The sequence below is a fragment of the Lytechinus pictus genome, chromosome 1 (assembly GCF_037042905.1).
Source record: "Lytechinus pictus isolate F3 Inbred chromosome 1, Lp3.0, whole genome shotgun sequence".
NCBI lineage: Eukaryota > Metazoa > Echinodermata > Echinoidea > Temnopleuroida > Toxopneustidae > Lytechinus > Lytechinus pictus.
The window spans coordinates 41,677,728-41,749,816 of NC_087245.1; the positions used below are offsets into that span (position 1 = coordinate 41,677,728).

At 36.4% G+C, this 72,089-nt stretch overlaps 1 long non-coding RNA gene across 1 annotated transcript; it reads left to right on the top strand.

The window, feature by feature from the left end:
- The first annotated feature begins 4,564 nt into the window (after positions 1-4,564).
- On the top strand, positions 4,565-12,670 carry LOC135154987 (uncharacterized). Its single transcript, XR_010294348.1, has 2 exons — positions 4,565-4,714; positions 7,487-12,670. It is a non-coding gene; the product is annotated as an uncharacterized LOC135154987 (long non-coding RNA).
- Positions 12,671-72,089: the final 59,419 nt, after the last annotated feature.

Consider the following 72,089-nt stretch of genomic DNA (forward strand, 5'->3'; position numbering starts at 1 on the left):
CATTTAGGAAGACTAAAACTGAAAATATTTAATTAGTCCAGTATTAAACCGACCATATTCTGTTACGATACAAATGTGGTTTATATTGCTTTCATGATTTGTTTTGTGGTGCATAAAAATATTAGGTGACTTTAAGATTTATTCTTTGCCAGAGTTTAATCAGAAGTGAACATTTGGCCTATTGCCCCCTGTCCCCCCCCCCACCCATGTGACCCATCCCATTTGGAGATAATTGAGAAGAATTATTGCATGCCCAAAGTGTTTGTTCAAGTTTGACCGTATATAATTGATAGCAGTATATTATTCTACAGTTGACCATGAAACACAGTGAGACCCCATTCTCATTTAAAGTTATATTTTCAAACTGGTTTATTGGAAAACAGTTTAGTGTAATGGGATTGCTTAAAGCTGTCTTTGAAGCGATCTTAAGTGGTCTTCCATACCAGTTTGGAAAACCACCATGCAATGTGGTTTTCAAGACTGCTTTGTCTTGCTAAACTGGTTTAAGCGTAGGTGAAGACACGACCGTTATCCGGGTAGCAATTTCGCACGGAAGATAAAGAGTTTCTGCATGTTTGGCACACTACTCTGTGCACACGGGCCCGTATTCTGAAGTCAGGTTTAACTTAGACCACGGCCTAACTCTGTGCTAAAATTATGTGAAGCCAGCAATTCAAAAAATTCTGTTTATATTGTATATTTATTATGCTTACTATTTTGTTTCCTTTTGCTTTCATAATGAAGAAAAATACATGTACTTCAGTTATCATTCCCAGGCAATTATGAACAGTTTGGGAGTTAATTGATTGAATGTGTACTGTTAGGGATTCGTGCCCCAATCAGCTCTCCATCGTTAAACCACAACTTTAAACCAGGGTTTAATTTAAATCCGAGTTCAGAATACGGGTCCCTGTGTGTAGACTGTATATGTTATTGTTATACCACATGTTATACCGAGGTTTTTTACCCGTTTGCTAAGAAAGTACGAAGCCTGTGAGCAAGCAACCAGGGGACTGACGGCTTAAGGTCCTCTCCGAGGGACCTGGTAATGAGGATAAATGCCTATGCTGCGGTTTAAAATTGTGCGCGAAGCATGTGAGTGATGTGACCCGTCTGAGAGCATCCCCATTGCAACAAGACCCCTTTATGTGAAGTGGTCCTGAAAACCAGTTCAGGAGGCGATGATGAGAACGCTAGCGAAGCGATCTTCTAAACAGGTTTAAGGCAATCCAGTTCAAGATGGTACATGTTGATGGGAACAGGGTCCCAGTGTAGAGATAGATATCATGGAATATATATGTGGAGCCAAGAGAGGGGACCTTGTACTGTCCAGTAAACAAGGTCTGTAGTCAATAGATCCTGTTCACCCTGACAATAAAGTTCAGATATTTCTTCTTTTATGGTAGTGATGTGGAGAGAGAGAGGGGGAATTTGAGTGTATTAACTCATGGACCTATTACTCTACAAATGATCCAATGAAACAAGCAATTCAAAAGTATACAAGAGAATATCCCGAGAGGGAGAGAGAGAAGGGGGTGAGGGAAATATGGGGAAAGAGGGGTATAAGGGGATGGAAAAAAGACTGAGTAGTGGCGGAGGGGGAAAGGGAGAGAGAATAGGGGGTGGGCAGGGCTATACATGTAGTCACATGAATGATTGCAATTTAATTATGATGACAATGATGAATGGTTATACATGTAAGTAGAAAAGTAAGGAGGAGAAGGAGGAGGGAAAGAGAAAGAATAACAAGGAGGAGAAGTAGAAAATAATGAAGGAGGAGGAGGAAAAAGAATGAATATAGGAGTGGGTTTGTGGCAAAACTATTGCTGGGGTGTGGTCTAAAGAGACAAATATCTACAGAAATTGACACGTTATAGTACAAGTTCATGAAATATAGGAAGGTACTGTATGTAGTAGCTGGTATACTCAAAATGTCAATGGAAAAAAAATCTTCCCAGCAAAGTGTCAAAATCAAGGATATGTTTGATGCGTGTTTACTAGTCCTATCTGAATGACATATCAAGTTACCAATTAAAATATCCAGTACATGAATATGCCCACCAATAAATCGTTCCCAGGATAAGAGTGCTAGATATTTGGGGTCAATGTCAAATTCTTAACATTCATGATTCATATTTCATGGTCTCTTTGGTGAAAAAGCCTGTACCTTGAAACAAAGGGGGGGGGGGGGGTAATAGATTATCAGGCGAGCGTTTCTTCAACATTTTTGTCCGACAAGTTGTCAGATCTGACATCTCTCCTTGATTCTGATTGGCTGAGAAGCACTGTTACTATGGTATCTATCGGATAAAACAGGATTTGTTGGATAAAACATCCATCATTCCTTTCACGAAACACTCGCCTGCTTTACCTTATGCAGTCCTTCATTATCGTTAAAGGAGAATGAAACTCTTGGAGCAAGTTAGTTTTTGTGAAAGCAGAAAAATCAAAGAATAAGATCAACAAAAGTTTGAGTAAAATAGGACTAGCAATAGAAGAGTTATGAGCATTTGAATGTCAAGATCACTAATGCTATGGAGATCCTCCTATTGGCAATGCGACCAAGATCTATGATGTCACAGATGAACAACTCTCCCCTTTTGGACACTGAAAATACTGTATACCCCAAAACATATCTTTTTGCTCATTCTAATCATATGACAAACGATTCATCAATGATATAATGTTGTGAAACCTCTGTACTTGTCCTCTCATAAAGAGAACACCTCACCTTGTGATAGACTCTATAAAAGTGAGAATATAAGTGAAATAAGTACTAAAGTAATGAGGGAGTTGTACGTGTGTGACATCACAGATCTTGGTCGCATTGCCAATTGGAGGATCTACATGGCATTAGTGATCTCGACATTCAAATGCTCATAACTTTCTTATTATTCATTCAATCTTCCTCAAACTTTCAACAATATGTTTCTTTGATTTTTCTCTTTGATATGGATTCAGCTGGTTTCAAGGGTTTCATTTTCCTTTAAGTCTAGATCATGGCCGTGATACTGTAGCATGTAGTTTTTATCGAGCTGTATTCTCATGAAAGCTTCAGGAATGAACAAGAATTTAGGATGGAATGTTATGCTTCATCATAATAATTGTAATTGCTTTAATAGGTCAAATGGTCACTTGGTGTTATATCCACTTGGGTGACTGTCCATCTGTGAACGTTCCTTTCAGTACTATTATGTTGTATTCAGGGGTGTGAGAGACTGAGGCCCGTATTCTGAAGTCGGGTTTAATTTAAACTCTGGTTTAAAGTTGTGGTGTCACTATGGAAAGCCAGTTGTAACATAAATCTATAACAGTAGAGGTTTAATGTATCAGCTCAATTGACTCCCAAAACATTATTAACTACCTGGGAAGGATAAGTATGACAGTTGTCTTCACCATTAAGGAATTAGTAAAGAGCACAGTAAACATGAGAAGCATTCACTGTAAACAAAATTTTGAAACGTTTGGCTCACCATAATTTTAGCACAGAGTTAGACCATGGTTAAGGTAAACCCGACTTCAGAATATGGGCCTGAGAGTTCAACTTAAATCCATTTTCACCTTTGTACAATTTATATTCAGCTCTCTAAAACAACCCTGCTTGTTGTAGCATTTCCAACTAGGAGTTTTGGTTTTTACAAGGATGTTAGTTACATGGGTTTTGCTTGTATTGTTTGAATTTTATAGAAAATGATTACTTCGTATTGCGTAAAGTGGCTACAAGACCAAACAGTTTTAAATCATTTCACTTGGAGAAAGATGGGATTAGATATAATGGGATAAGACCAAACAGGCATTTGTATAGCCCAGATTGGACTTTGATGTATAACATGGAGGCTCTCTTTCCCAAAGATAATATAGAGGGCCTCCTGATTACCAATTCCTTACCCAGTGCCAATCCACTCGTCTGGGCCCCGTCGTACAAAGAATTGCGATTGATCTGATCAACCACAACTAAGGATGGCCAGCAACGTCAACATCTAAGATGCATGTTTTGTTCAAAATTTATTTTCTAGATATGATGTTTTATCATACATTCATTGTTCTCGTGAAGATTCAGTGTGATTCTCTTTGTTTACGAAGGAGATCGTGCAAATTTCCTGTAGAAAAAAAATTATGGTATGGATGGATTTCCATACAGTTGAGGTTGTTTGGATCAATCATAACTCGTTGTAAGACAGGTACCAGGGCCCCGTCTTACAAAGAGTTGCGATTGATCCGATCACTCCAACTATGGACGTCAGCAAAGTCAACATCTACATGTATTATGCATGTTTGTTCAAAATATTTTCTAGCTATGATGTATATTCATGCATTCATCGTTGTCTTGAAAATTCACTGTGCTTATCTTTGTTTTAATACAAAGGACATTGTGCACATTTCCTGTAGAAAACATGACACTGATGGCTTTCCCTAGAGTTACGATTGATTGGATCAATCATAACTCTTTGTAAGACAGGGCCCGGTCTCCCATCTGCCTCAAATGTGGATAAGAGATGGATTTAAACATTTAACATCATATGAATATCTGATTATCATGCAATTATCCTTTTCTTGTTTGTGTAGTATTATAAAAGCCTTGGTCTCAGCGATGAAGAGGTTGCTATAAGAATGAAGGATTGTTCAAGGCATAGGGGTCACTACAGTCCACCCAGCACCCCTGATCACTTCTGGTCCGTAGACTTCCCTGATACTCCAACATGCGTAGAAAGAGGTATGTAGAAAGAGTTTTATCAAGTTTGATACTGGGTTGGCGGTTTCCCCAGGAAATTTAGGTATTTCACGCCCAGGTGGGAAAACTTGTAAATGCTGGGAAGTGGGGGGGGGGGGGGGGGTCTTGGTCTAGTGGTTACAACTCTCGTCTTTCAATCAGAGGGACGTGGGTTCGAATCCCAGCCATGGCATGTTTTCCTTCAGCAAGAAATTTACCCACGTTGTGCTGCACTCAACCCAGGTGAGGTGCATGGGTTCCTGGCAGGATTAATTCCTTGAATGGACCAAGCGCCTTTAGCAGCTGGAGCTAAAGCTGGGCTAATACTAGTGCGCCATTAAATAGGCAACTAGATAATTGGCGCCTCATAAATGCTATACATGTAGGGAGGTACAGGGAAATGCTAGAATATACTTCAGAAACACCTGGCAAAACCTGAAATATTCAAGAAGTATTTTTCATATTATTTCACTGCATTTCCAATTATTTTGTGATATACGTTTTGTTATATACATTTAACTACTTTTCAAAATCAATGTTTATATTATATTCAACAATTAACTTTCACTTTAATTAAGTTTCAATTCAATTCAATTTCTCCTTGTTTACAATTATCCAATTGCAATTATTAATGCATCAAGGATTATAATTACCTTTGCGATTATTAATTAATTTACATTTTAATCATACTATTTTGATCATATTAGATATATCTATTCCACAATATTTGCGCTTATTAACTATTATTCATTTCAATGCTATGTATTCCATTTTTGTCTCACCTGCATAGCAGAGTGAGACTATAGGCGCCGCTTTTCCGATGACGGCGGCGGCGTCAACACCAAATCTTAACCTAAGGTTAAGTGTTTGAAATGACAGCATAACTTAGAAAGTATATGGACCTAGTTCATAAAACTTGGCCATAAGGTTAATCAAGTATTACTGAAAATTCTGCCTGAGTTCCAGGTCACATGACCAAGGTCAAAGGTCATTTAGGGTCAATGAACTTAGACCATGTTGGGGGAATCAACATCAAAATCTTAACCTAAGGTTAAGTTTTTGAAATGTCATCATAACTTAGAAAATATATGGACCTAGTTCATGAAACTTGGCCATAAGGTTAATCATGTATTACTTGAGTTTCATGTCACATGACCAAGGTCAAAGGTCATTTAGGGTCAATGAACTTTGGCCAAATTGGAGGTATCTGTTGAATTACCATCATAACTTTGAAAGTTTATGGATCTGATTCATTAAACTTGGACATAATAGTAATCAAGTATCGCTGAACATCCTGTGCAAGTTTCAGGTCACATGATTAAGGTCAAAGGTCATTTAGGGTCAATGAACATAGGCCAAATTGGGGGTATTTGTTGAATTACCATCATAACTTTGAAAGTCTATTGGTCTAGTTCATAAAACTTGGACATAAGAACTTGGACATAAGAGTAATCAAGTATCACTGAACATCCTGTGCGAATTTCAGGTCACATGACCAATGTCAAAGGTCAATGAACTTACTTTGGCCATAATGGGGTATCTGTTGAATTACCATCATAACTTTAAAAATTTATGGATCTGATGAAACTAGGCCATAAGAGTAATCAAGTATCTTTGAACATCCCGTCCGAGTTTCAGGTCACATGACCAAGGTTGAAGGTCATTTAAGGTCAATGAACTTTGGCCATGTTGGAGGTATTTGTTGAATTACCTTCATATCTCTGTAAGTGTATAGGTCTAGTTCATAAAATGTGGACATAAGAGTAACCAAGTATCACTGAACATCTTGTGCGAGTTTCAGGTCACATGACCAAAGTCAAAGGTCATTTAAGGTCATTGAACTTTGGCCATTTTAGAGGTAATTATTAGATTGTTGTCATAACTTTCTAAGTTTATAGATATAGTGTATAAAATGTGGATATAGGGGTAATCAAATATCACTGACAACTTTAAGGTCACATGATCAAGGTCAAATGTCAATGAACGTAGTATTGTATCATTATATGAATAGTGTTTTTTGAATAATTATTTTATAGAAGTTTTCAAAATCAGCACTGCTGCTATATTGAATCGCGTGATGCAGGTGAGACAGCATTGGAATCATATTTCAACTGTCTCATTCCTAAATTTTAAACTATTCCCTTCATCCCAAGTTCATGAATTTCAAACTGATCATTTACAGACTTTAATTAAGTCCTGTAATCTTGAAAGAGGTTTCAATTGTACCATGGTGCATTACCAAAGGACTATGCAGTGTTTTGTACGTAATAACGCTTATTTCATCGTGTACGCTAAGAACAATCCAATTAAATGTGCATTTTTGGCAATGGGTACTAAAAGGGAAATGCGATAATACAAGACATCTGCATAAACCATGGTTTTGTACCATAATAATAATAATAATAGCAGGGCCCGCTGGGAGAACAGTTATCAGAACTGAACACTGCCAAAACACCAGTGTTGATTTAACACCAGCCCGGAATCTACATATGTCCACACCAGAGAAGTGTTAAACTACACCAGTTTGGTTTTGGTCTAACACCAGATTAAGTGTTTATACAACACCAATTAGTATTAAAACAGCATGGGTTTGATTCCAAACTGGTGTTGTTTCAATACTTCTCTGGTGTGGACATATACATAGATTCCGGGCTGGTGTTAAATCAACACCGGAGTTTTTGCCGGGGTAAACATACATATATTGTTACCATGGTAAATTAAAAAAACTCTCTTGAGAATATGGGCCAAAGACTTTCCTTTTTTTTTTTAAACCAGGTTATTTCAAGGTGGCTCCGGAAGAACAACAACCAAAGAGAACCAGAAGGAACAGGTATCTTAACAAACCTAATTTAGAAAAGAACAAGTCAGCGGAAGGAGGATCCACTTGATTCCAGGTTATATTCAGATTTACAGCATCGTGTAGTACAGTAGTAGTAGTTAATCCAAAGTTTTAAATCCGGTTTTGTCCCTGTGAACGAGGATGGCCCGATTCACCTCACACTCGCAGCAATCGCCCTCACCCCCTTCACTCCATTGACCCGATTCAGTACACCCTCCATCCTCAGCCCAACCCTCCTCCACTTGCCTCTGTGTCCCAGTGGATTGGTCTTTGCACTTTAAGAAACAGAGGCTCGTTGGTTCAAATCCCAGTCATGGCATAATTTCCTTTGAGCAGCAAGATAATGATCCACATTGTCCTTCACTCACCAAGGTGAGGTGAATGGGAACCGACCATGATTATCTCTTTGACTGCACAGTGCTGAAAACAGCAGCTCGAGCTGATCCCAGGGTAGTCATAAAAGTGCACCTCAGAATAGATTATATCTAGATAGGTGGTACGATATATACGTCTGTTGCTATTATAATTTACATCAATAATTAGATGTATCTACCTGATTTTGTAGTTGATCTGATTAACTTGCAGCCCGAATATTTTTGTTTTTTAAACAAGTTCACACCTAGTTACCAATAATGCATATAGCATTTTCATTTATTTGAAAGCAGGATAAGCGAGCACTGTAGATTAAATGCCTTGCTCACGGGCATAGGTGCTGTGGCCGGGGATCGAACCCTGGACTTTTTCATGTATAGCCAAAGCGAATTGTTGACGCCATTGATCATTCTCATTTTTGAATCACATGCCTTGGAAGAATCATGGCACTCAGGACAGCTAAATACACTTCCCAAATTGGGTTTAATATTATGCGCATTTGGTTATTTTTCTTTATTTCAAATTACCTTACCTCTTTTACTGTTTGTAATTTAGGTATTAGGTTTCTTTTACCTTGTACCAGGCCTGCCTTGTACGTGGCATATGAAAGCTAGATTGTAGTTGTTTTTTATGTTCTCCTTTGAGTAGTCCCATATTCTGAGACAGTGTTGGCTTAGTGCAGTCAATTACTTTTCCCCCTGCTCTTCTCCCCGGATCTCGGGGCGCAGCTCTCGCTTGTAGTGTCTTTGACTCGCACCCTTGCTTTTGACTGGAAGTGTTTGATTCTCCATCTGGAAAAGGCGCTATAGGAATATGAATTATTATTATGAATATTATTCATCTCCCTGCAACTCCACCCATTTCCACTACCTTCTTTCACCTGCCTTCTCTCCCCTCCCCTTCCCCTCTCCCGTGTCCCCTCCCCCTGTACCTTCTTCTCTTCATTCTGCCTCATGAGTGTATCAGCATAGACAATAAAAATCAATTTTATAAGACCTCTAAAATGGAATATCATGAATGAAAGCATTTTCATTATAACCATGAACCATGGTCAAAACATTGGCTTTTATTCACATATACTAATCCAGCGAAGCAACCTACTAAGTTTATTGTTTATTTTAATGAAAATCAATGCTTCGTCCATGATTCAGTGGTATAATGAAAATAAAATCTAATGCTTCTATTCATGAAATTCCAAGACAGATGCGTTATAAAATTGATTTTTTTTTTTGGGGGGGGGGGTCAATTTTATTCCATTATTCTCTCATCACAAACTGTATATAAATTGAAATTTTTAATTCAAGTGAATTAAGTCAGTTTCTTTTGAAATTTTTTCACATATTCTTTGCACTATTGACCAAAAGGAGTTTATTTTATCAGTCATTCTTTTACCATGGGTATCATGACTTTTATTTTCTAAAGAAATAATACTAAAGTGGTCTGGGAATGAGTAGAGCAAGATCAATAAAGATATGATCAGAATCGCCATCAAATTGTGTTTGAATAGTTGACATCTGCAGGTTGAAGCCGATTCCCACCATTTTGTTCTAGTCTGTAAGCTCAGACCCATATTTCATGCTTTGACAAATAGTAGGATATTTTTGATATTGTCAAAATTATGCAATATTGAATATTCAATAATTGTTTTATGATTAAAAATGTTGATATATTACAGTAACATGATATGCAAAAAAATATTGTTGATTATAAAAAATAATCACTATTTATTGACCACAAATGCTGAACACACTTTTGTATTGTTTTAAGGACGTTCCACAGTTAAAGTGAAATCCATGTCATTTTCACCAAACTTTGCACATAGATACTTTAGAACCTTAATATTCGAAATATGCAAAAATTAACATAGGTCCATGTGCTTGATTTTTTGCTATAGAGCTTAAAAGTTCACCCAAATTGATGTTCTTAAGAATTGCGCATTCAAAAGAATTTGGCATTTTTAGACCGCCCAAGATTACTACAATGAGTTTAAACCTCCATTACTCATTCAAAATACATGAAAAAGTCATCAAATTTCGCAAGAGAGTTAATAATTGTATCGTTAGAATGGAGAATCTATTAATAGTGCTATTTGTTTGCAATTTTAAGTTTAACAGCACTGTCAGTTCTTTAAAATGGCGTAAAAGATAACAAAATCCCAATCTGAAAAATGTAAAATTTCAGTAACAAACTACAAACGTACAATAAATGCTGCACTTTATTCAAAATCCATGTCATTTTCACCAAAATTTGCAGAGTTGTAGAGGAAGGTATACCTAAGAGGTACAAACATTAAAAAATAGGGGTTCATGTGCTTGTTTTTAAACTATCAGCATTTTTATTAGAGCAAATGTGCTTGTTAAAACACCAAAAATGGGCCAAATGCTTAGTATCTATGTGAAGAAAAAATCAAAACCACTCTACCATTTATTCAAACTCGGGCTAATATTCGTGATTCTTGGCAGCACTGCAGAGTAAAGTATTTTGAAATTGTAGAGAATATTTTTTTTAATGGTCCATGGAATAATTCAATTTTTTAGCTTCATGAAATAACGCATCGGATCTGCAGTTAAAGTGCAGAAGATGAGAAAAATCAGCTCATACCCGCAGCTAATTAATACCTGTTCATCCATTGTGACGTCAGCGCGCAGAGTGTAAACTATGCGCAGATCATAATGCGCACAAATATAACTGTGGAACGTCCTTAAACCAAATCAGAACTTTTTATATTGGTACCCAAATGCTTGCTTTTCATGGACAGGCATTGATGAAAGCCAGCCTTTTCTTTGTCCCTTCCCTGCTCTCACAGAATTGCAGTTATTAATGAATGCACATGATAACTTTTCAGACTTGGCAATATTTTGCTGGCGATGATTGCAAACATTGAAATCAAATATGAACCAGCACTAGTACCATGTCTAGGTACCTTAATATGTGTTGAATAAGAGAAGCAGCCAAAGTACATATACCCATGTAGTCTCACTACTTCAGACTCTATTATGCACATAGTGAAAATGGGAGTTCTGTACAGGCACGGAGACAGGGGGGGGGGCACAGGGGGCATGTGCCCCCCTTTTGAGAATCTCTTTAGGTGTGCCCCCTCTTTTGAAATTAGAGACTTTTTTTTTTTTGGCTTGTCAATTTTTTTCGGTATGAAATATCCTTCAATTGTCTTCATTTGTTGTTGAAAACCTTTTTTGGGGGGTTTGTCAAAATTTTCCTCCAAGAAATTTGCCCCCCCCCCCCCTTTTGGAAAATCCTGGATCCGCCCCTGGTTCTATATGCATGCAAACTACTGTACCTTTGATATTCCTCCTACATATAACAATGATCAATCTTTAAATCACCTAATATGAACAGTCTTTCAGCATATTTTTTTCTGAGGGTAGATGTATCATCAGATAAAAAGTTTATACATTGCATGTAGACAAAATGATTGTTCTCAAGAAGACTTGCATGCTGTGACAAAATATTATAAAGCAACATTTTATTCAAATTTTAGAAATACATGTACTATGCATATTTTTTTACTTTTATATATATGTTCCTCAAATTACATATCTTTGAATTCACTCTAAGAGTTGATTGCAAAGATAATAAATTAATGTATGTTTGATTTAAATGAATGAATTCATAGTGTCTTGTGAATATTTGAGGTGTTATTTTGGGTATCGTTATATATATGTGGAATTATCGGACCAGTATGATCCTTGGATGGATTAAAAACTTATGTTTTTTTAATATGAAACAGTGAATGAAATATTGTTCACCTGAAATTTGCCTCATTTCATCTCATGATGGAGCGGTAGATAGACAGATAGAAAGATACATACATACACACACCCTCACACACACAAATGTAGACGTGTTGTCCATCAGTTGACAAGTCTTCTGACATTAGGGTTCACATTCCACCTCAGCATTTGCATCCTCTGACAAGGCATTTATCTACGTTTGCCACTTCCTACCCAGGTGTAGTAAATGGCTGTAGTTATAATGTGCAATGCTAAGGCTAAGGAACATTTGTATTATATATTTTGCATATCATTATCATTATTATAGGTACTGTAGGTATATATATATATAATGCTTGATAATATTCAACTGATATATTTAACAGTGGAGTAGACTCTGGTCTATTTATTTCTTATGCATGTGAATAGTATACACGGACCACTGTTCGTGACTAACATTACTTACAGTAGGTGTTGGTTATTAAAAGCTTGGCTGTGGGATTGCATGTCTAAAATAAATAAAAATTAAACAATTGAACTCTATAAACCCAGCCTTACTACTGAAATACTATTCTGTCAAGAGCCAAGACTCTTGAAAATGTTAAGAGTAAGTTTCAAAGTACTTTGTTTATTACAAGATAACCTTCAAAATGGATCATATTCGAGGGTTGGGGTGGGGTCTGTTTTAGCAAATAAATGTTTGTCAATAATTTGTTATTTTTCTGTCAGTGATTTTCACCGACAAATGTCATTAGCTACAATAAATCCTTGAATCCGAATGGCTGTAAGTGAAAATCACATATGACATTGTTCATGGAATGTTTCCCCAAATGTAAAGAAATGAGGTCATGAAAATAACAATTTCTTTGACCTCTGTTAAGATCTGGATGTCTCACATTGATGATGCTGTTTTAAGTTATTAACGAGATTATATGAAATATGAGAGATATTTAAAATATAGCACTTAGTTATAATGTGAAAAGAAACGAAAATAAATTTATAGATGTGCAGGTAGTATATATAGCATGTTAGTGTAATGTTTTCGCCGAGTGTGATGCGCGAGAAGTCACGCAAGTTCAGTATCGAAAATGTGATTGTGCCATCACGTGGGTTATAGCGTCTGACGGTCGGACAATCGCGTAACCCGACCATTTCGAGAAAAGGTACCCTAAATTCCCGAAAGGTCAGGTCCAGTTTAACACCCGACCCTTTGTATATTTGGTTTATAATTTTCACAAAACATCGGGTAAATTGTACCAAACTTTGATATATTTGATAATTTTCACAAACGGTCGGATAATCTTGCGAACACGACCTTTCGGGAATTTAGGGGAGACATTTCTTTGATTTTTTTTAAGTGCACACCTATTCAGCAATAATGCATATGGCATTTTCATGCATTTGAATGTAGGATAAAAGAGTATTGTGAATTTACTGTTTTGCTCACAAGCATAAGTTCCGCGGCCGGGGATCGAACCCCAGAGTATCCATGTATAGCCAGGCGCCTTAGACCACTCGGCCACGGCACCTCCCTAATGGTTTGGTTTACGTGAAAGCTCGAACCGACGCGATAACTCGATGTCATGGCACAGGCCGATAAATGGGGGTGTTGAAGAAACAGAGGGGGGGGGGGGGTGCAGGGTTGTGGTATGGGAGAACATGCATACGAATAGACAGTAAAGAGGGAGAGGGGGGAGAGCAAAAAGAGCGGTGAATTGCAGAGAAGAGAAAGAGAGGGGGAGGGATTTTTTTGTACTTTTTTGTGGGGGATCCTATGGTTAGATTTTAAAGATTCAACACTCTTATTCTTTGATGAATTTTCATCAAACCTTATACATATATATATATATATTATATATATATATATATATATATATATATCGACTATTATCGTCAGGTTGACCTTCCCCATGTAGAATTTATTCTATATTTTTTTACCCTAAAATATTTTTTTTTCCAAAATCTGGACGCTGTTTTTCTAACTGGGGCCGGCTTCCAGTATTTCTAACTAAAGTGAATTCTTGCACTGACGTATCGCAGACCTCGTACGCATCCGGTTCTTTAATAGCGTATTTTCGCACTCACTCCGCGGACGCTCATTGGAACGTTGAGAATCTATTGGAAATACGCGTCAAAACACAGATTAGAGGTTTATGTCGAAAGCTGGTGGACCGGGACAGTACATGTCTTAAGTTTCGGACCGGACGAAAATGTGCAAATATGTCGTTTATTTCGAGTCTAGGGCGGCACTGCTGTTTCGATTCGTCGATTTTTGACAAAGGCTACTTTGTTATGATGGGCCTTTCTACCCTTTTCTACTATCGAACATTCGGTATATTTACATCCTCATTACGTAACATTACAAAGCTATACTCATGCACGTGACACGATCTCCACGTGCGACAACGGTTGCCGGTAGCAGACATAAAAATCAAGACCGTTTGTGTTTGCCAGTATTTGCGTAATCAAATCCCGTCGAAAGTTAAGGATGGGACTGAAATAAACGCATCAAGGTGTAATTTAACCATGAAATTTTAGCACGTGAACTATTGATGAACTGTTGATAAGTAATAATAATAATATTCCGCATTTATATAGCGCTTAATACATCGGAACGACGTCTCTAAGCGCTTTACAGACATATTAAAGACATATAAGGTTCACTTGAATCTGGGTTGGGATTGGTCAGTGGCTCACGCGAATTTAAAAAGAAAATGAATCCTAATAGAGTGAAATAGCCTGAAAGATAGGCCTATTGATGGCCAACGAATGAATCGTTAAGATCATATTTGTGAAAAATCAGACCCCCCCCCCCCAAAAAAAAAAAAAAAAAAATCAAAAATCGAGCTTTAACAGTTGAATTCATAAGGGATAAACGTAATGGCTAATTTAAGCATTAAAAATTCAAAATCATATAGGCTACATCATTATATAAAAAAGCTGATCTTTCGTCGCGTATGGACAAGAAATAAGAAAATAACGTAAACATGTGAACTAAAGATAGACTAATCAAAGTAAAACCTTTGAATATTTTTGATGAGGAAGTAAACAAAAAATCAGAGTACGTAGAATCTATATAGACCTCTATATTATTGTCGTATTATACATGGCATAAACAATATGAATTGAGTTTTGATATTGTCTAATCACCAAGCAGTGTCGGGCATAGACATGCTTACTGCCATTTTCAGATTTCAAGTGTACTTTTGAAATAACAAATGTTATGTGGATTATATCATGTCAGATGTTAATGTTGGTTTCTTATTATTTGTCCAGATGCAACGCAACCGGAAAGCTTGTCAGAGGCTTACCGACATAGCAACAAGAGTAAGTATGCGAAAATTTGACCGTACGCGGTATTTTTTCGGAGGCGGGGGGCAGGAATATGTGAAAATGATCGAAACATAATTATGAGCGACAGAATTGTACGGGAGTTTTACGTGATTTTGAATTTGTACTGATGCAAATGGATGTTTGTTGAAAAATTGCACCTCCGTCCCCGCTGCGTAGATCTGTAATTCAAACTACGTTTTATTTATTTATTTTTTACCTCATTCGTGATTCACATTATTACAAAGTAAAATGCATAAATGCTAACTACTTTCCATTGAAAAACAATTCGGTGAGATTGAATCACTTAAAAAAAATTTGGCCTGTATTCTGAAGTCGGGTTTAACTTTGACCATGCATGGTCTAACTTTGTGCTAAAATTACCGGAAGACAAAAATGTCAACAATTTGTTTACATTGCATGTTTCTTATGTTTGATGTGCTCTTCCCCAGTTCTTTAATGGTGAAGAGTTTATCTTATGAATGATTTGAGAGCCAATTAGCTGATACATTGAGCCTCTACAGTTGAAGATCACTCCCGATTGGCTATCTATAGTTAGACCACACCTTTAAGCTAGAGTTTGAATTAAACCAGTCTTCAGAACCAGTCGAAATTAACATGATATTTGCATGAAAAACTCAATTAAAACACCTGATTCCCTTAGGAGGCGGACATCATATTGCCACTTTGCGTGAAAGCCTTTGACCAACCCGCAACCCGCCAATCTCCCATTAAACGCAAGACTGGAAAAGACATGTAAGTTTTCATCAACATGCGAAGTATAACATTGATATCTTAATTGTCTACCGTTAAATTTATTGCGAAGTGCTGGTTTCCAGGGGTGTCAAGCCACCTTGGCATGTTTGAAACTGGTCAAAGCATTCGTTTCGGATCGACCATTGTCAAAGCAATACATCAATAAAAGGTCTTTGATCATGCTGATCATTCAAACAAGATTTTGGTTTCTGCGAATTGTATTCTTCATTCGGGACAGAGCTTGCGATTGAGGAAGCTTTTCGCATATGTACATTCATAGCTAAGGTTTCTGATAATAACTGTTTCGATTGATCAAGACCGGTTACGATTCTGGCACTATATCAAGATTCCGAACCCCGTCATCGCAATAGGCCGGACTAAAGTTTTTGTTTGACCAACACCAAGTCTTCCAGTGGACTCTGAAGCGGGCATGGGATATTAACATTCAACGAATAATTCATCACTCTAACGCGAGAAGGTCTACTCTTAATATTTAACCAGCGACATTCATGTGTGTCCTCCGATGTTCAATATATATCAATTCATTGCATTCTCTCACTCATTCCATTAAGCGAAAGAGGTCAAGTGAGTCAGACTACGAAATGTAACTGAGCTATTCACTTCTTCATGCTTCAGTACATTTGTTGAAAGAATCAAATCTGGGCGGATCAAAGGTAATTTCTTTCTCTCAATTATATCGAGTACATATTTTGTTGTGTTTTGCCTAATATTGAAAAAAAAAAATCAGAGCGCCGTACACGCCGGGTATACACCGGTTCAGATATACATTTGGAAGAGAGATTTGTCGGGTATGCTTTTAAGAAGATTCCTGATATTTGGACAGTGTTATAAATTTGAACGTTATGTGAAGGACAGCAGTATCATTCCTCAACAGTGATAAGAACAATAATAACTAAAACACGGAGTTTTGTTTATTCCAGCCGGTCGGGTTGTGTCTGGTGCAATTAAATATATATAATTTGGTACAAAGTTTGTGCTGTTTCGGAAAGCAACAATGACAGGAACATCTGAAACGACGCCCAAACATATTGAGCATGTCCATACCGTTGATGAGAGGTTGGATGAATCCAGGGATAGATCTCTTCAATCCCTTCCGCGGGAAGGAGAGGAAAATTCAGGTAAGAAATCATTTTCTCTGTTTTTTATTTTCTTCATCCGCCGCCCCCATCCCCGGTAGAAGGCCCGAGTAGAAGGAATGTTCTGCAGGAATATAGTCAATCGATACGTATCGGATCAAATCGATCCGAAATATATATATTCTTAAATGTGGTGACCATTATACAGGGTGGATTTAGCGCACGATTCAATTCAATTCATTTATTTCCTCTTTCAATCTTTTTACATTTACAATGATAGTTCAATATACATATTTACAAAATATAACATTTGAATCAATTTGTGTAATACAATAATACCATGAAATCGAAAGGGAATGAGACCAACTAAAAAGCAGAGCTTGTAGGGGATTATTGCTTTTTTTTGGGGGGGGGGGGGGTGAAGGGCGTTGGGAGGGGAGTGGCTTGGATTAAAAACGTGTTTTATTCAAATATATATAGGCCTATATACAAAATGTGTTTAGAGTTTTGAGAGTGTTTAAACATGTGACTAAAGACAGTGGTAGTGTAATTGACGTTTCCTCAGATAAAATAATGGCGCTATACAAATGATTTTCATCATCATCACCATCATCATCATCATCACCACCATCATCATCGTCATCATCACCATCATTATCATCATCACCATCATCATCACCACCACCATCATCATCACCACCATCATCACCCCCACCATCATCATCACCACCACCATCATCACCATCATCACCATCATCACCATCATCATCATCATCATCACCCATCATCATCATCATCATCACCACCATCATCATCATCACCACCATCATCATCACCACCATCATCATCGTCGTCACCATCATCATCATCATCACCACCATCATCATCATCACCATCATCACCATCATCATCATCACCACCATCATCATCACGATCATCGTCATCATCATCGTCACCATCATCATCATCATCATCACCACCATCATCATCACCACCATCATCATCACGATCATCGTCATCATCATCGTCACCATCATCATCATCATCATCACCACCACCATCATCATTATCATCATCACTGTTATCATCACCACCACCAATGTCACCTTGCTTATATATTTGTTCTTATGGTTTTGAACCCTGTAGCACGTTAATAGATCTGGGGCCCATATACCATCATATTTTGTCTTTTGTCAATTTGGACCCACATGTTTTGAATTGACACACTCTACCCTCTGAAAATACATTATTTTCATCAATACCTTGCAGTGCATGTGTGCTGTTATTTTAATGGAATATGAATATCTACCTATAGGATTTGTTTTCCCAATCCATTAACCTTGAATAACACTCCATTTAGTTTTAACAATCAAACACCTGTAGATATAGGTCATATGTGATTACAATATGTATTTCCTTATATAATATCATTCATGGAAATATATTTAATGTTGTTTATTAAACGTGTTTTTCTTATCTGTAAGTTTGCCGTGGTCATGGTCATTCTTTAGGAGAATGGCAAATATTATTCTATACTCCTTGTAATGGACTTTATCACACAGGCATACAGATGGGGTCTTTGGGGGGGAAATGGACGCCCAAAGTTTTTAAGACTAGGAAAATGGAGGAAAAAATCAAAAGAAAATGAAATTTTTAAAGTGTTAAATAATTATGATAGCATGTTCTGAACATTTATCTCAAAAATTATCCCCCAAAATAGATCTTTGTATCAAAATGGTCAATTTTTTGCTCGCTCGCTTTGCTAGCTCGCATCCCTTTTTAAATTTTGTGTGACCCCCTCAAAATGTTTACCTCCTTGTGCTTCTGCTTTATTATGTTGCTCTGCATACCATATTTGGAAATCCATTGAATCCATTCATGGCCCTTATTAAATTTTTCCCTTCGAGATCGTACTTTCTCGGATCAGGTATACCGTCCCGTTTGTGACGTACAAATACGCGCTAGCACTTCTCGGAAGAGGTTGAAACTTGACTTTATATACCATTCATATGGTACAGATTAAATTTCATAACAATGTCAGCCTTTCATTCTAAATCCGGACACGGTATATCAAGGATCGTTTAAAGATCAAAGAGCCAGAAGTTTTCCTGTTTTCACCTTTCTGCCACAACTAAACTTATATAATAATAATGCCACATATAGTGTACATTGGGTAATAAAGCGCAAATGTATGTCTACTGACTCCATTGCCGTACAGGGTGGGGTCTGGGGGCCATACCCCTACCCCTTCCCCAAGCTCCACGATCAAGAGAGAAAAATGTCAGAAAAAGAATGAAAGGGAAAGGGGTAAGATGTGATTTTTTCCGAATTAATACTATGTCACAATCTATCAGAAGATGATATTTTTTTCTAAGAAAATCAAAAATTTTGCTACGCTCCCTTTTTTTAAAAGAAATTTTGTTACAGACGCATGTTATGCCCTGTTTTTTTTTTTTTTTTTTTTTTTGGGGGGGGGATGTGGCCCATTACGCCGCTGTCGCCCTCTCAGATCTTTGTTGACCAACGTGTAAGTTTAAATACAACCATAGCAACTGTTGGTTCAACAAAATTACGTGTCAAACAAATGTTTTGTTTTTTGTTTTTTAGGTTCATACTTTAGCCGTTAGCAGTAACCATTCTGTTGAGACTGAATGTGAAAACTGTGGAATAAAGATGATCATTTAGTACCCTAATAACATATAGGTTGAATCATGGAAGTAGCTCCATAATTCAATCATTCCTGCGGAGTGAGTTGCATGTCAGTGAATGATAATGCTCCATGCACCCCTGTTGACATGCTCTGAACGGGTTATGAATGTTCTCTCTGAATCATATCTCTCCCTTCGACTTTCGAAATGAAATGTCGGAATTGCAAATTGATTTTTAAAATGTATAATATCCTTTCACATATGATTTAGTTTGCATTGTCAGTTCCTCTTTTCGCAAATTGAGGAGTGTGAATATGTATTGAGCAAGCCATAACTCAATCCATGTCATAGCCAATTCGATTTTGTTTCTATGTAAACACTGATACTTAACATAATGAATCTCATTTTGTATAGCAAATGAAACTGTACTTGGCATTTTTGTTTACATTGAAATAAGTTCATTTTGATTGAAACGATCTATTGTTTACAATGAATGCATTCAAGGTCTGCTCATGAATTTAGACAGAATAGTCAGGAATGATATTCCCTGCCAGAGGCGATGCTATAGGGGACACCAGACAGGAGCTACGGCTTGTAGACAAGTGGAGGGGGGGGGGGGGCAGGATGCAAGAAAACCTTTTTTTTTTAATGGAAGATTCGGTCGTTTAAAGGAGCGTATTAATAGGAATGGATTATTTTATTTTTCACTCTCACTTTGTCAGGACAAAGCAGTCAGGAAATGTATCTGTTAAGATGGGGCTTAAATATGTAATAACCATATTTTTTGAGTGAGAAAAAAAGGAAGAATGAATCTTTTGCCTTGCCTCCTATCAAGAGAAATTGTGACGGTTCCATGTCAAGACATTTGCTCCGACGACAACCGTTCCGCTGTTAATTCCACACACTACGGAATTACCAACTTCTACCCATGATTTAACACCATACCATAGCCTAATACATGGCCGTCCTTAACCCGTAACACAACACCGCGTATTGCAACCCTAAACTTAACCCTATCTATCTTAACGAAATAAATCCTCGCCAGAACAAATGTCGTGTCACCATACGGTGACCACCTGGCCCTATATAGCTTGCCATACACGTTGATTTTGTGAGATTTCGGTCCGTGTAGAGGGTGGGTCAGTGGGCGAGACGACCCTCTCATTATAGGATGCTCTACAAAATTATAAATTCAAGGAGGAAGGGCACGCCCCCCCCCCCGTTATCTCGAAATCGTCCCCCATGGTCCTCCTATTCCTCAATCATATTCAGTTATTTCGGTAGTGAACTATTAAAACCACGCATCTGCTTCAAAAATGAACAAAATAACCAGCAGGCTAAGTATACCATACCTCTATAAGCTTGCCAAGATAAATTACAAGTGCCACATTATAATGCTACACTCGCGTCTAAATGGCTACTTTGGTGCATATAATATGATAAAAAAAACCTTCCGTGAAATATAATATAAAATGAGCCAAGCCCTTCAACTGCAATTTGTATAAATATGAATCGTGGAACGGTGAAATTTCATCAAAATTGAATGTAAAATAAGAAAATTATGACACTTATAAAGATTGTCTTAACTCAACAAATAAAAGAGGGGGGGGGGGGATTTTTCACAAGATTGGTGATATACAATCTTTTCTACACTCACTATTCCTTTTGTATTAGTTTTAATCACATTCACTTTTTGTGTGCATTAATATTGGTTTGAATGCTATTTTGGCACGATTGTAGGCCTATTCCTATTTCTTAATTTTTGCTGCATGCACTTCCAGTCAGAGACCTGGCCACGATGGTTTACATAATATATAGTAAAAAAAAAACAAAATAGCACGTTGTTTAAGCCTGTCACTCTAACAAGTTGTTTAAACTTGTTTGTATAATTGTTTAAACTTTTTAAACAACTTAAAAAAAAAAGTTTAAACAGTTAGTTGTTCGAGTGACGGGCTTAAACAACGTGCTTAAAATGTTAACGTTTTTACAGTGTATTGCATTATTACTAGGGGTGCTGGGCTTGGTCACATCACCCTCAGAAACAATATTTGATCCTCCATGGCCACACTGCAAAGACTCTGGTGTTGATTTAACACCAGCCCGGAATCTATATATGTCCACACCAGAGAAGTGTTAAACAACACCAATTTCGTTTTGGTATAACACCAGATAGGTATTTATACAACACCAATTAGTATCAAAACAGCATCGGTTTGATTCCAAACTGGTGTTGTTTCAATATTTCTCTGGTGTGGACATATATAGATTCCGGGCTGGTGTTAAATCAACACCTGAGTTTTTGCAGTGCAGGTCCATGCAACTCCTGCAACAAAGTTATAGAATGAATATACTTTGCGTGCATCTAAAAAAAAAATACGGCAGGTCAGGATTTTTATGATTCTCTTTTATGTGACCATGACCCAGCTGAATTTGAATCGCATGAATGCATTACACTTCTTATTACTCGCTTGTAACAAAGAGCAGAACGATTGTTAGGTTGTGTACAAAAAAAAAATAAAAGAAAAAAATAAATCACAAATAGATCACAATTAAGGTTGCCGATTCCTGGGAATTCGACCCAGTTTAAAAGTGTAAATTTGGACCATGATGACCATGGTTTTTTTTCAGATTTTATGTAAATTTAACATGGGCGTGTTCGGTGTCTATATTTTCACTTGTTGAAATTGATCGTAAATCTTTGATTGTATGGCTGTAATTTATTGATACGTAGTATTAAGTTCGATCATACATAGAGTTGAGGCCAGAAGTTTACATACACCCAGAAAATGCCAAACATCATTAAATTTACTGTATCTTATAAAATATTTGTGCTATCATGACGAATTTGATATCAAACACAGGGACGGATCCATTTTTGCCAAGGGGGGGGGGGGATTTTTACCCATATTTTCCCCGATCGCCGCTAGAAGTTGAACATTGTTTGTTTCTTTGAAGGGTTAGTCTTCTTAGCTTTATTCTTATGAATTATTATAATCTCATAAGCCCTATGTATAGTGCGAACGCGAAGCGCGAGCTTAAACTTTTGGAAATTTTATGTATTTTGTCCTGAAAATTGAAAATTCTTGGCAATGTTTGTGATCTTGAACAAGATGCATATGTAACTAAATAATTACTGTGATCGTGGAGCGCGAGCAAAATTTGTTTAATATACGTTCTTTCCTGATCGAAAAGGGACCTGTTTAGGACAGTTAGCCATGAAGACGATACATATTTAAACAATCAAATATTGCGAGCATGACGAGGGAGTTGAAAATTTTTGAAATTGCAACCTAAAAAAATGACATTCTAAGCACTTTTTGTAATCATGAAGAGGATAGGTAATATAACTAAACAATGCGAGCGCGAAGCGCTAGCTTGAAATAAAAAATGAGATTTGTAGACCTAAAAATGGGACACTATTCATGTTTTGTGAATAAAGAAAAGGATGGGTGATTAGTTGTCTTCCTACATTAGTAATGCGAGCGCGAAGCACGAGCAGAAAGCATTGATATTCTGATCTGTAACTGGATAATTTAAACACGTTTTACATAAAAAAAGCTACGTATCTCAATAAACATGCGCGTGTTTTATTTCTATTTTATTATTTGCTCCGCCAATAGGAGGGGCCCGGGCCCGTTGGTCCCCTGGATCCGCTTATGCGGATCACATTGCTTTGTTATCTGGAGATTTAGGTGTCATTTCCCCCCAAATCTTCATATTTTAAACAAATTGAAAAAAAAAATATCTGTGCTAGTTACTTCTTAACACAAACATTTCAGATTACACTTTTTTGTTTAGTGGTGACATATCATGAGAGAAAATATATATAATAGATTTAACATTTATATATTTCTGTGAAACGATGTTTGAAAATATAATAACAAACATTAGAATATATTTGGCACGAATATAATTTTTTTTTCAAAGAAAATTCCACCTGAAATATACTTTAATCCCAACGTCATCCCAATCATGTGAAAGAGCTTAATATACGCTCTTTCATTTGATAACAAATTCGTCATGGTATATAATTCTGAAGATATAGTAAATTTTACGATGTTTGGCAAGCGAATAAATTTCACTGAATTCCATGGGTGTATGTAAACTTTTGGCCTCAACTGTATATTTATCATACTTATGTAATAATTTGAAATCTTAATGATCTCAACAGTTTCCATTTTCTTTGAGTTCATGAAGACTAAAGCTTAATTGTGATATTTCAGCAAATCAATTGCATGAATGCAAAAATCACTTTAAACAGAATGAATAATTATTCTTTATTGTTATTTGTCTTCCCGATATATGTTTCTGGATATATGTTTTAAGTTTAGTAAATAGCACAAACTAACAATTCAAACCAAACCAAAAAAAAACAGAAACGAAAAAAAAAACTGTTGCTTTGCTGAACAATAGGTTTAACATGTATCTTGTTGTATTTATAGATTATATTCCATCGCAAAATGTCCAGTTTTTACGCGAAAGATATGTTAAAGATCATTATATTAGAAAGGCGTCATTCAACTTCATGATCTTCGAACAAAATATACAAAAGACAAAATATTTGTCCGGAAAATAAGAACAAGACATCAATATGAATTATTAGCTGCCTGGCCCGGAGCCCTCAACGCCCAGTCATCTTATTCCACTTCAAAATTTTATTGAATTCGCATTGTTTTTTGTTGTTATATATAGTCTTATTGCGCATTTAGAAAAGCAAGTTGAATTTTCCCTTTAAATTTGGACAATGTTTTTTTCGGAACCTTCAAATCCTCGTCATCGGATAGTCCGATTCGGCTCCTACAATAAATGTCAAACGATTCCCTCAAAAAGATAAGCATAAAATCTGTTAAGGGCTACTGGATCAGGAACCATCTGATAACATTTCTTCTGTCGGTGAATCAATACTCGAATTTCATCTGAAAATATGAAAGATTCACGCCCTCAGGGAAAAGGGTTGCAGCAGATCCATCAATCGACTTCTGCAAATTGCGTGACGTTCGTATCGGCTATGATTTTTATTTTGTAACCATTCTAAAGAAACATTATGATCACAAAAGGTCTATACGTTTACTGGATTTGGGACAATATTTCTGCATTTTTATACCGTCTTTCTTTGATTTCCTTCCATCTCCTACAATGGATGTATGGGTTTTTTGCCAGCCATTTTGAAAGGAAGTCGAATGAAATTGGTTAGGCATAATTGTAGGCATCGATATCTTGCATCCAAGAAATCATTCGAAACTTCATCAAACCTTAATGGACCAATCTATTCCATATCCGTTCGTATCATTATTCAATATTTGATTGTGTATAGTGTTTTATTTAACATTTACTTTTTATTTCTGTTGCTAGTCATGACATTGAAACTAACTTTATATTTAACTGTACAGTGTCATTTATATTTATGGTTAAATCTGTTTCAAAATCTCAGGCGTGTTTATGAGACTAAAGGAGAGATGCACTTAAAGGGAACGTTCATCCTGAAGAAAAGTTTGTTGTAAAAATAGCAACAACAAAAAATAATGAAAAAATATTGTTGAAGGTTTGAGGAAAATCCATTAAAGAATAAGAAAGTTATTAGAATTTTAAATTTTGGATTTTTGACGTCATACACGAGCAGCTGCCCCATAATTATGTTATGTAATATAAAATGCATAAATAAAAACAAACAAATAATGGTTTTTGACCTTTTTTGTTTTCTGTTTAGGAACGAGTGTGAAATGATTTGTCTATTGATATACTGAAGGTACAGTAAAAACCATTTTCAATTTTCTGAGAAAATGAAATTTCATTGATTTTATTTTTACCATTCGCTATGGAGGAATGCTGCTCGCATGTCACTTCACAAATCATATGATTAAAATTCTAATAACTTTTTATATCTCTGATGGATTTTTCTCAAACCTTCGGCAATGTTTTTTAGTATTTTTCTGCTATTTTTACAATAAACTTTTTGTCAGGGCGAACTCCCCCCAGAAGTGTTTTCGGGCTTACTTGTTCTCGGGATCGCGCGTTCACTCGGATTGGTGTACTGTCGGCAAATAACCCCCCCCCCCGGCAAATTGAGTCTAGAAGAAGACTATTTTCAACGGCAGTTTATAATCACTCGCGTCGCGTTCTGGTTCGTAATCACTCGCGTTTTGAATTTTTGGCGATTTTTTTTATTTCGGTGCGATTTTTTTTTAACGGTGTCTTCAATGGGACAGACATGCAGGGAAATTTGAGTTTCGTTTTAAGCCGGCAATTAAGTGCCTTAAAATAAAATGTACTCGACTACTGTTCTAACTAAGTACCAAGAATAGAAAACAAGCTTGATCCGCCCCAGACAGCTGGCAGCAGTCTGTTTCGAGGAGTTCTTTTCAAACATTTTATTTTTTTTTAATTTCTCTGTATTTGGTGATTGTACAACTCATCCCCCATCTGTATGCTTTGTACTGTTTCTAGTGGAAAGTCCCCCAAAGTACATGTATTTCATACCTTGAATTTAATGTAACTTGCCTGAATGCGATAAGCTTTGTTATTAACGTGTGTGCTCTCAGATTTTAACAAAAGTTATAAGATATTTAAAAAAAATGTTTTCAAGAAATCATTAAATTTCTTTAATGATGAATATCTAGTCTTGTTTATCCATTGCAATGTTCATATGTGTGATATGATAGGTGGTTTACTTTTGCCAGTAACTACTTGCAGTAGGCTGGATACATAAACATAAATAAAACATTGTGATCAACAACAAATATACACTTGTAAATACATAACAATACAAATTACAATACAGTGTAGATTTCTTGTCCTTGATAACCCCCAAATTTTTTCATATTTTTCACCCTGCAACGTCCTGCAAGATTAATGAAAATCCATTTTACCATTTTTAAATTTTGTTCAGTGCACCATCATTATATATAAAAAAAAAACTAATTTTGTTGGTCCCTCGGACTTCTTTATAACCAGAGTGCACTTTACCCCCCCTCCTACTTCTCTTTCTTCTCAGTCTTCTTTTTATTCCCATTATTATGTCATCTTATTCTTCTCCCTGTTCTTCTACTTCTCAATTTCTTCCCTTTCTCCTTATTGTTCATCTCCCTTCTCACTTCTTCCTTCTCTCTTCTCAGTCTTCCCCTTATTTTATCTTCTCTTTCTCTTCTTCTACATCCTCCCCTCAATTTTCTCTTTTTAGTTTCATTTTTACCCCCTTATGTCCTCCATCTTCTTTTTTCTTCTTCTACTTCTCCTCCTCCTTCCTTCTTGCTTTTCTTCTTCAGCACTTTTTTCCTCCCTGATTTTTACGTTAGTGTAGAATAATTCACAAAGAAAGGGAGAAGCAAATAAATAGTGATATTATGAAATTGTAGCACCTCACTATGCTTTATAAAGAATACCACAGACTTCAGGAAAATCCTCCAAAGGCAAAGCTAAATCGAGAGTAGCCTTTCCTCCTTTTTCTTCTTTATTCCTTTTCTCCTTTCTTTCTCCTTTTTTCCTTGCTTCTTTCTTTCTGTCTGTCTTTTTTTTTCTTTCTCTTTTCTCCCTCTTTCCCTTCCTTTCTCCCCCCCCTCTCTCTTTTTTTAGGGGGAGCCCCCCCCCCGCTTCCGCCGCCTATGGCTCTAAGATTTAAGATGTGGAATGTGATTATGTTAAAACAGTAGTCAAAATTTGCTTGTTATCTTAAAACAGTGGTCGAGAACGTTTTATTTAAGGCACTTACCAGCTTAAAATAAAACGAAACTCGAATTTCAATTTCATTTTATTTTTCCAGTACGTTTGTCCCATTGAAGACACCGTTAGAAAAAAAATCGCACCGAAAAAAAAAAAATCGCCAAAAATAAAAAACGCGTGTGATTACCAACCCGACGCGAGTGATTACGAACGCGAGTGAATATAATAAGCCTTTTCAACGGTATGAAAGAAGAATTATTACATTGACCCTTGGCCTAATTACCGTCAATTACAAGGTGTCGGACCCTGATATTGACCATAATTTATCATCAAATCATCTGGTCAGATCATCATCTTGAAGGGAAGTCGGATCATTGATTGATATATGTAGGAAAGCTGCTCGCATAAATTATGACGTCACAAATCAAGTGATTAAAATTCTAATAACTTTTTTATCCTTTGTTGGATTTTTCTCAAACCTTTGACAATATCTTTTATCATTTTCCAGCTATTTTTACAATAAAATTTTTGTCAGGGTGAGCTTCCCTTTGCATGCTTAATTGAAAAGAATAGGGCTACCTTGAACTTTTTTGTCCATATAAAAATTACCTGCCTTGAAGGTATCTGGGACTTGTGTAGGCCTAATGTTTTTTTTTTTCTGATTGCTAATTGTCGACTGGATTTGTCCGCTTGAGGCACTTTAGCGATGAAGCAGTGGCATACAGATTGGAGGGGGGGGGGGGGGGGGGGCTTGGGGCGTTTTTTCATGAAACACAGTTGGTATGTAATAACAATAATAATAATGTTTTATTTACCCAGGGTAGCCACTTCAGGTAGGAAACTGCTCTACCAGCGGGCCCTGCATAACATAATGTTATTATTACCCTTCTCCAATCTAAATGATGAGCGCCTAGGAAGAAGGCAGAATGCCCCATTTTTGGTCCCAGTCTTTGGTATGACTCGGTCAGGGATTGAACCCATGACCTCCTGTTCATGAGGCGGACGCTCTACCACTGAGCCACCATGCCCTGTATGCACATGAGGAGACTGATGACGTCACTCGCTCACATTTTCTGTTATCTGAAATACGAAATATTCAAATTTTCTTCTCATTGTCACGTGAAACAAAAATTTATTCTTCCCTAAATATGTGGAATTACCACCGTGACTGTGTAAGCACTTAATTGTCAAATCGGTAAAACTTGAAATATTGTATAATTCAAACAATAAAAAAACAAAAGAAATAGTTAGAGTAAGGGACACCATCGACCTTCTCATTTGCATGTCAGTGAGTTGTGCATTATAACAGAGCTCTTTTTGTGAAAAATAAGCGAAACTTTAGAGTCATAACTTATTTATTTCACACCCGATTTTGATGAATTTTCAGCGTTATGCTCGATTCATTTTTCTCTAATGATTCAGATCAAGATTTTTTCTGGGTTGGACTTGACCTTTAACGTATTTCCGGGTAATCGGGTCGCCGAGTTATATGAATCAGTGTATGATGATGAAAGAATGTAATGATGACGATGTAACAACAAAAGCAATATCAATGATAAACAAAATTCTAAGAATACTGATATTTGTGATAATGATAATAACATGACAATGATGAAGTCAACAAGAAATGATGAATGCTGTTAGTAATAAAAGTGATAATACTAATTATAGCCATTAGAAAGAAGCAAGTTCAAAGGGAAAAAACATCAGAGGGGAAGAAAAGGAAAACTGAACACAGCAAAAACTGTGGTGTTAACCGGTGTACATAGAGTACCGCAGTTATTTTACACCGGTGTTAAATTGATAGTGTTATTTTAACACATATACGTGTTATTACAACACCTTCGGTTGTTACATTTACACTCTTTGATATTATGTTCAATCTCTAGGGTATAATTAATATTTTAACACCTCATGGTGTGGTCCTCTATTAACCCAACTAATGTGAGTTTTAACACCACAGGTTTTACAGTGAAGGAAAAAACCATTCCATCGCTGGTCAGCTTCCTATGTTTTTTGTTCGAAGTGATAGATGATAATAATAATAATAAACAGTTCTTATATAGCGCATATCACGATTATGAATAATGTCTCTATGCGCTTCCAAAGGACTTGGATATTATTACCCCAGCTGTAGCTTGGCAGCCGTAATTACTAAGATTACAGCGCACACGCATTTCAAGGAATACATTCCTGCCAGGTACCCATTCACCTCACCTGGGTTGAGTGCAGCACAATGTGGATAAATTTATGAAATTACGCCATGGCTGGGATTCGAACCCACAACCCTCTGTTTCAAAGTCCGGAGACTAATCCACTGGGCCACAACGCTCCACAGATAGATGATACCGAACTCTTCATTTTATCCATTTTATATTTTATCTCAGTTCATTACTAACGGGTTGAGTGCCAGTTTGTTTTCTCCGATCGACATTACTGCCTGCAACGTCCGGTTTACTTGTGACGTCATAGCCTCGTGACGTCAAGTATGAATGTCAGCTATTTATTATGACCATTAATATTCGAACAGTGACGTATTCAGGAAATATCATTTTGTGGGCATGTTTTTTTTTTGCCCAGCAGAATGTCTTATCATTTAAGCATGTCAATGTCAAAATATAAACATAATTATGGTTATGGTAAGAGAGAAAGAGAGAGAGAGAGAGAGAGAGAGAGAGGGGGGGGGGGCGTTGGGAGATGATGACATTAAGCAGGGTCCCTGCATTAAGCAAACTAAAACACTGGAAAACAACCATCGCGCGCACACCGAAGAAAAATACTTTGCTAAGAGTGTTCAAATTCGTCAATTTTAATTCATCCATTAACGAATATACTTTTTTAAAAATATTTGATTTTTGTGAGATAATCATAACTTTGATTTAGTTTTAATGTTTGTGGAATGTCTCGTCTTCATGGTTACACGCGTAGGAAGAACGCTTATACTGAGTAATCAACGTAAATCATGCATGGGACACCGGGGGAGGAAGTTTGTTACTGTCTCGACAACGGTTGCCAAGGAGCGGCATGCTCTGCAGTCCTACGTATACAGTGTTTCCCAGAAAAAACGAAACCGAGATTTAGCGATGATTTATCATAACTTAATCATAAATAAAATAGACAAATGACCTACCAATGTAAAGCTTAGAATCTCCTCTTTCATCTGGTATTACTTAGATTATTCCTCATTCACGCATGATTGAGCAAAAACGATTCGAAGAAAGGATGCCAAAAACTCATTTGGCGGAGGGTATCTGAATTTCAAAAAGAAAATCACATGACTAAAAAGTTCAATATCTTCTCTTTTCTTTGATACCTAAATCACAGAAAATGGTCAAGTAGTAAAAAAGTTATGATCCCTCGAAACAATGCTTGTATTTCCATAATTTCATTAAATAAACGTGTTTTCACCGGTTTCCCACAGAAGCTATCGCACGGTAACAAAAGACTTAATGCATGGCTGATCGTCAACAAAACGGAGTGTCGAGTGAGTTTGAACGCTAGCCTGTAAAACCTCTTCATTTTATGAAATTATTGAAATTCAAGCCTTATTTCAAATAACCAGAACTTTGTTATTTCTTGACCATTTTCTGTAATTGAGGTATCAAATTAAAGAGCAGATATTGAACATTTTAAATATGTGGTTTTCTTTTTAAAACCCAGATACGGCCCGCCAAGTGACTTTTTGGTATCCCCTTTTCAAATTGTTATTGCTCACTCATGCGTGAATGAGAAATAATCTAAGTAATTTCAGATGAAAGATGAGATTCTAAGCTTTAAAATGGTAGGTCATTTGTCTATTGTATTTGCGATTAAGTTACGATAAATCATCGATAAATCTCGGTTTCGTTTTTTGTGGGACGCACTGTATAGATAAATTAGAACAAAAAAAGGAATGTGAAAGAGAAAGAAAGAAAGATCAAGAGATCAAAATATATATGAAATAAAATAAAATGGAACAATTCAGATAGGAAAGTAGAGACAGCTAGCCGATAGTGAGTACAATTGTCATACTTTGTTTAGTGCTTTCATATTCAAGTATATGTTATTCATTTATTTCTAAGTGCAATATCTTGTTTAAAGCTTTGACATAATTTTCTTGATTAATTTTCTTGATTTGTATTTTGTTGGAAAGGAAATAAATGAAATGAAGTAAAGGAAAGAATAAAAAGTGAATATAGAAGGAGAAGGTTACATGTAGAGTCAAAGTATGATAGGATGAGATGAAACTTGAAGGAATTTAGGGAGAATGAAGGGTGCGTGGTTTTGTGGGAGAGGGGAAAGCAAAAAGGCGAAAGATAACTGATTTATTTTGAATGATAATATTGAACACACCTATTTCAGCTACAGTAGATTGACATTCCTGAACGTAAAGCTGCACCCCAACCCTATCATGACTATCATGGTAATCTTGCCAGTATCTATTGCATTAATTTAACCTTGGCATTGTCTCTTTACGGTTTGTCACTTCTGTGCTTTCCCTGATATCTATTCGTGGGACAGTTGTTGTCTGCTATGCAGGAAATTTCAGATGGGTTAAAGACCGAATTCAAACACAACATTAAGGGGCTCGACGTATTAATTCAGACTCGTATAAAGCATCACGAGTCATCATAAACATTCGAAAAGAAGGTTAAGAAATTCCCCAATGTTGTTTTTGATTGAACAGGAATTACATTGTTTACTTTGAGTTGATGATGTTGTATGATTTCGTAAGATACTAGTTTACAATTGTATCCTGTTAACGTTTATGGGGGAGGTTTCTAAAATAAATTCATGCTCCGAAAACCGTTAAAGGAGAATGAAACTCTTGGAGCAAGTTAGCTTTTGTGAAAGCAGAAAAATCAAAGAATAAGATCAACAAAAGTTTGAGTAAAATAGGACTAGCAATAGAAGAGTTATGAGCATTTGAATGTCGAGATCACTAATGCTATGGAGATCCTCCCATTGGCAATGCGACCAAGATCTATGATGTCACAGATGAACAACTCTCCCCTTTTGGACACTGAAAATATACCCCAAAACATCTCTTTTTGCTCATTCTAAACATATGACAAACGATTCATCAATGATATAATCATGATAATGTTGTGAAACCTCTGTACTTGTCCACTCATAAAGAGAACACCTCACCTTGTGATAGACTCTATAAAAGTGAGAATATAAGTGAAATAAGTACTAAAGTAATGAGGGACTTATACGTGTGTGACATCACAGATCTTGGTCGCATTGCCAATGGGAGAAACTACATGGCATTAGTGATCTCAATATTCAAATGCTCATAACTTTCTTATTATTCATTCAATCTTCCTCAAACTTTCAACAATATGTTTCTTTGATTTTTCTCTTTGATATGGATTTAGCTGGTTTCAAGGGTTTCATTCTCCTTTAAAGAAACCCAGACTTCTTATCAGGAAGTCCGTCCATGTCATCTTGCATTTTATTTTTAATTTCTTGCCTCGGGCGCGTCACGGGGCGTGGCTATTGCGTCACGACGCTAGCAACCATGAACCAATTTGCCGATTTCGAAGTAAGGATTTCGACTTCATGGATGATAATCATGATAGGATCAATGGAATTACCAAGCACTTTAAAACTTGGTTGAAACCCAATAATGTAACCACAAGTTGTGTCCTGATCATCAAAGTAACGGTTTTTTTAAAGCCTTTTCACTTTTCAGACAATTCTCAGTAATTTAACTCGTACAGCTAGTATACATGGTAATGCAAGAAACGTCCCCTCCCTTGAAGAATTATATTTCACTTTCATGCATGATGGGCAGACTAAACATACATTTATGAAGAGACTCGCGATTTTCGAAGGGCAAAAGGACATTTTTCACAAATAAAACAAATAATCAAGGATCCCATTATTCACAAATGATTTACATGTAAAGGAGCATTCTTGGTCGACTCATTACGGTAATTTCGCACGTTCCACATGTTCAAGTTCAAGAAAGAGCTAAATATATTCTACATTGTAGGAGGGAAAAATATTATGTCATTTTCTATAAATGGGAGCCGTCGTCGGTTCCTTATTTTGCGTTCTGCCCGTGTTGTGCGTAATATTTTTTAACCTTTTATAATGAAACTTTAAAATAATGTAAAAGTCTCATTTACGTCAATTTTTTTCTATTTGTAAAATTTATCTTGTTTAAACTTTAATGTGCATGCGATTTTATAAAGGCCATACTACGTGTTATGATCACTATATACAGTTTTCCCGTTATTGGAACTGACCATTCGACAATCCATCATCACGATCGTCTCTAAATATTTCATCTTATTTCGATTGAGATGTCCTTAAAAGAAAAAAAATGATCCGAAAACAAATTTTGGATGATATGACTTGTTGGGGATATGGGAAGTTTCCAAGGCCGAAGCATATAGAAATAAGATTGATAAATCCATTTTTGGTAGTTGAACTTTTCTTTTAATTACTTTTGTTTTAATCCACTCATGATTGTGTGAGCGTTGTATCTTCGGTGTATCTTAATGACTGATATCAATTAACTTAAGAGAGAACAAGCCGTCCAAATTTATCCCATTTATCACAGTCTATTGGTCGTATGTGTGATTAAGATATGATTAATCAAGAATAAATCTCAGTTTCCACTTTTGTGAGGCACTGTAAAATGTACTCGCTGAGAGAACGAGAGTGAAACAATATTTAACCTACATATACATCTATTCCCATTATTATGACACGTATACCTCGTCATAATCTTCGTGGTTCCCTTAATGATGATTGTAAAACTAAAGTGTCCTTTGTATGAGAATATGTTGACTACTAGTCTAGATTCTAGACGTCGGTGTACTTGTTATTTCTCTCCCCTTGCTTTATTCTCCCATGCGTGCCATCTCCAGTGATCGCGCTATCCCCTCTTTCGTGTGGCTGTTTTCATTTCGGGCGTAGAGGTCGAGGGTTGTGTTATTGATCAACTGAAAAGTAGAACAGTCCTGGCAAAGGACTAGTTGACTACCGGATATCAGAAGATTTTGTTGTAGCAGGTGCCATGAGCCTAATTACATCAGGAGGGCTAAAGATATTCGTTCGACCCAACCCATTCGAATTTTTTCTATTTGATATTGCTGATTGACAAAAGTGTATGAATATGATTCAAAATCTAACACTGATTCTAGAAATGGTAACTACTGAACTTCCTTTGCCCAAATTGGGAAGATATATCAATGATTTGGAACTATTTTTTGACTGGCGAAAGAATTGGGGCTATTTTACTGTTTCAGGTGATGAATTTGATCCCATCATAGTTATCTTCATAAATGGCGATTTATTTTTAAAATGAGCTGGCTACGATACCCTTCTCTGGTCAGATATGGAATGTCAGATATATATCCTATCCAAAGGTAGTAAACATTCGACCCTCTAATTTCACATTTATTTTTTATGAATTTTTCATAAGTGCCATTTTAACACACAAGTCTATGGGGAATGTTTTACGTGCGTGACACCAGCATGCATGTGTCAATCAAACGCCCTATAGCACGCCCCCAACCCTATTTTTTTTTTAATCTATAATACTGATAGTCACAGAAATTCTGCCATTTCTTTAAAAGTTTAGGAAGATGTTTTCTTGACCTTAATGGCGGTCGAATTTTCAATATCATGGACAATTTTTGTTCTGACAGAACTTTTATATAAATCGCGGAAGATGTTTATGGTGCACTATATCCAGATCTGTGGTTGCCGCTCAGAGAAATCATTTTGTTGTAGGCTTGCATGTCGCTGTATTCTCATGACAATGTTGAATAACGCCATCTACAGGTCCGATTAGATACTTTTACAACGGCCATAAAAGCACCTTTCGATCTAGTTCATCAATAACCCAGCTATCTGAGGAGCAGTTAAAAATGACCTTTTGTATCAATAACCTTGCCATGGCAAGCTTATTACGGGGGGGGGGGGGATTCAAATATAGGACATGAAAGAAAAAAGGAAATAAAATTCACAAAGGGAAAACAAAACAATAACACGAAAAGCGAGAACAATTGAAGAAAGGTGGAAGATAAAAAAGAAACATACATAGAAGTTTGTAATTGATATTGATTTTATTTCAATCTGTGTTTATCTCTTTCTTTCTTTTTTACTTAAGCTTTTCTATTTTACTCGATTCAAACTGACATTGATCTATAATTGCATCTATATATGACCAAAAATTGGATATAAAAATAGCTCTTGTATTATTTGTATTATTATATACCCCCACGCCTGAACGAGGCAATGTACAGGCCGTATAATTAATGATATAAATTTCTTTTCCCTTTTTATGTCTTATTCTGCGTTGGTTTTGCCTTGTTTTTTGCATCTTGTATTCTTTCTACTTCACTTTTGGTTTTGTTTGTTATGAAAAAAAGAAAAATGCACAAGGAATAAGATCAGAATAAAAAAACAAAAAAACAATAGTAAGAAAGGGCGTAAACATTCTTTTACAATGTAAAGGCGGAAACCATCCAACCAACCTTGTCTTTTCCACGAACAATCATGTATCACGCGTGTTATTTACTTTGCGAATTATGTATTTATATATTATATTGAATTGTTATTTTGGCGAAGGTATTATATAAAATCAGTAGGACCTACTAATGGACGAGTGACTTCTTCTTCTTCTACTACTACTACTACTACTACTACTACTACTACTACTACTACTACTACTACTACTAATATAGTACTACTACTACTACTACTACTACTACTACTACTACTACTATACTACTACTACTACTATACTACTACTACTACTACTACTACTACTACTACTACTATACTACTACTACTACTACTACTACAACTACTACTCGAAACTCGAAGTTTAGCAACACACCTACTACTGCATAAATAATGACGTTATTGTTATTATTGTGTCGTGTACATAGTATTAACGTTTTAAAAAATATTTATCAGACTGTTTAAGCCAGTCACCCAGTCAACAAAATGTTGTTTAAACTATTAAAAATTGTTTCAAACTTTTAAAACAACTTATTTAAAAGTTTAAACAAGCTTATTGAAAACTTCAAACAATAGTTGTTAAAGTGACTGGCTTAAAAAAAAACGTGCTTATAATTTTATACAGTACGGTATCGTATACAGACGAATCATGCACGCATATCCCCCTTATCCTCCCCGTGTCGGCGGAGTATAATTAGCAACTACATACTTATACGTCATATCATAAAAAAATATTTTTATCCCCCAGATAATAATCAGGATGATATCAATTTGTTCCCTCTCCAATATCTTTCAGATTTTAAGGTTATTTTGTTTTCATTCAGCATTTAGGGCTGCATGGGTTCTTGAAAAATGGCTTGGGATTAATAGTTGCTACGCCGATGTTGTGGAGATCAACGCTGTGTAATTTATTTCCTGCTATTCTAGCAAAAAATAATTTTATTTAAAAGAAAACCAGTTTATCAGAAATATTGGTTCAGTTGTTATGTATTCTATATTTCTTTCAATGTTTAATGTTTTTCAGTACTGATAACTTATCTATCTATATTTCAATAATTCAATTCAATTCAATTCATTTTATTTCCACAGTTCAATAAAAATTACATCAAAATTACACAAAGTGATTCAAAGAACAATGAATAATACAATACATAGACTTACTTGGTACAAAAACAAATGGATAAACAAAGTACGGAACATTAACAGAATATTAAAAAGTGGAGGGACAAACAAAGGGCTTGTCCCCAACATATAAAGATAACATTATTATGACTGATCATAAACAAACAAGCAAATAAACAAACATAAAAGCAAAAAAGTCATTAAAAAATTAAAGATAGAAGTAAACTCAGGGAGTATAAGAATTAATTAGATTATTTAGATACATCTTCTTAAACCTAGACAATGTAGGGCAACTCTTTATATCGGGATCTAAACAGTTCTATAGCTTTGGACCATTGAAAATAATTGTGGGCCGAGAAAACTCATATTTTAATTTAGGGACAATAATTGCATTGCGTATAAGGAAACTTATTTTACAGGGCCTCCTGGCCTTATTTTAGTTTCCCTTTTTTTTCATTTTCAACTGCTAAATTTTGTATGTGAAAGGCTTTGTAATGACATTGTTATTCATTTAGATGTATTTTTTTTAATAGTTTGTATATAATTGCATTCATTATATCATATTGTAATGACCTGTTTTTATTTGAATGTGAAATAAATGATCAAAGAAAGTTTTTCTTTGGTCAAAAGTAGATGTTAAACTGATAACAGAATTCAGTAATCATCCAAGGTTCACAAAATCAATGACTGAATTTCACCAAGAAATGGATCGAGCGTGTTCTGAAAATAAATATGAATTCATAGGATTACAGTTATTTTTTAATACAGTAATTTGATAATCCGACCGTAATTCGATCTTTCTTGTTTCCTTGTTCAATATCATGGTTATTACATGATGTATTTAAACTTATATTAGCAATTGAATCTATTTACATTGGTGATATCTCTTTGGATTTCAATACAGATTTATTGGTATTGCTCGAATTACTGTTCAAATGTATTGTGTTTTCTTCACTTCTACCCAAACATGTAAATTATTTATTATTATCATGCTCTATGGTGTTAACTGTTTTGTTGATCACAAATTATCATGATGGTGTGGTGGTTGATTAAATCGTTAACATAATTATGTAGTACAGTTCGACTTTCTCTTCTCTCGTTCACCCGCTCTCTCACATCTACTTATCTTCTACCCCCCACTTCAACTCGGTCCTCAATTTTTTTTCATTCCTCCCTCCCCCTTTTACTCCCCTTCTCTCACCTCCCTCCCTTCAGTAGGTATAGTGATTTTGATACCTTATAGTGATATAATTCAAAGCTCCTCCAAGGAGGAAGGGGGGGGGGGGGTTGTAGGGGGGGGGGGGGCACTGAATCCAAACTGATTGCTTCATTATAGATACCTCATTTTAGTACCTCAATTGAACCTCGATAATCTCTTTGTCTCATGATCTCTTTATCCAAACTGTACATTAAATCTATTAATATATACTTACCCACCCGTACATTTTCTACGTGAAATGTATATCAGTCAGCCTATAAAATCAGAAGTGAATATTTACTTTGTAAAATCTGCGATATGCTCATTTGGACAACGCACATACCCTTGTCAACCAGGTACCATTTTGTTGAAGCTCTTGATGCGTCTATTAGGCCTGTCATTTATTTTAAACTTGAACTCCTATTTTTTTTGTTATATAGCCGCAGATCAAGGAAGCTTTATACAGGAGTACACACGAGAGTTTTGCTTTTTAGCTTGCATCTTTATAGCCAGGAAATGACAAGCTATTTTCCATAATAAACAGAGTGGTCATATTTCTCGACATCATACTTACAGCCCGCCCTGTTGGATCTTGCGATAAATTCATCATTTGTTTTGTTTTTGCAGCAAATATGAGTACCTTGATGAGGGTCCGCCTTGGAAGCCGGAGAGGCAACGACTCCAACCCAATTCTAGGAGACATTGACAATAATTTGAATGGGAGCTCGGACGGTTTAGACGTGCTGCCGAGTAGCGCGGATGCAGTGCGCAAACCCCGCAGCAATACCTACGCCGGGTTTTCGAGCAAGCAGCCGAACTCTTTCCATAACGAGGGATATGAAAGCGACAGCAGACGTGGTTCGCTGAGGAGTAGCTGTTTCAGTCAAGGCGATTTGGGGATCAACGGCGATTTAGGAATCAACGGCGATTTAGCAGGAATTACCGATCACGACTTAGGGATGAAGGCACGGTCTTCGCTCTCGTTGCCCCGCGATAGAGGTGGGATGGTGGTCATCAACGCTGCCATTGGGGAGAAGCTGGCGATGTCGAACTTGGAGCAGTACTCGATGCTTCCGATGACGAAAGAAACTGGGAACAATAACTTTGACGATGACGTGGAGGATCCCGCATCGACGTCGAAGACGGGTTCGATGAAGCCAGCTGATGGGAGTCAAGTTGCCGAAGAGGCCGAGACTGAAGAGGAGTTTTTAAGGTGCGGGTGGTTATTCTTGAGACCCAAATGCTTGCAGGTGAGTCGTTGCATTCATGGGTATTATTATTATTTTGCTTGAAATTCAAATGGCATCTCTTAATCATCATCATCATCATCTTTATTTTCATCAACATTGCCATTGCCGTTATCATCATCATCATCATCATCATCATCATCACCATCATCGTCATCTTCATCATCATCACCATCATCATCACCATCATCATCATTATCATCATCACCATCATTATTTTCATCATTATGACCACCATCATCATCATCTTCATCATCATCATCGTCGACGTCAACAACAACAACAATAACAACAACCCGACACCAACATCATCACTTTTTCATAAAAAAACATACCAACAACATCAATGTCAGTAATCACAACAACAAAGACAACAACAGTATACGTAGTTTAGCCCCCCCCCCCACAACAACGGCATCCAATGCAAAAACAACGTCAACATAAACAAGCACCAACATCTACCTTTCAAAAAGTCATGGAAAAGGTGATGAAATAGTTATACTTTCATATTTTCATTTCACTAGTTTGAGATGCATGTATACAGGTTCTAACGATTATTTGAAACCGTCATTAAGACCCGACAATCATTTTCCCCCACTTTGCAAGAAGTGGAACGTTCGAACCAGTGCAGGGACAACCCTAAACAACGCTGGCTGCCAAATATGAAAATCATCCATGACCTTGAATGCATATGATAGCCGACTGTCAATGCAACGACGTCGCCATGTGTATATAGCACGGTAGCTATTTCTGCGATGGTTAATGCACATAAATAGATTGCTTGACTTACAATGTGCGTGTTAACGCAGCTAAACTCGGGATTATCTAATTAATTCAATGAGAGCTTAATTCAATGGTGTTTGCGACGCAAACACGAAATGCTTCAGCGACTTATAATGTAGGTATTAAAAAAAAATCGATTTCTTTGTTTAGCTCAGTAACCGTTTGTATCCAAGAGTTTGAACCTCACAGTTTCTCCACATAATGACGAGTTCAAACCCGGGTTCAAAGTGTTCGATATGTTGATGCTACTACGGTCATACCAATGTAACTGACTCCAGACCGATCAAAGCTATTACGTTATCACCAATAACACACTATCGGTCGGATTGGAGTCGATGTCGTGTGTGTGACAAAGACCGTACGTAGCTTTAAACTCTTCTTGGCGGGAACAATTTCCTCTTTTGCGAAAGAGGATAAAAAATGATTCTAAAATCACACATTTGCTTCGAGAAGTAGATGATTAGGCATCTATATAGCAAGATTGTTAAATATTTCATTGGTTGTAGACTTGTAGCAACATGTGATTTGATGATTACATAACATCGTGACATAATTATGAGGAATATTTACATAATAAGTGGTACCCTAGGCACGCGAGGTGCATGATTATAAATCTTCAGTGGAAATTTGCAGGTATTTCTTAAAGCTATTACTAGTATTAGATATATTTTCTGCTAGCTGGGGATGGAGAGGGGGGGGGGGGCAAATTGTGAAATGTTACATAATAATTACAACCAGTACCAATACTGTAACACGTGTACAACGATCGTGACTAAAAAAACACCTGATATAATATAGGGTCCATGACATTTGCTCCGGCGACAACTGCTCTGATGAAAGATCCGCACGGAATATGCCAAATATAAAACTTAACTTCCAAAACTAAATAAACACTTATCCTACCTAATCTTTATATTATTCTGAACCAAAACCTCTAAGCCCCATGCTCTATGAGATAATAGGACCGGAGCAAATTTCGCAGGAGTATTTGTGTATTTTTTATAGAATAAATGCAGATTCGACCTCTTTTCAGGAAAACACGTTTCATCACAACTTTCATTTCAACAACGCCCCTGGACTTTGGGGAATAAAATGTTCTGAAATGAGAAAGCGATGAATGAATTTGATCTGACAGCGGATGTATACTTGGGTCGATGAAGTAGTTATTTGATTATTTTTTAGGAAACACTTGAAGAGTGAGAAGATGGCAAGAATCGAGACATTAATGTTCCCTCTCAACTAAACCCGTTTGAGAATTAAGATTCATCATTTCTTCCCGGGGGCGAGTCTGTTTGACAGGATATATTGTTTGATCTATCATGTCTATGGAGATTGTCTGTAAAATGAATAATCCAGATAACCTCGAGATGTTTAAAGAATGAATGGGATTGTTTTAGTGTCTTCGAAAATAAAAGGCATATAAAAATCAAAACATATACATTTTGCTTTATTTTAGGACATGAGCATTTCATTTGGAAATGGGCATTTCATTTGGAAATGGGCATTAAGGCTTTTAAAGCCTTTCTAAAGTTTCGTTGAATACTATTTGGTCTCCTGGATTACATCTGATTATGGTTATAACATTAAAAACTCACACAAATATATATGGTGACCATTTGGACGTATTGACTTTCTATGAAAATGTTAGGTGATGTTGTGCCCCTATCCCGTCTCTCTGATATGGCCTTCAATTTATTCTATGTAAAAAAGTCATGCGCGAAGATTTGTGAAATTTCGTCCCTGTGCCCAATGCTTGAAAATCTCTTTTTTTTATAATTCCAAAAGGAAAACGCGGTAAAAAGTGAAAGACTGGACTTCTTAAATCCCCTTTTTTCTCGTTGTAAATGCTACAAGATTTTACAACAGGTTAGATAACCTCTTGCAAGAAAAAAGTGTGCTTTATGATATAGGCCTATAGGGTTTATAATCTTTCATTTCATTACTTTTTTATTCGAGAACGAATAATCTTTAGATTTGTCAAATTTTGATCAAAGCTTTTAGCGACATTTGTTATAGGGTGATTCAGAATAACGTATTGTTCCCCTTTGTTAGTTTCATCACTTCATCATAATGTCTTTATGCTCACAATTTCGCACGGCCATAAACATGATAAAGGACTGCAATCTAAATAGTTCAAAAATTATGGTAGTCGGATAGTTTAAATTTTGTTTTGTATATTTGTCACTAATATGATGCTTTCACTTATTGCTTTCTTTATTTTTGTTTACGTCGAAACTGTATATTGGCTCACAAATTTTCATTTTTATAGTCTCTTTCCTTGTAGCGTTACCCAGTAAAAACTCTCCATTGAATTTTATTCAACGCTTTAATAATTAAAATATAGTTCAAACAAATCAATATAACAATAATTAAATGTTGTTTCATCTTTTAAACTTAAAGACTTGTATAAACTGTTAAATAACAACTGATCATAGTTAAAATGGTAGAATAGATAATATTAATCATCGTGTTTATTTTGTACAACTCTCGTCTAAATGCACATCAGATAGTTCATATGCAGGATGAGTTTTTCAGTCAATGTATCTGTGTTATACCGGTATTATGGCGTATTTATAACACGAATGTTACTTAGAGATATCCCTTGTGTCATACCCGGTTATGACTGTCAATATATTATGCTTCCTGCCCCCAAACATGCTAAATAAACTTCACGTTTAGGCGAGTCATGCAAGGGCGCGGTGGTCCTTCATGAACCAGGAATATATACCCTTTCTATTTTACCGAGGCAGAGACGGATGGGGGGGGGGGGGCGTCTATATCCGTAATCATGATGATCATCATTTATAGGTTTAGAAAAAAAATATTCTTGGAATCGAATACAGTAATTTTGTCCAACGTAACTGTTAAGTAATTTCTGACGTCTTTATTCAGTCGCTTATATTTCACTGTAGAATATGTTTTTTCAATATTAAATGAAATGAATAAAAGTAAAACATTTAAGAAAAAACGACCGGAAGTACCCCTTTCCCAGCCTCTTGAAGCCGTGCTTCCATTAAAATTCCTTCGCGCGCTCTTTCTAGCACCTCGTGTCAAATCGGAGGACAGTGCTACTTCAAATTAAGATGATACAGGAGAAAATATTTAGGTGAAGAATAAACACGTCTCGGAAAATGATAAAGAAATTATTGACAGATACTCGAAAAAATAAGCTACACAACATCTTTCGTTTCCTTGTTCTCATGAAATGATCCCGTTCTCGCTTGAAAAATTTAGTAAGTTTAAACGTGTTAAAGAGTGAATCAAAATTCCTTGAATGTGATTGACCTTTTATCATTGTAACTTTTGACTTATATTTCTAACTAAAACCATGTTCCGAGATTCTGTCCTCAGTGTCTAGCTTGTCATGACAGTTCTGTGTCAGCGGCGGATCTAATATTGACCAGGGAGGGGGGCTCTGTTTTTCAAAAATCCGCTGATAAGCATAAAAACAAGATGTCGAAGGAAACCACTTTTTTCGTTTTTCCCGTCGACCCCCCCCCCACCTCCTTTACGCCAGGGCCAAAATAATTTGTACACATCTGTTCTATTATCTTCGAAATATATTTTTTTCTCAGGAAGAGAAGGGGGTAGTCCTTTGGATCTGTGACTTTAGACTGGAATATATTGGAAATGTAGTTTTTCAGTATAAAAATCCCCATTGTACTTTAAACCATGGACCTGTAGGTACACGTTCTAATTAACCAAGCTCTCATCTTCCCGTTTCACGAGCTAATTTATATTAATGGCACCAAACTCCCTCCCCTTTGAAAGTTAAGACCTTTTTTTTTCTTGTCAAAAATTTTCGTGGACAAAATGTCCTTATTTTGAGTTGAAAACCCTTTTAAAAATATTTTTCTTGCTTGTCAAATTTTTGCTCGGGAAAATGTGCCCCCCTCCTTTTGAAAAATCCTGGATCCGCCCCTGACTATGATTCATGTACAGCAGGATTCATCTAATTATCACTCCTATTGTTAACATATTTACAAGTTATTGACTTTGAATTTTGCCGAAAAATCCCTGACTCAGTGAAGCTTGATTTTATAATTAGCATCAATTTGATCATAATTATACAGAAGAGAGGTAACGCACGTCGTCTACGGTTTTTATTTAACATTTGGTTGGCAAGCTAATAAAGGGTACATAATCACCCAAGAAGTTTCGTTTTCTAGATAATTGTACCAAGAAGACCGCTAATATTAAATTAGTTTTTTTTCTTTCCATTTCCAAGGGGGTTTTCCCCAAGCGCGTTCATAAGCCGAAAATAAGGGAGTTTTGGAAACCACCATACAGACGCTTTCTGGAACTTAAAGGAGAATCTGTTGTCCAATAAAACCCTCCGTGACAATGCAGTCTTTGTCGAAAATAGGTGAATCAAAACGACATATTTGCAATTTTTCGAATTCCGAAACTTAGGAGGGTCTGCTGCCCCGGTTCACTCATTTTCGACAAAGACCTCTCAGCTGTTCATTGTAAATTGACGGCCACTTTCATTACATTCACTTTGTTCTAAAATCCGCCCCCGTTGCTTGCGAAAACTCGTTAATGTGTTCCGCGCTATTCGACGAAGATCAAAATTGTACCGCTAACGATATAACACACGCGTGACAAGTAGCCTATACGATTGAAATTATATCTAAGAAATGGTTAATTAAGAAAAACAGCGACCCCTTTTCCAAAAAAAAGTGAAAGTATTTTTTTTATAAGAGGAGAAGAATAAGCGCTTTCCACATATCAAGCTATCGTTCGGTGCAGAGTGGCGGGACCACAATGTTGATGATTTGTTAATAAAGTTATATTTAGTAACCAGCTAGTGTAATTATAACATGGATAATGAAATTACCGGAGTATGCGTGACGGAGAGTGAACATTAACTCGCAAAACAGCTTTGAAATCTTAAAATAGATCAAGCTGTTCTTCACAGGCCGCGAGGATCGGGGGTCCCCCGTTTTGCTTTTTGTTCTGTTTATCAAGCGATTCGCAGTAAATCGATACACTTTCTGCGGTATACTTCTGATCATTTTATTGAAATCTTCGATCTAGTTTCTGAACATGAAACCCATTGATCATGTTTATAGACCCCCCCCCCTTATATGGGGTAACAAAAGGGTGTGATTTTTACGACCTCTCTCGCTATCAATTCACTGTTCAGAGATTACCACCATCTAGTGCTCGTGTTGATTTAGAATTTTCTTTCGTTTGACAGCTTTGAATAAGAGCAGGCTTTCAATTCAATTCAATGATTGCGGGATCGAATTGCAGTCAAATCCTCGGTAGTCCCAATAGAGGCTCGGTTACCATTATGAAAAACAGTGTAATGAGCAAATAAATAGATAAATAAATAAATAAAAATGAAATTAAAAGATAAAAAAAAGGAGGGGACCAGACATGGCGTTCGGACAAAGTTTCTTAAAAATCTGCGAGCGAGCGAAGCGAACCAGCAAAAATTTTGATACAAAAATATAATTTTCTGATAGACTTTTACCTATTATTTAGAATATTCTATCATAATTCACATTTTCCGTTCATTTTCTTCCCTTTTCTCCTTTTTTCCTTATTCGTGATTTTTTTTATTCTTATCTATTTATTTATTTTTATCTTTTTATTTATTTATTTATTTTATTTATTTATTTTTTAAATATTTTTTTTGGGGGGTTCCATGGCCCTCAAGTCCACCCATCCTTACGCCACTTATTGATTGCACAGGGTTGAAAATGAACCCTTGGCATCGTCATGACCGTAGTAAAATGTTTCTTTCTATGGCAATCATGGTAATGGCCAATGAAGATAAGTGTTGCATGCGCATATTTTTAGATAGCAACTGTCAACCAATGAGAATCGTCGTCTTATTGCGCTTCATCTCATGTATCCTTTTTTTATCCTGTTTGATTTTTTCCCTCTCTTTTAGATTCACAGCAACCCAAAGTTGGGGTAGACTTGGTAAAAGTCAATTGTTGAATATACATGTATATATAAACAATATATATATTGAGATTGCCCATCATATTATTGCCCCGCATATTGCTGAATATTACGATTTAATTTTTACATTCATTTAGGTTTGAAAGGATGAAATGAATTATGGTGTGCGGTCTATACTTCCCATGGCTATGCACTCGGAACAATCTGATATAAATCATATATTGATAAATAAATACACGTATTTCGACATCTGGTGTGAATTTATCTGGAGTTATAAATCTGTCCGGAGGGTCACCGAGGAAAGAAGGATTGGATGAATAAGGGAGAAATCTAGCTATTTTAAGTAACCCATCTAGCTATTTTAAGCAACTCAACAAACCCAACAATTGACCTTTAACTTCATATAGGTGCATAGATCACTTCGTGTGCTTGTTATGTTCGTGGATGAAGTTTAAAACGCATGAATTTTGTTTGAATTTCGTTTGAAACTTAAAATCATCTTTTTTTTATTTGAATAATAATTTATTTCAGGCAAATGAGACTTACAAATGCAAAGTATTAGAAATATAGCATCTATCAGTGGCCCAGGGGAGTGAAAAGATATTACAGAAATCTAGCTCCTCTTCTGGAGGTTCACTATAGTCGGTTGTTACCTATAACTGTGGTTACTATGGCGACATACAAAACATGTGCAAAAACTAAAACCCCAAATATTATATGTACGTATATGAATTTATTTTAAAAATCAACAAATTAAAACAAATCGATTTATTTTAACTCGGCAGTAAGGTTTAGACTTGTAATCTCATCAGACATGTCAGAAAGTTGAATTTTAATATATCCAGCCATCCACATCGCAGACAATTTTGATCCCATGATAAATAAAAAAAACATAACAACAACAACATCAGCAACAACGATTTCATAGTCATACCACTTGGTAGTAAACACGGTTATCATGAACGTAAGATATATATTTTTAGTTTGATTACTGATGTGTAATATGTATATAGGCCCTATTATATGCGGGTATTTCAATTCTATTTCTAAACATTTCGTTTAATGTGACGTCAGTACTGGAGTAAAGTTTAATGAATTGAAAAAAATCAGGCGTTGATGCAATGGTTTCAAAAAAAAAAAAAGTTTAGGACAATGAGCACCGAAAAGTGGACCTGTGCGCTATACAAGGCAGTAGCCACCATTATTATTAAAGTGATTCAGTGAGGCATAAATAATAATAATACAAAAACAAACGAGCACATCATGTACACACTGAATCGCATGTTTAAGCTAATCAATAATCGAAGTGTTTTTTTACCTTTTCGTCAGGAGTACAACACATATATTGCTACACTAAAGTGTAATTCATTTTAATTCACAAAAGGTGTTATTTCTTGGGATATACACTCTTAAAATAGTTGGGAAAAATGCCTTACTTCTAACCAACCCTGGGCAACATACTGTCCACACAACTATTTGTTAAAATCTGTCCAAATTGGGAAATAAAAACTAATAATTGGGTAATAAATTTACTCAATTGGGTAATAATTGCCGAGAATATATATCTTTTTTACCAACATACATTACCCAACACTGTGGACAGTTTGCTGTCCAGCATTTTAAGAATTTCCTATAATATCATGTCCGGCTTGACTAGTTTCGTGATCACGTGTTTTGCAATGCGTCGTTCGAGCAGGGTCGAATGTTCGACCTCGGAGGTAATGCAGATTAAAATCTGGAATGGGCGGGATTTGAAAAATATAATAAAATGCCCCAAGTCAGGCTTTATACCACGTCACAGTCAGATTTAGATGACATATATTGATAGAGTCATTTATGGTGATATATATGATCTACTTTTGTAATAAACTGTTCTTAGAATGAGATAATACAAGCGAATCTCCATTCAATGTTGTTGATATTAAACTATCTGACCATGTGGGCATAAGTATAGCTCCATAGAACGACATATACATTTCATTGCGGGCATCGGAGGTCTATTTATGAATACGTAGATTTGGTGATGTCGTTTTAGAGTATATCAAAACTGGTATGAATTAAAAAAGAGAACATACATATGCTTTTGGGTTCATAAATTAATATAAAGGGAGTGAACATGGTGAATGAATAAGCAAATGAATACTCATGCATTTTTATATTTTCAAGTGAAATTTATTTTGCGAAAAAGATCAATCTATTTCGCTAAGTAAAATATCAAGTGCATAAAAGAATTCAATGGTTTTGTAAAATGTATATCAGTTGGAGTGAAATTTATTAAAATTTTCCCACATGGCGTGCCATATGTTTGTGTTTACATCGAGCTGCAGTCGAGTCGTTTCTTGGCAACAATCACCCCTTCCCATATGGGGAAAGACCCCCGCTTATTAACCTATCCATTGTTCCGTCTATCACAGCGATTGTGGTCATGTTCCTGGTCATGATGACCACAAAATAAATTCCAGATACTAAATTTCATATGCGGGACGTTATTCAGTTACTTTTTAATTCTAACCCATGTGATGATTCCTCGTGATAAGTTGATCACTAGGGAATGGTTATAATCAAAGCCATCCGTCCCAAACTCTTGTATTTTTTTTTTATAAATCAAACGTTAATATCATGTGACGTACACTTACATTTCTTTCGTTTTCCTGTTGATCAGCGAGGTCCGTTTGTGAGTACTGGGGCTGGATTCTGGAGACCTTTAATCTCTCTTTTTCTTATTTCCTTTTATATTTTAATTTCCCCCTATTTCTTGTTAATTAAACTGGTTTATGCTCAAGTTGTTATTTTGATTTTTATATACTATGTAACTACAAGAATATTTATTAGGAGGCGGCACTCTACAAGCTCCGCTTTTTAGCAGCCTCCTCCATTTCCAACCTAATATGTAATAATCTTGAATATAACTTTTTGTACAGGGAATCTTGAAATATGTTTTGTTATTTGTATATCAAAATGTACAAAACAAACTGTAATTGTTGAAAAGGGAAATAAACGAAATGAAATGAAATTTATTTGAGAATGGCATATTGCATATTATAGGCATATTCATACCAATTACGGTAATAAAGCTGAATCTAAGGAAACTGCCATCTGCACCCTTCTATTTAAATGATATTTTCTATTTTCTACTTAATTTCAAAGGCCTGCACCCATCAACTGCAATTTAATTCATTTAGACCACTAATCTGGATACTCAGTAAGGTTCCAGATCAGTGACTTCTCTTTCAACTCCCAAAGATTGTCGAGTGTCTTGCCCCCGTCTCCAATTCAACCGTCACGTTTGTGCAACTGTTTGCCTGCAATTTCCGTATGCATCACGCGTAGCGCATTGCGTGCATGATGTCACGCTTGAATGTTCGGAAACGCAAGATTGACACTTTCCTCCTCTTTGACAAAATGGAATGAAGTCACGTGCCAATGTGATACCCCTTCATGAACTCATAGCCTTGCCGCATGAAACATATAAAAGTGGGCCTACTTTGTGTGCGTGTTTTTTTTTTTTTATTATTTAGCCTATATGAGCTGTCACAAAAAACACCTCGAGCAACCTATATACAGAGTGGATATGGCGCGATATAAGTCCAATTATTATTAATAATATTGATTGATTGATACTTTCCACTATTCATAACTTTGCTTTTTCCATCTTTTTTTTTTTTTTGGGGGGGGGGTTAATACCCGAGTTTCTTCTTCGTCAGGTTGCATTGAACATCATTTTTGTTGAAAAATGAATCATCTTGATGACATTTTTATTCTTGTTTACATGAAAGCACTTTCATAAGCTCATTTAGCCACATGACAGTGTCTTCATGATTGAAGACGACATTTTTTGAGGAACGAGGAATATAGGAACAATGTGCAGGTGATAAGTGATATCATGTCATCTAAGACCACATGTCATTTTTGGCAAAAATATACTTGGCTAGAAAATAATATTGCACGAAATGCGTGCATCTAGATTCTCGATATACATTAGATCACCCAGGCCTTCATCAGAGTAGTAGGTACATGGTATATATACATGGTATAAGCACAATCTAAAACAAATTGGGTAAAAATGCTCCATGAGGGTAATTATGTGTCCAACCAACATTGGGCATTTCTTTTGGGCATTTTTATTTATCCAATGTGATGAAAATTTTGCCCATTCTAAAGTAATTGCTGCTTATTTTTTTTAACCTTACTGGACAATATGCTTATCGCATTGGGTAAAATACTGCCCCAAATTGGTTGGACATAATTATAATACCCTCGTGCTAGTTAAAATTTTACCCAATATCTCCTTGATTTTACAGCGCAGGGAATTGGGATTAACTCCCTGGTATAAGTAAGGACTCTTTCATAATATTTTGACCTTCGAATGGGGATGAATAATTCGACTTAACAACACCTCTAAATACAATATCCATGATTCGATCTAGTATAACTTGCGTAAGCCCTCAAATCTTTGTTATTGTGAAAGCACGTGTATGTACATGTTGTTTTCTCCCTTTTATCTTTTTTATTAAAAGATAAGCAATTCAGGCGAGGACATTCAGGAGGCCATGGACCCTCGAATTTTCACGACTAAGAAGACAAATCAGCAACAACAAAAAAAGAAAAAATGTAAAATAAAGATACTATTTTCTAAATTTCATATTAAAATCTACATATTGAAAAAGAAAGATTTTGTATTGAAATTTATTTCTGTTCGTTGGCTTCACTCACTCGCATTTTTTAAAAAATATTAATTTTGCCCCACACGCCATGTATGGCCCATAAAGTTTGTTTGTCTCATTACGGTACTGCCCCACCCCGGTTGTGATATGTGATAATACTTGACCTGTAATAACTCCCCCCCCCCCATTTTTCATTCTATTTTAGTTTTAAAATTGTTTGTCTCATCAAAGAGGTATAAATCGCAACAGTACAAATCAGTGGTGTTAAGAGCAACAAAAAAAGAACGGGGGGGGGGGGGGGTAACATGGTTACTGTGACAATATTTTTTTAACATGCGAAGTGAGCGAGCTTAAATTGTGATCGTTTTAAAATGAGAATCTCATTTGGGAAAAGACTTTGGCATTAAATGCAAAAAATAATATCACATCTTATTTATTTCCTTTCTCCTTTTTTCCCTTGGTTATGGAACGTTTTTTTTTTTTTTTTTTTTTTTTGGGGGGGGGGGGGGAATCCCCAAGACCCCCTATAAGCCAGTGGTACCAATTTTAATGCAACTTTTACGATTACGTCACGACGTTTGGCCGGAGGGGGGGGGGTAGGTAATCTAAAGGGGGGTTAGTAATTGGTTTATCGCACCCCCCCCCTCCCCGTCACCTATCCCTACACCTTTCTCTAATTGTTGAGGAGTATGGTTGGTTCAATGCCAAGATGGTATTATCAATTGATCAGCGACAGCTACATTGTCATGATAACTTCCTCTCCTTCAGAAGTTATGGGGGCCCTGGCCGGTGGCACCTATCAAGGAGCCAACGTCCGTTTCCGCAGCTAGGCTGCCCATCTATCCTTGAGGAATCTTATTACGTAACATTTTGTTGTGGATTGACCAATCTGAACAACAAAATGAATTCATGAATATTCTGAAGTACGGTAGGAGAAGGAAGAGGGATTACGATGCCGCCCCCGAGACCCCCTTTTTTTGTAATTTTTGTTTTGGAGGAGAAAGGAGAACCCCCTCACTCCCTTCCCTCTGGTCAAACCTTGATCCGCCCTTGTTCCCAAAGTTGTAAAAAATTGTAATGATTAAAGGTATTGTTTAACTTTGTGAGCAGCCGATTTAAACAATTATCAAACCAAGATGAAACATGTGTACAAGTATATGTATTAGAACTAATAAACCCTGAAAACAACCATTATTGAGAATGAAAAGCTAAAACTACAAGGCAAACCCCGAATTTGTAAATAGGCGTCTTATAGACGCCTAAATAGTACACATAAGTGTATGGGATGAAATTAAGATGGTGTTTTCGGTCACTTTATATTTCAATTTTTGAAGCACTTAATAATTATTTTCGAACGCAATTTTTTCTGGGCTTCATTTTTGTAACATATCACAGACACAGGTGACAAGTGTGACCTTCTAGCTCAGATTTTTTTAAAGTCAACCAATGTTAACCAATCACTTTAAGCAAGATTCATTATTTTTCATGAATTTTGTTAATGAGACTCAACTGAAAGTTGAAAGATAGCACTTGTATGATATTCTGTTGCAGGGGACGATACAAAATTATAAACTATCACCTTTTCAGGTATTTTTTTTCTTCAATGGAACGTGGAATTGACATGATTAAAGTGGTTTTGAAAAAGAAATGACTTCACCCTGAAATCGTCCTGCCCCTGTATCAAAATATCACTATGACGCCGCCCCTCTTTCAAGATTTGTCTATAGTTTTTTTTTGTTTTTTTTGTTTAATGAATTATTTTTATTAATTATTTTTTGCACCTAATTTATTTGATTCCATATAGTGTTGTATTCTTCTTCCATAGTCATTAAATGAATTTGTCAGTTTCACATACCTTTTTTATTTTGATTTCTTCCTGAGTGCTTTGTCATCCATGAACAGCGTCATAGTTTTCATGCGTGAATGAGTAATAACACATAGGTTACCATAACAAAGATCTTCAGTCAGATGGGGAAGTATTTCAAGAAGACCTTGGTTATGTGTGCCATGTTGCTCATTCGTCACAAAATGGTTCCGCTTTAGATTAAGCAGGATATCGGGGGATACTCGAATCGGAAGCCCGGATCGGAAGCTGTCGGTTAACTTCGGAATCTATGTATCATATTTCATCCATTCAGCTTTCGAAAGGATGGGTGAGGCCCCAATATTTCTGGGCGGTCTCCTTCGAAATATGATTCTAATTCCACCCTTCCTCTTGTATTCAGTGGCGTAATGAGCCAGAAATTCTTAGGAGGCCCGACATGTGGCATATGGGGCAACATTTTTTTAATACAAGCTGCGAGCGAAGCAAGCAAGCAAAAATTCAAACCTATCTATAATTCAACAATTTTGTGATAGATTTTGACATGATTATTCCGAAAATTACGTATTTCACCTCTTTCCCTTTCAGTTTCTTTTCTTTTCTCCCTTTTTTTTCTTTGTCGAGAAGATTTAGGGAGGTCAATGACCTCCGATCCTCATCTGTACGACATTGATTGTATTATTGCATGGCGGGTCCTACCATCCATGGTCCTACTGGGATCATGCATGGAGCGGATCCGTGGTTTATACACAGCGGGAGAAACCTGTGTGAGGTTGTCTGGCAATGCCCACTCTCACTAACTGGGACAACATAACATGATAACATAACAGAAAATCAAGTATAGATCACTATGAAGTATAATGGGGAAAAAACAAATAATCAAGAAGTCACAAAGCGCATGCACATTTTCATTTTTTACGTATTTTGCAATCTGATGCATGTGTGATATATACATATTTTATAGGCCTAGGCCCTAGCTGTATTTTTCTAGCACTGTCTTCCATAAAATTCATTTTAACATAGCATTGAAACATTCCGGGGGAGGGGTCTACTCTTTCTTCTATAAATATTAATGAGATAGCCAATATGATGGGGGGAGAACTCTATCTACCTTTTTATTTAGAATGCCTGTTGTATTCCTTTGTTTTTCAAGGTTCACGGAGATACTGCCATCTCAATACATGGTATCATGATCTAAACTTTTGCGCTGTAAAATAGTCTTGAAAGGATACTTTCTATTAAAATGTAACTATCAAAATACACTCTGAAGTTTAGGATAAGTTATAATGGCTTTTGGTTCTTCTTTGGAAAATGAGATTTTTCCGGTGCAATTGGTTATCCCTTTGCAAAAAAAACCCCCGGTATGAATGTAAACTTGTAAAGAGTGCAAAAAGAGAAATATAAATTATGATCATGCTTTTGACATTTCTGCCAACTCTGAAAGCCAAGAAAAAATGAATGAATTCCTAAGAAATTTCCAGAAATAGGAACATTCTTAAGCTTCCTTTTCAACACTGCATATATTTTTCTTCACAAAAATAGGAAATCACAGGTTAAAATGCCAATTTGCCTTTAAAGATGAATATTCTCCAGTTATTCAATAAAGCTGTGGCATATTGGATTTTACAACCTATTCAATTCAACTGCTCAATTTTCCTAGTCACAAGGGACACGAACTTGAAATAAAAACTAGGGAGAGTTCGGTCGCCTTCGTGTGAACAGATTAGTGTGGAAACAAAGAAGGGAATAGAGTAATACAACGATAAATTATGTCGGGTATTCTTGATTTATGTCTCATTATTCCCGCCCAAAATGTCCATTAGCAAGGGCCTCACTTTATGAAGAAAGCACGCTTCGGATAAACAGCATAGTGAAACACCCCCCCCCCCCCCCAAAAAAAAAGGAGAGAAAAAAATCGTGCAAAATTCACTTTTTTGTGATGCAATGGGCGAAAATATATACAAAAAGTTGAAGTTTCCACCATAAATTTTGAAAACTTAGGTCTACATTTTCTTACTTAAAATTTTCACAAAATTTTCACGCGTATAGTCTTTCAATTTCACTTCGGCAAAAGCAAAAGCGCGCCCGTGACAAACTCGGTCGCTTCTCTCCCCCCTCTCTCTCGCTTTCGAGTGTCTTTATTTTATGCATCTTACCCCCCCCTCCATTTCGGAAAAAAAAATCGAACCCACGTCCCTCTGACTGAAAGGCTAGAGCCAGAACCACTACACACACTTTCACGCTTCCACGTTAAAGGTCAAGTCCACCCTCACAAAAAGTTGATTTGAATAAAAATAGAAAAATCAAACTAGCAAAACGCTGAAAATTTTATCAAAATCGGAAGTAAAATAAGAAAGTTATGATACTTAAAAGTTTTTCTTATTTTTCACAAAACAGCGATATGCACAACTCAAATGAGACAGTCGATGATGCCCCTCACTCACTATTTCTTTTGTTCATTTATTGTTTGAATTATACAATATTTCATTTTTTATAGATTTTACAATAAAGAATAACTTGACCGAATCATCTAGTAGTAAACAATGCTCATTCCACTTCAGGGAGGAACTAATCGTTGTTTCACTTGAAAATGAGGAGAAAAATAGAATATTCCATGTTTCATATAACAAAATACAAAAGAAATAGTGAGTGGGTGACGTCATCAGTCTCCTCATTTGCATAACCACCAGGATGTGCATATAACTGTTTTGTGAAATTAAGCAAAACTTTAACATGTCATAACTTTCTAATTTTACATCCGATTTTGATGAAATTTTCAGTGTTATTCTTGTTGGATTTTTCTCTTTTTATTCAAATCTAAGTTTCGTTGGGGTGGACTTGTCCTTTAATGATGCCTGTATCCAATATAGACTGTGTGCCCTATATATATCTCAGGACTTGAAAATGTCAAATCGTGGCTGCCTTAATCGCGGACAGGAGGGCGGATATGAAAGTGAACAAGACCATGAAGATGGGTTGACCTTGGAGCAATGGGTTGACCTTACAAACAAGCTATGTTGATGGGTCCATTACTCAATACAACAACATCTCAACTTGGCCGACCCCAAGCTCATCGGTCGGTATCCGAGCTCTGATCAGTATCTGACCAAAGACATGATATATGTAGGCCATCAACCAGCAACGTCCCCGCATCAACAAAGAGAAGCGTCACAGACTGTCATATAAATTTGCCAAGTGCGCCAGAGTGGTTTCATACAGGGATAAAAAGATGATGGGAGGAAATGGGGGGGGGGGGGGATATAGGCCTATGTATAATGTCAAGGGCGATCTGGGGGCGCTGCTGCTTCTCGAGACCATAATAGACCAGTTCGAAATTACATCATCATGATCATGGACAATTTTGGTCAAATGACCTTTCATTTCTTTCATTATGATTTCACAGAAAGATATAACATATGCATGCCTTACATAGCAGGATGAAGAAATTGAATCGGAATTATACCAAGTGACTAGAATAGCACACCAATGAACACTCCATGAAGGTATTTGTTGCATTTCTACTTTGAATGCATATTATAGCATGCTGTACAATGTACTTGGCAAACTGTGACATACCAGTCGTTCGTGGACGCATTTTTGTTCTTTGTGGATGTAAATGAAAAACACAATTCGAAAGAATACATGAATAATCAAGATACCAAAGTTGGTGCTTATCTCATTAAATTTTAAACCACCATGTCACTTTAGTACCAATGACCTTTCTCTGGTCATGCGCAGAATCTTCTGATCATGCGCAGAATGGAACTACGAACTAGCTTATAGAAATATTTCTTTTACGAGGATATGTATTAGTAGTGTATGCATGATTGATGACATTGAATATAAATTGTACATAAGTTGTAATGAAAATCACATTGGCCACCCTAGAAAATGGATTGGTACATATAGTAAATATGCATCTTTTCGTCCCATCAATGTCCATCGTTACAAACGTCTTGAAATGAATAAGATGATGCAGTGCAGTCTACAATTACTGTATTTTTTATTTGATTTGAATATTACAGGTGGGTTAACTTTTTATTGGATGTCATCAATTTTTAAAGCATTATAATAGAAAAGGTACCAATACAGACAATACTATACTTCATTAGTGGGCAGTGGCTACTCATCACACAAATTTGAAGCAAGCTGAATAAAATAATATACAATATTTTATAGAAAATCCTTCCAGCCTACATTTTGAAACTTATTTTTTTCACTTTAAAAGTGCAAGATTGCAATGCCTGCAAAGCGTTTATTGCAGCTCTGTTAATGGCTCTGAATTAAATTAAAAAAAGGAAATCATGGTTCATTACTTCCTCTACACAAGGCATCAACACTCTTGATAGGCGTTTGAAAGCTCGATCCAACACTGGCTGATTGCCTTTATCCTCGAGTGACCCTCTAATGTATTTCCCAGTTTTTCAATGTCAATATAATCACATAAAGTCATCATAAAACTTGAACGCTGGAGAAACAACAAGACTATACTTTTGAATTACATCTGCGGTAGATTTCCCTGACCCTGTCAATCAACGAAAACTCCTTAGTTGTATCATTTACACATTATTTCTGTTATACCTTTGGTAACAAACTCCCTGATAATGTTAGACATATCCAAAACTTCTTAACGTTTATTTTACGTTGCTTCAAAATGATTAAATTAATTTTTAAAAACCCTCAAAATATTTAAGGTTATTCGTCATTTTGATTAAAAATCTCATTTCAAATCAAGGCGGTTTATTTATGTAAAAAAATCAACAACAAAACTTCACTCGCGGTATGAATTACAAAAGTTTTGAAATGAAATGCATTTGAATTTCAGTATCATAATCTGTTAAAAATCTTTCGAAGTACGAATCCTTGTTCTAGACCAGAGAGATCGTTGTACCTTGGCAATAATGATGCAAGACAAGGCCACGAGTATTGTTCGTACGTATTGCCGCCAATTTCATGTTAAATTCTAGCCCTTCGTGCGACCTTAACCTTCCAACAAGTGTTCCTTCCCTGAAATTTACGAGCTCTATGCCTGAAATAGATATTTCATTATGAGAAATGAAATATTAAAGGTTCTTGTAATGTGTTATTTACTCTATCATGACCACGATGATGACAGAAGTATTAAGACGGCGCGTGTTGTAATAGGTCCATGGTATGACTGATGATGGAATTTATGTAAAGTTGAAGTATCGTTGCAATAAATACTCATGATACAAATGGGCTGATGAAATCTGTGATGCTCTTTCGATTCATCACATCACGGGTGTACATCATATACAGAGGGTTAGGGTGGCTTGGGGCGCCATGGACCCCCAGTATTTTCCTGACCAAGAAAAAAAGGGAGAAAAGGAAAGAAAAGGAAAGGAAAATGGGTGAAATATTATATTGTTTTCAGAATAATATGTCAAATTCAATAACTAAATTAGATTTTTGTATTGAAACACTCAAATGATTTTGTGCCCGCTCGCTTTTTTGAAATTTTTCCAAACACGTCATGTATGGCTCCTCAATTTTTTTTCTCATGACAGTAAATGCATCACAGCGTCCATATAGCAAGTCCATATTTTCTTGTTTATATCGAATACGATCATCTTTGATATATGCATGATTATTGATATAGTTCCAGGGGCGACGTCATGGTATTTATGTTTATTCCCGGGGGGGGGGGAGCCAAGACGTCCGTTCTGCCTGTTTTTTCTTGATTAAATTACAGGGGTAAATAAACGTTACACGAGTTTTACCTCTCCTTTTGTGCCCATCTTTCTTTTCTGTTCCCATTTCTTCTAATTATTTGTCTTCTTTCTCACTCTTCCCCCTGTTTTTTTTCTTCAAAATTTTTGAAAATCATAGGGGTGACGTCACCCCTTCCCCTTAGCACCGTCCTGTTTCGTTCCATCATAGTGAAGTACTTGATCAAAAAAAGAAGAAAAATTGAAATAATATGAGAAATTCGAGGCAATGCTGAATTATAACGGAGCTTATCGGATTTGCCAGATGCCTTGTTGAAATATGCCTGGACAATCCGGACTCCATGGCAACTGTTCAAAAAACAAAGTGATAAAACATGAATTCGACTGAGTTTATGCTTCAAATCGATGCACCATTTACCATTATTTGTATTTTTTGTGTAGAATATCTGGCAGATTTTCATGCATCTGTTGAAATGTTTGACGCTTCGAAGCTCGAACGTCGATAATTTCTTGATAGATGCAATTAAAAGGAACTGTCGTGTTTTAGAGTAGTAGCTCATGGGTTGGCTGATAAAGTCATCGAGTTGAATAGTCCTAACAGCTGTATACATCCGATATAAACATGACACGGACAAACGAAAATGGTCGAAAACATACCCTTTGTATATTGGTTGGATGATTTTGTTTATCTATCTATTCATTCATTTATTTATTTATTTATTTGATTATTTATTTATTTATTTATTTATTCATTCATTTAGTTATTTATATCATTCATTTATGCATTTATTTATTAGTTAATTTATTTATGTATGTGTTTATTCATTTGTTTATTCTTTCATTCAATCATTCATTCATTGCTTATTTTCCCTTTTTTAATACTTTCTTTTTTTTGGAATTATTTGGATTTCAAATCTAATTCCATCAGTTGGCAGTACAGCACACCAAGAGCGTGCACAGTTTACATTTTTCGCTATTTTCGATTTTCAGCAAATATTTTCTTTGTGATTAATTCAACAATAATATTTCAAAATTCTTGTCTTCTCTCGTGTACAGGTATTCAACAACCCAAAGGGCTATCTGTTCGTTCTCTGTTTCCTGGGCCTCCTCCAGAACATGACGGTCCTCGGCTACCTCCCCGTCGTCATCACCACCCTCGAGCGACGGTTCCGACTGACCAGCGTCCAGACCGGCTTCATCGTCATCGCCTACGACATCAGCAACCTGATCGTCTGCGCGTTCGTCAGCTACTTCGGCGAGCGCGGCCGCAAACCGGTCTGGGTGGGGCTGGCGTCCATGTTGTACAGCGTCGGGTCCGTCATCTTCGCCCTCCCGCACTTCCTGGCAGGGGAGTACGAATACGGCATTATGCAGGTGAGTCATGTTAGCGATGATTTATTGTTCAGCAGTAAAAACCATGAATGTAAATACCGGCTTTTATGAATTCAGTACACTTTTTTTTTTATTAGTATTTAAATATCAAGTGGGATCAAATACGAGCGCAGATGGGTAACCAGATGGAGTCGTCTCCTTAATCTCTCACTAATTTTTTGTTATTTTAAAGAGACAATTGACCCTGATAAAAATTTGCTTTTAAGATAATGCAGAAAACATCACAAATATTAGAGAAGCTTTGATCGAATTTCGTTAACGAATAACGAGGTTTATATGATTTTTTGAAATTTCAATTTGACGACATAACTGACGAGCAGCCCTTGTGTGATAATTAAAACTCCCCAAAATGCAATTCCCTCAAAAATTTGAAAGGGATTTTATTCATTTGCGAAGTGGATATATCGTCAGACGCATCATTCCATATCTCTTCCATATTAACTTATGTTTCTATTCATCATATTCCTTTAAAAATTGGAATTTATGGAATTTGCATTACATGCTATACAGGGATATTGGTACGTATATGACCGGATGACAACGTCTAAGGGACTGTAAATTTGGCATTCTTGACCATCATAGGTTGGCCTACAGAGACATATTTAGAATACGCCCCTCTCCCCTTCGTATGACGGAAGGACATTTTCCCTGTGTATGACCATGGACCTATGACTCTTGTCCCCGAGTAACCATGCAGTCCATTTCGTTTGGGTTATGTACTTGGCCTGAAACGAGGATACCCCCCAAAAAAAAAATTAAATAAATAGATAAGACATAAGTAGATAACTAAATGAATAGATAAATGAATAAATAAATAAATAACCCTTGAGCTGAAGGGTTTGAGATCGAACAGACAAACCTTTAGATCACTAGACCGAAAATTTACAGTCTAGCCAACCATTTTTTTCTTGGGTAACACCGGGAACTCCCTCTTCTGGACTTCCTGCCAGCCTGACAGATTTTGTATAGCCGCCGCGCCCCTCAACAATCAATCCTCCCCATCCAATATTTGGCAGTGAACTTCTAACATTCGTGCTCTTTCTAAATAGATCAAAATCACAAAATCATAAATAAAGTGCATTTTGAAAACTTGCCATCTGGCCCATCGCATTTGTGTGATGAATTCATTAAAATGTTCAATCCAATAAATGCTTTTTCAGCTGATGCCAGCATAGATTGTCAGTTGTTGTTAAGACAAAAATCAGTAAGCAGACGGCAGCGATAAAAGTATGCCTTATATAAATTCTGGGATATACTCATTTTCTCTCTCAATTTCGTGATACTCAGAAATACGAAACGTGTCGGAAAACCCTACTGTAATGGTAATGTCTTAAGTATTCGAAATGCGTGTAATAAAGGATGATAAAGGTAATGACATGACGCATACCGTTCAAAATTTAATATATTATTTTTCAAAGCGCGCCAAATAAACTTTGATTACCCCGGAGATTTGCCCTATCCGCAGCATAAAGGTAAAGTTAAAGCCTGTCTTGGGTTGATAATGACATTCGCGCAGTCTCAGTTTCATTCAATTTAATTATTGTAGGTAATATGGGGGTAGCGCGGTCTAGTGGTTAAAAACTCCCGTCTTTCAATCCGAGGGACGTGGGTTCGATTCCAAGCTATGGCGCGTTTTCCTTCAGCAAGAAATTTACCTAGGTGATGTAAATATGTTACCGGCAGGAAGTAATTCCTCAAAAAGCTGTGAGCACCGGATTCTAGACCAGGGGTTAATATAGGAGCTCCTTGAGCACCTAGCAAGATGGATACAGTCATGTGCTATACATTATTTTTTTTAATTATTATTAATTTTGTATATTCAGTTCGATAAGTGGACGTTCTGGGGGCCCGTAGCACGAATATCATTCACCGTATTTTAACGATTGACGGCATGGACAGTTAATCTTGAAAATCAAGCGTACGATTAATCGCTAACATTGTATTACATCACCCTGATCTGAAAAAATATTTATGAAATTATATCGAATGTTCTGTCAAATCGTGGGTTTTCTCGGCTTCTCATTGCTCCGAACCTGGTGAAATATTTTTTTTTTTAGATTTGATAATTGAAGTTCCCCTTTTATTTTATTACTAATTAAGCCGTCGCTAAAGCTGTACCCACAATAAAGGAGTAAATTTTATCCTTCTTTTAATTGAGTTACAGAAATATTGTGAAATTTCATCAAAATTGATAAAGAATTCGCGACACAATTTACTGCTTTAGCATGCAGTCGCACATACAATGCCGACTTCAAATCAAATGGTCATTTGATCTAATGCTATATTCTTCCAATTATCAACTCGTATATTATCATTTCGTCTACCATCAGTTCGTCCACTATCAATATCGTTTTCCACTCACCACTTCGTCTAATAATCATTTGGTCCAATATCAATTTAGTTCACCCATGCGAAATGAATTAAAACAGGAAATTAGACAAATTGGTTATGAGACGAAAGAGTCGTAGACGAACTAGTAATTATACGAAGTGATTATTCAGTGGACCGAATGGTTGTTAGACAAAATGTTGATGGACGGAATGGCATAGACTAAATAAAATGTAGACCATGTGATGAGTGGACAAGTTGGCAGTGGACGAATTGGCAATTTACTGTTTCGCCGGCCACCCCCTTGGTGTAGTCTGCAGGCACAGACCCTTAATAGTTTTCACAATTCGCATAGTGCATAACGCAGAGTCTGAAGTGGTGAGACTGGATTCAATATGTACTGTGGCTGGCTCTACCAACAGACAGAGTCTTTGGAGTCTAGTCTTCACTCTAGACCTGTTATTGGTTGAATTGTCAAGTAAGAGTCTGTGTTGGCAGACTACCGTTGATTTGACTGTGACAAAGCTGTCAGTAATGATATCATCACTATGTGATATTCATGTTGACTTTGAGATTGATCTCGTGTATCGCATCGTACCTTCGGGGCTGTTGACGTTCTCTCATCCACAACCCCAGACTGTGCTGTCAGAACTAGAAAGCATCCGACATGGATATGCATGGATGGGACATGACATCAAAGCAGTGGCACATGTCCGTGTCCCCCTTTTCTTAGGAGAAAATGTAATGTATAACGCAAGTGAAGACCTTCTTTTCCTTGACAATTTTTTCCTGTGCAAAATGCCCCCTCTTTTTGAAAATCCTGGATCTGCCCCTGCATCAGAGGTGTTGTGCCACCATGTGTCGGTTCATGCAGTGGCGTAGCTGTACAGGATTTAGATTGGGAGAAGTGGGCGTGGGGGCACTTGTATATATTAGGACAGTCGCGGGTTCATTTTAATGGGTCGTTGGGAAACGAGTCATTTAAGCAAAATAAATAAAAAAGACTGAATCAAAAGTTCGATTTTAATATTGTAACTTTTTGATTTCTGCTACTTCATGCAAAACAGTATATACTATAGGCCTACATTTCACAGGACACTATGCTTTCGGCGTTTGTTAACCAAGCATGGTTTGAGGAGTTCTTGGTTTGTTCGCCAAAATCATTTTATCGTATGTTATTTCTCAATCGGGCTGAAAATTATATTAATGCATGCCTTTTAAAATCACAATGAACAAAGCATTGACGGATGGTGACTGTTTAAAGCATGGTTCAAGGAGTTCTTGGTTTTGTTCGCCAAAATCATTTTATCGTATATGATTTCTCAATCGGGCTGAACATTATATTGATGCACGCCTTTTTAAATCACAATGAACAAAGCATTGACGGATGATGGCTGTTTAAACTCTTGAATAGGACCCGTTGCCACGGTTTCAGAAATACAAGTTGCGTTTAATGTGGGGGTTTGCGTGTGATTGCAAGTTTTATTCTGAGTTTGTTGTGACAGGTGCCATTACCATGGATAATATACGGATAATTCTTCCAATATCCCATGTACCTAATTACATGAATTATCTGACGGCTTTTTCCTATCCACAATTTCCCTTCGGTCATCATCAAACTGTGACATGGCAGAATCATTATCAGACCTTATACAAGTTATAGTAGTATATATATATATTCGGAGATTGAGTTTGTTTTAGTATCATTTATTCATTATTCATCATTGTTGTTATTACTGTTGATATTATTATGATTATTATTTGGGGATCGATTTTTTACAATTTGGTATTTGTTTATTACTGAGCAAAATTAAGGATTTGTCTGAATATGAGATCCCCCTTAAAACACACGATATTCTGTCATCACTAAAATTATGATTGATGCTGAGAGAAACCTGAACCCATGCCATGTTCTTTGCGTGGTTCTTTGCCTCACCCAAAGAACTATGTTGTCGGACTGCATGGCCAGAGGCGGATACATGCATTTCATATTGTAGGATTCGAATCCACCCCGGCAAAAACAAAAATGATTAAAGATATGAAAGGCTCTTTCCTCCGAAATAGACGTGTGTAGGCCAGCCAGTAGTACTTACAAAAGGACACGTACCTGCATTGTCTCATTCTTAAAATATCTTGTTTAACAATATTAAACAAACAGTGATGAATATAGGATAAAACAAAAACAACATCAAGAAGCGGTAAACAAACAAACAAACAAATAAGAAACGGGTTATTGCTTTTGCTTCGGTGCGTTTTTATTTCAGATGGTCAAGGAAACATGCTAAACATTTGTAGGCTTACTATATAGCTTTAAATTGCTTTCCTGCTTGTAGTTTGCGTCACACAAAATATGCCTTTGGAATATTTGAAGGGGAAGGGGGTGTGCTCAAACCCAGATTACTCCTTTATCAGCGATCTCTGTAAGTTGATAATGTCGCGATGAATGTTACGTGGGAGGGGATCATGTTAGCATATTACATTCGGCTGTGCAGGAATCATTTCAGACCTCCGTTGGAACGACCAGGTGAATGAGCTGCTCTTCAAAACCTCAACCATGCATGCATGTTGAACGAATGCTGGAAACAAGCCAAAACAATGCAAACGAATCCATCGAAAAGTTATTTTTAAATCCGTAAATCATTTATTTTTATGTAGCATGTTTCATCAGTGTTATTAAAAAGAAAACTATTTGTTTTGGTTTCTAAAAACCCTTCTAATGCTGTTTACGATGTTTTCAAATGACACCAAGAAATATAAATATGCAACAATGCACCTTGAGTAGCTTAGTTTTAAAGGGTACATACATCACTGAGGCCTCGAAGCACCGACCTCTGAATAGGGGGGGGGGGTTGAGTTTAGCCCCAACTTGCATCTTCTTTAGGGGCCTACCTGCATTAAGCACGTTCAAATGTTAACTTTTGATTTGAAAAAAAATAATAAAGTCATTATTTCCGCTCTTTTCTTAGCTGATGACTTAACATTAACAATCGCTCGCTCCCCTACTACCGTAAATTGCATTTACCAGTATATACTCTTGTCATGTTTGTGATAGATCCCGCAAAATTCACGGGAAGGAGCATAAGAAAATATTGTTCTTCATGGTTCGTATCGTCCAAAAATGAAAATGACAGAAATCATTATTGAAGGCATGAACCAAATTAATGCGGTTGCCTTATCACAACCAATTGAAATGTGAAGTATCTATCAAACAAGGGATTTTTGTTTTCTTAATGGACATTTCTTTTCGTCAGGTCTTGACAAGTTCCCATCATTCGATGCCGTCGTATCTAACGCGACAAGACCGACCACTCGAATTGCTTCCCACCCGCGCATCTTGAGTCGGTAAATTGCCAATTCGTCCACTGCCAACCCGTCCACTCACCACACACTGTAAAAAAAAAACAGATTTTACAGAAAAAGAAGATTTTGCAGAAAGCAATAACGGAATAATTCTGTAAATTCATAAAACAGGAATTTTCTGCAATTTAACAGAACAGGTCTGTTTAAAAAGGGGAAAAGGGTGTTTTATTTAAGGAAATTTATAAGGTTCCATACACCAAATACAAATTTCCTGTAATTTTACATGATATAATGTAATATTACGGAATCTGGTAAGATTACAGGTGTTCTCGAGACTCTGCTGCAGGAACTTTTTTTATTTTAAGGATACAATTTTCTAACAGTGCATGGTCTACCTTTATTTAGTCTAATGCCATTCCGTCCATCAATATTTCGTCTATCAACCATTTCGTCCAATAACCATATGGTCCTGTCATCACTTCGTTTAATCACCAGTTCGTCTTTGACAATTTCGTCTCATAACCAGTTGGTCTAGTATTCCTTTTATTTTCATTCATTTTACCAAATTAACACTTAGTCTAATTAGACCAAATGGTATATGGACTAAAATGGCTATTGAACCAACTGGTTATTAGACGAAATGGCAATTAGACCATGTGGATATTGGACGAACTGATGGTAGACCGAATGATAGTAGACGAGTTGGCAATCGGACGAATTGGACCAAATAAAATAACCTTAAACTCGAATACCGGTTCACTTAAATTCTTAAAAAACATGTTTTGTTTTCGCTTTTCGTGCCACGAATCATCAATAAAACATGACGTCAAACCCAAACGATTGAAAGAAAACAAGAGGTTACTAATCTTCACGAATGATTGACATGAAGTATAGTGCAAAGTCATGGTTTTCAGAAATGAAAGGTTGACAAATAAGTGAGTGAGTGGGTGAATTCATGGATTTGTGTATGTATTTGTTTGGTTCCTTGATGACATTTGCTCCGGCGACAATTGCTCCGCTGTAAATGCCACACACTACTGGGATGATGACCAACTTCAACCCTGCATGGATGTTACACTCTACCCTAATCCTAACCCTAAACCTACACTGCAAAAACTCCGGTGTTGATTTAACACCAGCCCGGAATCTATATATGTCCACACCAGAGAAATATTGAAACAACACCCGTTTGGAATCAAACCGATGCTGTTTTAATACTAATTGGTGTTTGTATAAACACCTATCTGGTGTTAGACCAAAACGAAACTGGTGTTGTTTAACACTTCTCTGGTGTGGACGTATATAGATTCCGGGCTGGTGTTAAATCAACACCGGAGTTTTTGCAGTGTACCATAAATCCCTTTTGTCACCATAACCCTAACCCTATATCTTAGACGAAATCAAGCCCGGGGCAATTGTCGCCCTAGCAAATGTCGTGTCACCATCTGGGTTCAAGATCCAAGGTAGTATAGAGTTGAAGAAATGTGCCGAACAACTTTTAAAGGGGAAGTTCACCCTGAAGAAAACTTTGTTGTAAAAATCGCAGAAAAAATAATAAAAAATATTGGTGAAGGTTTGAGGAAAATCCGTTAAAGAGTAAGAAAGTTATTAGAGTTCAAAGTTTTGGATTTGTGACGTCATAAACGAGCTGCCCCATGTGTTATGTAATATAAAATTCATGAATTTCAAATTTTGTATGGTTCCTGATGACTTAATTTTGTTTTCTATTTATGATTGGGTGTAAAATGATTTGTCTATTGATATACAAAAGGTACAGAGAAAACCATTTTCAATTTTCTGAGAAAATGACATTTCATTGACTTTTTACCATTCGGTATTGTAGGAATGCTGCTCGCATATGACGTCACAAATCAAATAATTGAAATTCTAATAACTTTTTAATTATTTGATGATTTTTTCTCAAACCTTCGGCAATATTTTTTATTATTTTTTCTGCTATTTTTACAATAAACTTTTTGTCGGGGTGAACTTCCCCTTTAAGAAGAGCGGGTCGGAGGCGGACATTCTGCATATCTGACATTCAAACAAAATGATGTTGATTTGATCAAAGTCTGCTCTTTGGCGGATGGGGATGGATGGGTGGCGGTCGTCTTCGCATGCGACAAGTTTTCAAATGCTCATAGTTCAAAACATTCAAAGATCTTTTGTATGTAAATCTAAGTAACCAACCACAACAGAATAGGATTTATTTCAAATTTCTGTAATTCAAAAGTGAAATCATGACCACTGAGTTTCTATTATCATCCTCCCAAATGGGAATATTTATCAGCATCTGTCTACCATACTTTGCTCACAGTACAATCTCCCATTACCATGGTAACGTTCCCCGAGTAGTTCCATTTATACTCACCAGTATGATATTAAAAAGAAATGAAAAAAAAAGACTATCAGACTGTAAAGAATCCAAGAACCTATGCAATAAGGGCTTACAATATCCGACCTATGAACATATCATCGGATCATTGCACAAGTCTCTCTTCGGTTTTCCGGTAGTATCCGGACATTTTACAACAAAACCATGAAAAGAATATAACAAAACTACCCCCCTTGGCAATGGCTTGAATTTCCCCCGGGCTTAAAAAAATATATAGAAATTCAAAACAAAGATATTGATTTCATTGAAATAGAAAGAAAATATTGCGTTTATCGTATTGATAAGTTATGCCTTATCTCGGTGAGATAGACGAAATGACGAACATACAATACATATCCACAACTGAAAAGTGAACACAAATAAAGTAAATATAGAGGCAACACAAATGTATATATACAAACAGACCAGACACTAACTTTCACACATTGTTTTATTTTATTTTTTACACATTTTTAATTTTCTTACATTTATACTGTTTTTTTTTAATATTTTTTTTTTACATCGCATAGGTACAAGATTTTAGGGTGTTGGTATACGTGAGAAATTGCAGTCCCCTTTCTCATGGTAATAGGTGGATATATAATAGTACAGTGGTCGGAGGGAGGGGGGGGGGGGCTGCACGTAATTAGATCTGATTTCTTAGATTTTCATGTTTCAGTGAAATAATGCACTTTGTATAGACTCACATCACACCGAGGAGCAAATTTTAGCCTCTCGTATATACTGATTGTCCTGATGATGTCCCCTGTTGCAGACTGGTGTTGAAAGACCATGTCAATTCTCGCCATAATTACCCGCTCGGACACTCTGAATGGGTGACCCGTCCCCAATACGACTATTCCAAAAAATCAAATTATGACGTACATGTATAATGTACTTGACAGAAATGCGTGGTTAAGGTCAACCCTCCGTGCTGATTTTTGGAGAAGGTCACCAATTATGGTAATGTGGTTTATTAGCATGGTGCCAAGCTCAAAAGTCCTGTCAAATTGGACGATTCTTTGTTTTAGAATGTCTGGTTCTTTTGTTCATTTCGAAAATTTGCAGGCGATATCGCTCTCATGGTGTTGTGGTCGCTCTGTTTTGGGGTAAAGTTGTTTGGTCGGGTGATGTTTACGTTTTGAAAAGAAAGTGACATGTAACAATGAAACTTTGAGATCTCGTAAGACTCGATCTCAGACGGCAAATCCTGTGGGTTTGAAGTCCCAGTTTTTCCGCTTTATTAACTTGTGAAACTCTTATTTTTTTTGGTCTACACTTAAGAATAATATTTAGCTTGGTTAGGGGCCAATTTTGCTTTCATCAGAGGGCAATTCATCTTGCTGCAATCAAAATGATACAGTCCAGCTTTACTTGACAATAAATTTACTTGACAGCTGAAACACTCAGCAATACTTTCTACCCTGGCCGCGTAACACCAAGCCTAGCGATCGATCGTTGGACTGATGTTTTACGACTGATCATACACAATAATCAATGCAATCAATCCTTAAATCTATCTTTACGATCAATCGCTCAGCTTTATGTTAAGGGGGCCCGGTGTGTCAATGGCTTCCAATAATTATCACCAATTCGCAAAATGCCCCAGAGAGAGAGAAATTGTTTATTATTCTGGGTCTCCGAGAAGAAATTATTCGCTTTTACTCTGGTCAATTTCAATTTATTGAAGGTGAGGAAAAAATGAATATTGCGTGCTACACATTTTTTTCTTCTCACGTCATGTGATTTTCATGTTCGTGCATGAGCAGTGTAGGAGGCAAATATCAATTTTGAAATAGATATTGACACAAATATAAAAACCATAATATTCCACCATTTTCCCTTTCTTGTATTTATGTGCCTCAGTTTTTTTTTTCGGGGAGGGGGGGTCGTGGAAATTTTGGATTCCAATACCCCCAAGTCCCCTATATACCTGATATATGCCAGAGAGGCTGGGCTAGTCCATTCCTATAATCTACTCATCAAATAATATAGATTTGTAAATCAACCAAAAAACCTATGTGCAGTTGTGTGATTGATTTTGTGTCCGACCAACATTACAAGTAGAAAAAGAAAATTATTGCCAAACTTAGTACAACATATTATTAGTACCAAATCATTGGTTAAAATTACTAGAATTGTCGGACACATTGACCAACGGATTCGTATATTTGACCAGATCTTTTTAAGAGTATTATCGGCCTTGGTGTGGCTTAGATTAGGATGGTTGTATTTTAGTTTTAGGTCAGGGCTATCATGAAGATTCTGCATTCATGATTGGGGCTTTTGCGTGAGGTTTCTTGTGACAATTAGTGCCAGGAATTACCACTGATCAACGTGTGTCCCGACTGGCATTGTGAAACCACGATTTTTATGATATTGGTCCATCGCGGTCAATGTTATGACCCGACTTCCCTTCAAGATGATGATCTGACCATATGATTTGATGATAAATTATGGTCAATATCAGGGTCCGACACCTTGTAATTGACGATAATTAGGCCAAGGGTCAATGTAATAATTCTTCATTCATACCGTTGAAAATAGTCTTCTTCTAGACTCAATTTGCCGAGGGGGGGGGGGGGGTTATTTGCCGACAGTACACCAATCCGAGTGAACGTGCAATCCCGAGAACAAAATAATACCCCCGAAAACACTTCTAGCGGAAAAATCGCCCTGACAAAAAGTTTATTGTAAAATAGCAGAAAAATAATGAAAAATATTGCCGAAGGTTTGAGAAAAAGATCCATCAAAGAAATAAAAAGTTATTATAATTTCAATTATTTGATTTGTGAAGTGACATGCGAGCAGCATTCCTCCCGCATAGCGAATGGTATTAACAAGTTTCTCAGAAAATTGAAAATGGTTTTTACTGTACCTTTTGTTTAAAATATGAAATTCATGCATTTTCTGTTACACAACATATGGGGCAGCTGCTCGTTTATGACGTCACAAATCAAAAATTTAACATTATAATAACTTTTTTAATCTTTAACGGATTTTCCACAAACCTTCACCAATATTTATTATTATTTTGCTGCTATTTTTACAACAACATTTTCTTTAAGTAAACTTCCCCTTTAAACCGAGAATTGTTTTTCCTCTGGCCTCTGGTCGTTCACAGCGAATAAGGAATCCAGTATTAATGGAGTCTAGAACGAGACTAAGGCGAAACCGACTCCAGACCGATAAAAGCTTATTATACGTTACCATCACTGACATACCATCGGTCGATTTCGCTGGTGTGATCGCCTGACCAGGAATCCCCTGTACCGATCTGACATTTTGGGTGCCATTCTGATCTCCTTGAAACTCATAAAAGTCCGACATGATATAGTAGTGATAGGGACATGGATGAAAGGCGGTCAAGATTGTAGTGATGTCCACCTTGACCATAACATTTATCACCGATGTCGTCTTGACCATCACACCTGCCATGCGTACATCAATGATGAAGGAATAAAAAACTAGTCTGCAGGCTCAAACCCTGATTGAAACTTCAGTCAACAAGTGGGTCTTCACACAAAGACTAGCACATTATGAAACATGCCGTTTCAGTTCAGGACACACGTTATCGGCTCGAGTGACGGGTTCGGATAGCAGACGACAAGAACATCGTGAATACACTGAAATCGCTGATCAGAGATGTAGTCCGGGGGGCGAAATTATTTTTCCCACCGAGTTCTGGACCGACATATGAATATTCATGACTTGCGTCTTCGGATTGAGAGTACGCATGCGCGTGGACTTTGCCTCGACCAGTGCCGATCGTAAGCATTCACGTTGCTCAGAATGAATTAGCATCGTCAAATTTCCGGTACCCTTACATAGTTACATAGGCCTTATAGGCTTAGATCTATATATACATCAAATTCTTAAACACTTATCAAACTAGCTGCCATTAATGGCAAGACATGTGCTAGGGTAGGGCTAGCTTAGGCTAGCGCATTAACTTTACCTCAAATCTGGACCTGTCTAATTAATGCCTAGTACTAATCAGTGTTGTAGTGCCTTGATGCTCGGCCTTGGCCTTAAGGCGCCTTAATGCCTAGCTACTTATTCAAAGCCTTGGCCTTGAGAGGGCCTTGGCCTTGAGGATTTTGAGCCTTGAAATTTTAAGGCATTTTCAAGGCTTTCAAGGCATTTTGTATTTTGTACTTTCATTTGTTTTAAATAAGTAATTATAAATGTTTCAATTGTTTTTTTAAATATATTTAATAACACTAATGGTCAATACTACCAATCACCAGTAACAGTAGCAGCAGCAGTAGTAAGTGTACTAGCAGTGTCATCAATTGTAATTGTCACCATTATCAAGAAATTCAAACAAAGAATACATCAGTTATGAAAAATAGCATTATGTATTGGTAATGTGTTGTAATCATATGATGATAATGACAGTAAATAATAATGGTCATGATCAAGATAATAGTGCTTTGATGACAAGAATAATTTTTTCATCTGACTGCAATTTTGATAACAATTTTCATACTTTAAACATAGCTAACTCTAAAGAACGATAACAAGGTTGATTTCTATTCCATTAGGATTTTCCTTGTATTATTTTCTTTGGCCAACAAGAATGTTTTAAGTCTTAATGATATTCTGAAAAGATTTGGTAAACTTGAACACAGTCTCCAATTT